The sequence below is a fragment of the Hoplias malabaricus genome, chromosome 4, assembly GCF_029633855.1.
Source record: "Hoplias malabaricus isolate fHopMal1 chromosome 4, fHopMal1.hap1, whole genome shotgun sequence".
In the NCBI taxonomy this organism is placed as follows: Eukaryota; Metazoa; Chordata; class Actinopteri; order Characiformes; family Erythrinidae; genus Hoplias; species Hoplias malabaricus.
In genome coordinates, this window is record NC_089803.1 from 18,194,225 (window position 1) to 18,258,591 (window position 64,367).

Here is a 64,367-nt window from a genome sequence, read left to right on the forward strand (position 1 = left end):
ACAAATATATACATTTTTGTTAACACAATACACATCTAATCAAATAACTCAAATTATCAAATTGCATAAATTGCACTTATTTCATGACACATGAGTACAACACCTGTTGGCTATGCATTATGCATGGATCCTCTTTTGCTAGTACAGACCACACCTGTAGACGCTGGAACAGGGAGGTGAACTCACAAGGCTTTGAGGAGGAGTTGGGGGTGGCTTTTGAATGCGTATGAAGCCGGACCCCCGTTGAATAAATGAATACGAGAAAAGGGTGGAGACGGGGTGGAGGTGGGAGCAAGTTTGTTCAACGCGGAAATTAATTTGCAGGGTATATATAGGGCTGAGGGGAGGAGTTTGGGCCATGGTCTTAATCCCAAAATTATGATATTACATAACTCCACAAAAGGCAAGCATTTTCAGCGGGCGTGACGTCTAAACGCCCCACCGTTTTGTTTTGTTTTTTTAAAGATACGTTGGGCCAATAGCCACGTAAAGTATTCAGCGGCGCAATAATGTTTATTTTTGTGGTTAACTTTGCATCAAACAATGTCAGGGAATGCACAAACACTGTCATTACCTGTCTGTCTGATGCTGTAGGTCATAGGAGTGTGTAGCAGTTTGGCCTGGAGCTCAGCACTGCATGAGTGCTAACCTGAGGAGGAGGAGGGAGGGGCAAGTTGGGAGCTTGTGTGTGTCGTGGATCAGATCTAGGCAGAATTCTCACAAAAACTCAAATAAATGCCTGTGAGATATCAAGACATTTTTGGGAGGAGTTGATGACAGAGAGGGTAACTTTTATTTTTATTTATTGATGAATGAAGAAAAAATATTGGACTTCAGCAGAAATGGCACTCTTCTTTTCCAGGGCAAACGAGCAGGTGTTTGAGCACCACTAGGGGTCTATCTGTGCATGTGCCTGCTCTCTTCTTTAGAGCAATGGTTCTCAATCTTTTTAGACAAAGTACAAACCATTATCAAACCAGGACCTCCAAAGCCCACCTACGAGTCTTATCACGTGTGCCTTTGATTGTTCCTCCATCCCAATAAAGGTAAATCACAAAGTTGGAAACTGTCCATTTGATCAGCACCTTTCCTACAAAAATGCACTTCATATATATATATATATATATATATATATATATATATATATATATATAACACATTTTTATTGCAGAGGCATAATCTCACTCTGAAATAAATGTAGAAAAAGCAACCTTCAACTCAAGTGAAAAAAGAAGAAAGAAAAAACCCAGACCAAGAAATAATTATTTCCCATAAATTGACCTGTTCCACAATCACAGGCACCATTAACAATTTCTTTGAAATAAATGTATTTGAACAATTTATGTCATTTCTACTGTAGTGTATAAAGTGGATCAAAGTATCTAGGAATCTTAAATTAGTAATTCATCACTTCCTGTTTCCCTGGTGTATAAATATGGCGTTACACAGAGACATATTTCTCTTACTCACTCTTAAACATGGGAAAGACTAGAAAACACACTATTCAAGTAATGTGTGTCAACCTTCATAAATCAGGCAATGGCTAATAGAAAATAGCCACTCACCTGCAGATGCCCTCAATCTGGAAGAGGATGCAAGTGTGTCTTGCCACCATGCACAGTGAGAAGGATGGTAAGAGAAGTAAAAAGTTCTCCAAAGCTCACTGTAAGAGAATTGAATTAAATGGTAGCATCTTGGGGTTATGAGGTCTCCCAAACAACCATCAGGTGCTTTCTACTTTTCAGGAATCTGTTTGGGAGGCATGCACGGAGAAAGCCTTTTCTGAGTTATGCTCATAAGCTTAAAAGGGTGGAGTTTGCCAAGCGGTACTGGGATTTTAACTGGGACATTTTGCTTTGGTCAGACGAGACCAAGATAGAGCTTTTTTGGCAACAAACACTCTAAGTGGGTCTGGCGTAACACCAAGGATGAATACGCAGAAACATACCTCATGCCCATTGTTAAGTATGAGGGAGGATCGGTGATGCTGTGGGCCTGTTTCTCCTCCAAAGGACTTGTGAACCTTGTAAGGACACATGGGATCATGAACTCTTTGAAATATCAGGACATTTTGAATCAGAATCTGGTGGCCTCTGCGTGAAAGCTGAAGATGGGCCGTCACTAGGTCTTTTAGCAAGATAATGACCGTAAACATGTGGCCAAATCGATGCAATCGGTTCACAAGGCACAAAATCAAGCTCCTCTCCTCAGTCCTCAGTCCCCAGACCCCAACTCAATAGAAAACACGTGGGGTGAGATGAAGAGGAGAGTGTATAGGAGAAGATCCAGGACTCTGGAAGATTTAGAGAGGTTGTGCAAAGAGGAATGGTTGATGATGCCTCTTTCTGTATTCTCCTATCTTGTGAAGAGTTATAGGAGAAGATTAAGTGCTGTCTTGTTGGCAAAAGGAGGTTGTAAAACTACTAACACCAGGGGTGCCAATAATTGTGGCACACATGATTTCATTCAAAAGATTTATTTCTTAATGTGTGATTTTTTTTCCCCACCAAATAAAGGTGGGACAACTCTGCATCATCTCTAAAAGGTGGAGTCAGACATGAGCTTAAAGTCTCCACGCTCTAAACCAAGTGTAATCCAGAGGAGAAAAAGGAGTGTAGAGTCTATTACTGCAGAAACACACGTTGGTAGGTGGATTGGAGACATGGCATGGTGGTGCAGCAGGTAGTGTCACAGTCACACAGCTCCAGGGACCTGGAGGTTGTGGGTTCGATTCCTGCTCCAGGAGACTGTCTGTGAGGAGTTTGTGTCTGCGTGGGTTTCCTCCGGGTGCTCCGGTTTCCTCCCACTGTCCAAAAAGCACACATTGGTAGGTGGATTGGTGACTCAAAAGTGACCTTGAATTGAATAAGCGATTACGGATAATGAATGAATTTCTGAGGGATGTGTAAGAGCCAGACTGAGCAGTTTCACATCCTCAGCAGCTGCAGCAGTGCTGTCTCTTTAACTGATGGAGGTTTTTGTACGGCTCTGTTTCACTATGTGAACACACAGCTACCGGGGCAGTGAACACCCAAACAGTAATAATCTCCTGCATCTTCAGACTGGACTCCACTGATGGTCAGAGTGAAGTCAGTCCCAGATCCACTGCCACTGAAACGAGCTGGAAAACCTGACTGGAGCTGATTTGCAAATTTAATCAGGAGTTTAGGAACTTCTCCAGGTTTCTGTTGATACCAGAATAAGCGTTGGCCTTCTGAGTCTTGGTGCACTGCCTGACTGACCCTACAACTGATAATGAGTGTATCTCCTTGAAGAACAGATTTCACTGCAGGAGTCTGAGTCACAGTCACATGACCAGCAGACTCTGGAAAAAAGACATGAAGGAGAATTATTTTACACTGTTATATAAATCATATAAATAATATTTTAAAGAATCTCTTGAGGACTTTCTCCAAACTGAATCTGAAACAGAGTCTGACCTGGAGTCCAGAAGATCAGGGTCCAGATGAAGATCGGGATTAAAGTCATGGCTCATGTGGGTGAAGAAGTTTCTGGAGTAGCTCTCACTGATGAAGTGTTAAACTCAGGACTATAAACACTCCAAGAGCACTGAGGCATGGAGCACTCAGTGCAGCATGTCCTCTGTCGATGCAAAACACCTTCAGAACAGAACTTCACCAGAAATCTCTTTTTTATATTATCTTTCATTCACTATATATTACAAAATTAGAAGACAAGTTATTTTACATAGTATTTTGAACAGTACAGATCTGGAATCTGTTCTCTACTTTTTTTATCGATTTATTTTACAATTTTATCTGACATATTATGCGAACCAGTTGCAACACAAATAAGATAAACATCAAAACACTAGTATGAGGTTGTCCTTTTTGTTGTTTCCTGTTAAGCAGTTGTTTCAGTACTCAAGGGTCTTTTTAGCTCAAGGGCTACACTGGGACTTAACAGGCAGGGCAAGGTGGGGTTTATGGGGAGTGGGAACGAATATACATAAATTACAAGGGGTAATGGCAAATATCTATAGACCTAATAGACATGGCTTTAGTGTGCCATTTAGTTGAATGCAGGCTATTGCAGGAGTAGGACCAGGCCCGAACTCCTCCTCTCAGCCCTCTACATGCCCCGCAAATTCACGTCATTTCTGCGTCGGACAAACTTGCTTCATTTAGTTCACGAGACGGATCTCGACTCGACTGCTTCACTACCTCATCTCGCTCCTCCGCGCTAGGTAATTTCCACTGATCCTCATATTTGGATCCATGTTCAGCCATTATCAAGCCCACCGAGCCTCCTGTTTTTCCCTTTCTCTGGCTAAACTGCTATGGGACTGCCTGGTATTTGAAGTTATGTTTGGCCATTGTCGCACCTGCAAACCGCTTCGACTGTTCTATTTCCCGCTCCAGAACGGTGCTCTGCTCTCCGGCTTCTCCTCCCACTGCAACGAGCCTCCTGAGTGATCCCCACATCTGTCTCCAACACTGGCGCACGGCTTTGAGCCTCCCCTTACGTTTATCTCCGTCTATGCTGCTACGGGATGGCCTCTTGTTTGGGGAACGAGAATCTACCGTCGTCATGGCTGCTGCTCCACTGCTACGAGGTCTGCAGCGCCTTGAGACTCCCATTTCCTCCTCTCCAGCAGACTCAATGTTCCAGTAACATGCTCTGAAACAATGGCTTCCCTTTCGCTCACTCAGCTAAACAGAGAAACCCATCTGCCAGTGTACAGAGACCCTGCGCAGCAATGCGATGATGTCACAACCTCCTATCTCCGACTCAACGCCCCCTACTAGAGCAACTAGACCCTTCCTGGTTGTGTCTAAGCTGGAGGCATTAGCCTCAATGTCTTATAGTCTTTGCTGTCTCAGAAGTCGGTGTCATAGAGGGCTGTTTTGATAATAATATAATTACCTGAGCTGCATTACATAATGGCTTGCAATCTGCATTATTTATGCACATCACAGGGTACTAGTTCGCCTACACTGTTTGCCAAGATGGTTGTGCCGTTACTGGTGCATCTCTGATGCAAAGGCTATTTAACACCTTTATCATATCACAACTCTGAAGACCGAAGACCGTTGTCAGCAGGTTTAATGACATTCAAAAGGGTGAAACTGAAAACGAGAGATACGATACAATAAAACATGAATATGTGCAGCACATAATGCACTTTATACCGAATTGCCACTGAGTTACATCATTAGATACTTCCATATGTATATTCTAACGCTACCGACACCATCTTGGCCAACACTGCAAATCGCGGGTAATTTGCACAACAAAAATACTCATTTTACAGTCAAATAATACACAAGTAAGCTATACCTAACACAAAGAAATCATTTCTTTGGTACATACCGGCAATGCAACATTAAACAAAGATGTGTGCAGTACTTTATTCCAACCGGACTTCATGAACTGAGAGCTACGCCATTACTGTTTTGCTTGACTGCTACTGCTGTTCAATAAAGTTTGGTTCAATGAAATAAAATTGATAATTGCAATACTTGAAAACAACACCTGAGGACGGGCTTTCTGCCTTTAATCCTATATGGATAAATCAGCTTCTGACAGCATAATTTTAGAAACCTCATAACAGAACACTCCCCGTCTGGCGTGAATAAACGCCACAAATTAAGTCTTCAGGGGAAAAGACAGGAGTCTTATGAAGGAACCAAAACTACAATCTCTGAAATAGGTCTTATGAACAGTTTTGAACCATTTGATTTGGCTACCTTAATTTCTACTTTGCGTACTATGCCATCTTTACTTGGAAACACTTGAGTTATGAGTCCAAGTGGCCATTCGTTCCTTGGTACTTGACTGTCTCTGAGTACAACGACACTTCCTACACTCACATTGGGCTTGCTGGATTGCCACTTGAGACATGACTGGAGAGTAGGAAGAACTGTTTTTTCCAACTGTCCCAGAAGATGTTTGACAGGTGCTGGACCTGACGCCACTGGTATCTGTAAATATCTGACATCGTGAAGTTACCAGCTGGAGCCTGAAGAGGGATGATCTTCTGAGTTAGAAGAGCAGCTGGGGTTAAGACGGAAGGGCCACTTGGGTCTGAAGAAACTGGAACCAGAGGCCTGGCATTCATGATAGCTGTGACCTCTGCCATGAAGGTGACATGAACTTCATCAGTGAGCTTTGTGGTCTTGAGTTTAAAAAACATAGTCCAATATTCTCCGGGCCAAGCCAATCATTCTCCCCCATGACCCGCCAAAATGAGAAGCGTGTGGTGGGTTAAAAGTCCAAGTACATCCACGTTCTTTTAAGTAGGTCTGTACAGCTATATTGTCCAAGTTTGAAGGGATTTTCAGTTCCTTACATGCACCGACAAAATTGGTACCTCGATCAGAATGAATAGTTTTTACAGGTTCTCTTATTGCTAGAAACCGTCTAAGTGCATTAATAAAGCTAGACGTGTTGAGTGACTCTATCACCTCAATGTGAACTGCTCTAATACTCAGGCATGTGAATATGACAGCCCACCTTTTGTTTTGGTTCACACTTCATCTCGTACATCGGGAAGACACAAGCCATGGGCTAAACACATCTAAACATAATGCCATTGGCTTGGCTGAGAAGATTTGCGGATCCTGGTTACACGGTTACTGACATAGACATAAAATCCCCTAGTCTCATTGTGGATATAACCTAGGACTACTTTACTGTCTGTATAGAATGTAGTGCAATCTAGTTCAAGGTCAAGTTCATCTGCAATTAAGTCCGCAAGCTCCACTGCCAACACAGCAGCACTAAGCTCCAACCTGGGTATGGTCTGATCCGGGCATGGTGCAAGCTTCGCCTTGCCCATAATGAACCCTACCTGACAGTTTCCTTCTGCATCTGTCACTCTTAGATAAGCCACTGCAGCTATGGCTTTAGTAGATGCATCCGAAAACACGCACAACTCCCTTTTTGAGGCTGTTGAGGGAGAAATGTCTGTGTATGCTCTGGCAATGGTAAGGTTGGATAGTTCTTTAAGTGAGTCCCTCCAGAGAGTCCAGGGCTCTTCCATTGTTGGGGGTAATGGAGCATCCCAGTCTCCATTTTCGAATGTGAGTTCACGCAGAATACACTTTCCCTGTATAGTGACAGGTGCTACAAACCCTAATGGATCATAGAGGCTGTTAATTGTTGATAGAACACCTCTCCTTGTAAAGGGCTTTGTCTCATCTGGGATATGAAAGGTGAAGCAGTCTCTGCCTAGGTCCCAAAGGAGACCTAGGCTGCGTTGCATGAGGACTGAATCAGCTCCAAAGTCTAAGCTTTTTAAGTCTTTTGCATGATCTTGGGTAGGAAACACCTCTAATATTTCCTTTCTGTTGGCTGCTATTTTATGCAGTCTGAGATTTGATCTTGCCAGTGTGGCACGAGTTCTTTGGAGAAGGGACACAGCCATTTCAATGGTGGGAAGAGATTTAAGTCCGTCGTCCACGTAGAAGTCCCGTGTGACAAACTGTCTCACATCTGGATCGCTGTTTAGCTCGCTGCGTAGAACAGACTGCTGCAAGCCATACATGGTCACTGCTGGTGACGGACTATTCCCGAAGACATGGACTCTCATCCTGTACTCAACGATGTCTTTGGAAATGTCATTTTCACAGAACCACAAAAAGCGCAGGTAGTTCCTGTCTTGCTCTTGAACATTGAAACAATAACACATCTGTTCAATGTCTGCTGTAAAGGCAACAGCTTCCTTTCAGAAGCGCATTAAGACGCCCAGCAGTGAGTTGTTAAAATCTGGTCCTGTTAACAACTCATCGTTCAGTGATACACCCTCGTATTTAGCGCTGCCGTCAAAGACGACTCTGATCTGTTTGGGTTTATGGGGGTAGTAGACACCGAAAAGTGGCAAATACCAACATTCCTCTCCATATTTTAGTGTGGGGGCCATTTCTGCATGTTTGTTTTTTAATATTTTGTACATGAAAGCCACAAAGTGTTCCTTCATTTCCTCATTCTTTTCAAAGTTGTGAACAAGTGACATCAGGCGCCTCAGGGCTTGTGGTCTGTTGTTAGGAAGTCTTTGGCGAGGCAGCTTGAATGGCAATGGAGCTGTCCAGCTGTTATCTTTGTTCTTTGTCAGTCCTTCTTCCATTATTTTTAAGAAAGCATTGTCTTGAATGGAAGGTGAGATGTAAATGTCATGCCTGGTTTGTTTGAACACATTACATCCTAAGTGGTCTAGTTCACAAGTACTGTCTACAGGTTGGGTGCTAAAGTTGGATGGGACTTGTATTTCACAATGTCTCTCTTTTATATTGAAAACATTGGGGCATGGCTCAAACATTGTAGGACGACCTTTCTCAGTGGCATTTGTGAACAGAGTCTTTACCGCAAGGGTTTTGTGGACATCACCTACACACACGTTCCCTACTATGACCCACCCGAGGTCCAATTTTTGAGCATAGGGAGCGTTGTTAGGTCCACTTATCTGTTTATGGACTTTGTGAACTCTAACAACGTCTCGTCCAAGGAGCATTAAGAAGGGGGCATTAGGGTCTAGTTCAGGGATGAGGTGAGCTACTGACTTCAGATGGCTGTGGTGCATGGCTGCGCTGGGTGTGGGTATCTCATCTCTGTCATTTGGGATACCTTTGCATTCGATGAGGCTAGGCAGAGGAATGTGGACTGAACCATCTAAGGCTTCCACTACATAACCAGTGGCTCTTCTTCCCATTGTATCTTTAGTTGCAGAACATGTCCTAAGTGAGTAGGGAGAACTGGGTCCACAATCATTAAACAGTCCAAAGAACTCAGGACGTACTAATGATCTGTTACTTTGTTCATCATGGATAGAATAGAGCCTTGCTGCCTGTTTTGGGTTACCTACTGGGTACACATTAACGAGGCAGATTTTGGAGCATGATCTACCTGCTTGATTTATGCCACAAACCTGGTGCAGCTGGAAGTGATCTCCTCTGGTTCTGTGAAGTCAGGCTCCCCGCCATGCATTACAGCAGGTTCAGTTTCTTTTAACCAGGGTGCTGGCCCTGGGTGGAGAGCAGTACAGTGTCTCTCATTACTGCACTCAGTACACTGTACCTTAACTTTACAGTCCTTTGCAATATGAGAAGATGAGGCACAGCATTTGAAGCAAAGGTTGTTTTCCTTTAAGAACATTTTCCTATCATCGAGTGTTTTCATACAAAATGTCCTGCATTTTGAGAGAGGATGAGGTTTTTTGTGAATGGGGCAAATCTTGCCACTACCCACAGCTTTGTCTGCAGACCTATGTGTGTCTGAAATAGAATGAGAGACAACATCAGTTTTGTGCACTGAAATCTCTCTCTGTCTGTTTGTTCTCCAGGGTGGCTTGTCTGGTTTGGAAACATCAGGAAATGATGTGAAGTTAAAGCTGGGATCATTCTTAGAGTCAGCCTCTTGTGTAACGAAGTCTACAAAAACATTAAATGGTGGGAAGGACACACATTTAGCACGTTTGTAGTTAGCTCCTACGGTAATCCATTTTTCTTGCAAGTGGAAAGGGAGTTTTTGGACTATAGGATTTACTCCACTTGCTGTATCCAGGAATGCAAGGCCAGGGAGATCTTCATTTTTAGCACACTGCATTTACATGAGCAGGTCACTAAACATCCTCAATTTTATGTAGTCTTTGGGTGTGATTTTCGGAAATGCGTCAATCCTCTTGAAAAGTGCATCCTCAATCACTTCCGCTGAGCCATAGCATTGTTCAAGTCTGTCCCACATCATGTTGAGGCCATTGGCTGGGTTATTAATGTGTATGGCCCGGATTCGCTCCACATGCTCAGCGGATTCTTTGCCAAGCCACTTCAACATCAAGTCCAACTCCTCACTTGCCGTTAGATCTAAACCCCTTATTGCATTTTCAAAGGAGCGTTTCCAAGCTCTGAAATTTTGGGGCTTGTCATTAAACTGGAGCAGCCCTGTTGCTACTATTTCATGGCGAGCAAAATACCTAATGAAGTCACTTACATTAGAGTCTCTAGACTCCTGGCATGAGGGTCTGGCTTCGTAAAAGCTAGACACTGCTACTTGGTTTGACCACTTGGCTGCCAAATCTTCATTAGTATGTGGAGATGACGTAATGACTGGGGGGTCTGAGGGGTTGTTAAGATAACTGGGAGGACAGAGTGGCGTTTGCTGTGGGTCATCACCTTTTTCAGAGTGTAATGACTCATCACTGGTGGGCTCCTTTTTGTTTTGGAGTACATTTTCAACTTGCAATGGCTGAAGAGAAGCATCTTCTTCCTCTTTCACAAATTTTGTTTGGCTGTTGACATATTGTTCAGTACGCTCAGCTGTTACAGAAGGACAGTGGTTGCTGCATACTTCAATCTGTGAGGCAACAGCCGCTTCTAATGCCTCCGCTTCAGTAATGGCTGAGGCTACATTCTTTTGTTGTTGTAGAAATTCAATAGATGCCTCAATTCTGGCTTTCTCTACTTCTATTTGGGCCTTTTCTACTTTTAAGTTCATTTATTTGGCTGCAAAGCTAAAATGGGCTTTGGCTGCTTCAGCCTTTGCTCTTGCCTTGGCTGCTGCAGAACCTGTTGAGGAGACACACGAAGCCTCAGACAGGGTCTTGAAAGATGGCGCCAGGTTGGACATGGTAGAGTTGACAAGGTGACGTCTGCAGGATCACTGCTGTATGCCGTGCTGCGTTGAGGCGTAGTAGTGGTCTGCTTCACCCTAGATGCTACAACTGCGCTATCTTTTTCAGCGTGGATGCTTCCGTTTCACTGTGCCGTTACTTGTGCATGTCAGATGCAAAGGCTATTTAACACCTTTATCATATCACAACTCTGGAGACCGAAGACCGTTGTCAGCAGGTTTAATGACATTCAAAAGGGTGAAACTGAAAACGAGAGAAACGATACAATAAAACATGAATATGTGCAGCACATAATGCACTTTATACCGAATTTCCACTGAGTTACATTATTAGATACTTCCATATGTATAAACTAACGCTACCGACACCATCTTGGCCAACACCGCAAATAGCGGGTAATTTGCACAACAAAAATACTCATTTTACAGTCAAATAATACATAAGTAAGCTATACCTAACACAAAGAAATCATTTTTTTGGTACATACCGGCAATGCAACATTAAACAAAGATGTGTGCAGTACTTTATTCCAACCGGACTTCATGAACTGAGAGCCGACGCCATTACTGTTTTGCTTCACTGCTACTGCTGTTCAATAAAGTTTGATTCAATGAAATAAAATTGATAATTGCAATACTTGAAAACAACACCTGAGGGCGGGCTTTCTGCCTTTAATCCTATATGGAAAAATCAGCTTCTGACAGCATAATATTTAGAAACCTCATAAGAGAACAATGGTCCTATTTGAAATGTTGGAAACGAAAGCAGGCAGCATGTTTAAGCCTTCATTCTGAATCGGCGCCTCCTTCCCTCTGAACAGTGCCTTGATTGACAGCATTACACCCGTTTCGACACAGCCCTCCATGCTCATTTCGTTCTCTCTTATCCTCTCAACCCCTCCTTGCTCCTCCTCTCTACATCTGTCTCTACACATCATCCCCACCCCTCCCTTTCTCTTCCTCTACATCTGTGTCTACGCATCATCCCACCCCTACCCTGTTGCAGCTGCAGCTACATGCCTCACACCTTCTAGCTTGCACCCCTCCATAGGCCTGTGCTGTGGGCCTACCTCTTGTCTAGCTCTGTGGGCACTCAACGCAGTCTCCTCACTGCATGGCTTTCTTGTTGTTGATGCACTTTCATGCCACCCTTTACTCCACGGCAGCTGCAGCTCTATGAATCAAACTTTCCAGCTCGCACCCCCTCTATAGGTTGCTGTTGCGGGCCTGCCTCCTGCCCGGCCCTCTGGGCACTCAATGCAGTCTCCTTGTTGCACAGCTTCCTCATTCTAGATTTGCTCTCATTCTATTGTCTCATTCCCCCAGCCTCTACATCAGCAGCTTGTGTACTTCATGGACGCTCATCCCAACCTCTTCAATTTGCGGCCGTGCCATACCCTGCCTCTAACTTTACAATTCTTACTTTTCTATTCAGGTGCTGCTGCAGACCCTCATCCTGACTCCTCTGTGGCTGTGCTGCTCCCACCCTCCAGCTTCCAGTTTGTACTCTGTTTTCAGATGCTGCTGTGGACTATTGTACCGGACCCTCCCCTGTGCTGCCTTGCTGCTCACACTCTACAGCTTCTAGCTCCTGCTCTGTTTTCAAGTGCTTCTGTGGACCTTCATCCCCCACGTTTTTGCTGCTACACTGCTCCCAGTCTCTGACTTTCCAGCTTATCATCTTCTCAGGTGCTGTTATGGACCATGTTCTAATCCCCTTTGCGGCTGTCTCACACCCTGCCTCTTCCTTTACAGAACACCATCTCTCCTTATGTGGATCTTCATCCTAATCCTCTTCCCCACCGCCCGCCTTCAACTTCGCAGCTTGCGCTCTCTCATCAGAAGCTGATGTGGACGCTCATCCCTATGCCTTCCCCTTCACATACGGCGCCCTGCGTCCACTGTACGGCTTGCACTCTCTCCTGCTGGATCTTGCTCTCAGCTTCTAACTTTCCAGCTCATGCCACCAAGGACCTTCATCTTTCATCTCTCTGCTAGTGACTGCATCTCACGCTGCCTCTTAGGGTACTGATCACACTGATTTCTCCAGCAGCTGTGGGCCTTCAACCTGACCTCTCCTCTTCGCAATCACACTTCTCTGAGCCCCTAAATTCCAGTGCATGCTCTTTTCACAGGCGTTGCCTTGGACCAGCCCCCTACCCAGCACTCAGGCAGTTCATACCACCTCAAATTCAATTCGCCTTCTTACATGCTGCCTCTTCTCTGGCACCTGTTTTTCTTCACCATCTAAGCAAATTCACTATCTTTGAGGCATCTTTCTACCTTGCCCCCTTGCTTGAGCTCCTCAGCACCTTTGGATTTGGTCTCTTTCAGTGTTTTCTCCCGTGTGACAAACTGCCTTATCGCTATTCCTGCAGTTCTGACCCTTTTTCGGCTTCTTATTTGGCCTCATCTGTCATCCCTCTAGATCACACTTCCATTTTCAATTCCCTCTATGCCATTGGAAAAGCACCACCATGGCACACCTGCCAATGAAGGACATCTTGCTTTATTAATGCTGCCCCTTTGTAGTATTTGACTGCTACTAATCCACTTTCCACCTATTGTTGCCAGCCTCAGACCCCTCACCATTACACATCAACCACCAATTACGCTGAAGTAGAAATTGGCAACAATCTGTCCAATGCACCCAGTCTGATGCACTATCATGGTGGCCTCAGATTAACGTCACTATTATTGTTACACTGTAGCTTAATGACATTTAGCTGGTGATATTTTAAAATTCAAGTAGTTGATCAATTTGAGTTTCGGTGACGCGATGTATTCAAAATTAAAATAAGTGTAGGATGATTTTTTTTTTCAGTTTAAATAGAACTTTGAATTGAATTATTACATTTCTTTGAATAAAGAAATTCAGTGTTGTATTTTTCAAATTTCAATCTCAAGATTTGAACTTTCATTTTCAGAATTCTTTTTTTTTTTCAAATTAACAAAACTTTTGACCCTAATATAGCTCCATATAGTTCTCAATGTTTCAGCTCTGACCTGCTGCTCTCGGCGCAGCTGCAAAACAACCCACTGTAGGAGAGACTAACTCCATTGGCTGCTGATCTAATTGATGGATAATCCTGGCTGCTGATTAGATAAATAAAGGTCACCATGGAGAATCTGCCCCTTGCTCTGGCTGAGAGATAGCTGTGTGTTTCTGTCTATTGCCATAACAGTGTGACCTCAAATATATGGAACAAATCATGTCCCGTATTGGTTCAAATCGGAACGCACCTGTTAGTGTCCGAATATGGGATGATTCCTTTTTTTAAGGAACGGTGTGCATATTCTGCCAAGGCAGCAATACAGACCAAAAGCCAATGGTTGTCTGGAGACAGAAAAACATTTTTGACATAACTGGGGGTGCTAAAGGACATTTAGTGGAGCTATAACCCCCTAAAACAGGTCTAATGACGTCCACGTGTAATGGAAAAGCAAATAGCTGAGTCTAGCAGGGTAAGTACCATTCATTCATTATCTGTAACCACTTATCCAATTCAGGGTCGCCGTGGGTCCAGAGCCTACCTGGAATCATTGGGCGCAAGGCGGGAATACACTCTGGAGAGGGCGCCAGTCCTTCACAGGGTAGGGTAAGTACCATGTAGTGGAAAATTACTATTGGTTGCACTTAGTTGTGGTCATTTACATAAGTGACTAAAAAATTAAAATATAAAATCGGATGCAATTCACATACCAGCTACCCTCACCTGGGCCGTCCACCAATGGGGTGACCATTTGAGTGTGACCATGCTCTCCCATTCATTTTGGGGTGTCTTTGAACCAATAGTAAAGGTATCTCCTAGCCACTTTCAATTCCACAACAACCAAGGTTCACTTCTAAAGAGAACAGTCAATTGATCCACCAGCTTAACAATCTCTTCATAGCTTGAACATTTTTTTTTTTTTTTTACAACAATGCTGAAGATGACGTGATAAAGCTGTGACACAAAACACTACTGAATTGTTTGAAGTAGAATCTCAGTATAATCCAGAGCTATTTTGAAGCTCAGCTAGTAATGGTCTGACAGGCTTGTGGCAATATAAAGTAGCCTCATTTTATACATCTGTAAAACAGCTGTTCATGAAGCAAAAAATGAATAAAAGTGATTGCGTGGTAGACATCTGCTGCTCTTCTTTTTACAAATACTTTTCATTCATCCTGTTGTCGTCTTTCCCAAAATCTCTGAATTACTTTTAATCATGCCTTCATGTGTGACATTCAAACATCCTTCTGGTTTTTCACTGAACACCAAGTTTTCAAGTTTTATGTAGTATGCAATCCCTAAATGTAACTGGCATCCCCTCTCAAATCAAACCCAGAATACAGTTCTAGCTTTCTAAATGTGACTAAAGACTATTTAGCCCACCTTTTATGTTTTGCTGTCCCCGTCACAGCGGTCTAGAATCGGGCCTGGCTCTAAGGTGGGGTTCTGGTAAACCTATTCCAGGCTATTGACGGAGATAGAAATGAATATTCAAATTACACTGCATTTTAACATTCAATTATGAGTAGATTTTAATGTTATGTCTGACTAAAACAGCAAATTTATTTCAGTCATTTTTGTCATGAAATATTGTCACTGTCTAAAAAATAAATAAATAAATAAAACCATACATGTCTAGGTTCCAGAAAAATACATTTGGAGTGTGTTATCTGTCCATCTTTTGTGACATTTTCATACAGTGTAAAGTGCAGCTGATGTGTTGAAACAATGGAAATGAAATACAAGGAAAATGGAGATACATGTTTTTCTTTGGACAGCAGCAATGTTATCTTCCCCTAGAACCTGTACCATCTACAACATGACACAGTAGAAAGTATCAAAGCGGCTTCTTTAGTCCAGATGAATGTGGTCACTGATTTTAAGGGAGACTGAACAGTTTTGCAGGGCCCTGCAGCTGTGTAAACTGCCAGCAGGGGGCAGGATCAGGAGGTTCAGCTGAAACTGAAGCTGTGGTTGTTTTTTGATGGTACTTTGTGGATCTTGCATGTGTTAATGTTCCTAGTATTTTTGAAGTGGAAATGTGAGGCTGTTGGCAGCAATAAAATGGGCTGAAATTTTGAATGGAATTTTGTTTAGACCCCCATGAAAAGGCATAAGTTACAGATTATTTTCAGTTTTCATCTTTTTTGTAGTATCTTTAGTTTTCTCTGTCATTACTTTATACTGTTAATTTCCTAATACGGACCACGCCAGCAGAGGCTGAAATGGGGAGGCAAACTCAGAAGTCTTTTGGGGAAGAGTTTAGGGCGGCTTATGAATGCGTATGAAGCCGGACCCCCCCCATTGGATAAAGTAATATGAGAAAAGGGTGGAGATGGGGTGGAGGTGGGAGCCAGAGTTGGTCTTAAGATGGACAAGATCATCGCATTGGCAGAAATCAAATTGATCAACTAATAATAGAATTTTAACCTATCACCAGCTAAATGTCATTTTGCTACGGTGTAACAATAATAGTGACATTTATCTAGGCCACCATGCACTGGACAGAGTGTTGCTAAGTCCAATTTCTACTTCAGTGTAATTGATGGTGATAGTGAGGGGTCTGAGGCTGGCAATAATGGGTGGAAAGTGGATTAGTAGCAGCCTTGAAGTCAAGTACTACAGAGGGGCAGTGTTAATAAAGCGAGATATTCTTCGTTGGCAGGTGTGCCCTGGTGGTGCCTTTCCAATGGCATAAAGAGAATCGAGAACGGAATGGTGTTCTAGAGGGATGACAGATGAGGCCAGTTAAGAAGCCCAAAAAGGTCAGCACCACAGGAAAGCGAGATAGAAAGAAGGCATTTTGTCACACGGGAGAAAACTCTGGAAGAGGAAAATCCAAAAAGTGCCGAGGTGCTCAAGCAAGGCGGCAATGTAGAAAGTTGACTACAAGATAACGAAGATGCCTAGAGGGTGTTGAAATAACAGGTGCCCTAGGTGGCATCAAGTGTCGGTCCAAGGTAACCTAGGGAGAGAGCATAGGCTGGAACGGTGCGGTCGCAAAGCAATGGGGTTGGGACAAAGGTCTGTGGCATGAGAGAGGAGGGCTGTAAAGGAAGAGGCAGGATGCAGCGAAACCACGAGGGGAAGGGGATTAGGATGAAGGTCCACATCAGGAGAGAGGGTGTGCTGTAAAGGAAGAGGTGGGGTGCGGGACAGATGCAAAGCAGAGGATTAGGACATGGCCTGTAATGGCACCCGGGAAGACGATGAGCTGGAAAGTCAGGGACTAGTGGGGCAGTAAGGGAGTAGTGCAGCAGTACGAAGTGGGGGATGAAGGTCCACCGAAGCACCTGAAAACAGAGCAGGAGTTAGAAGCTGTAGAGTGTGAGCAGCAAGGCAGCACAGAGGAGGGTCTGGTACGATAGTCCACAGCAGCATCTGAAAAGAGAGTATAAACTGGAAGCTGGAGGTTGGGAGAAGTACATCAGCAGAGGAGTCAGGATGAGGGTCTGCAGCAGCACCTAAATAGAAAAATGAGGATTGTAATGTTAGAGGTGTGGTATGGCGTGGCCGCAAATTAAAGAGGTTGGGATGAGCGTCCATGAAGTATGCAAGCTGCTGATGTAGAGGCTGGGAGAATGAGACGATCGGATAGGAGCGAATCTAGGGTGAGGAAGCTGTGCAACAAAGAAACTGCATAGAATGCCCAGAATGCCAGGCAGGAGGCAGGCCCGCAACAGCAACCTATAGAGGGGGTGTGAGCTGGAAAGTATGAGGCATAGAGCAGCAGCAGGGGAAGAGGGTGGAAAGAAAATGAATCAGCAATGAGGAAGCCATGCAGTGAGAAGAACGCATGCCCAGAGCGCTGGACAGGAGACAGGCCCGCCGCAGCACCTATAGAGGGGTGTGGGCTAGAAGGTCTGTGGCTTACAGCTGCGGCTGCAATGGGGAAAAAGTGGGAAGATGAAGGGAGGGGTGGGATGATGCGTAGAGTAGACCTACGAAGAGTAGACCGCGTCGAGTGGTCAGAGCGCTGGACAGGAGACAGGCCCACTGCAGCACCTATAGAGGGGTGTGGGCTAGAAGGTCTGAGGCATACAGCTGCGGCTGCAATGGGGAAAAAGTGGGATGATGAAGGGAGGGGAGGGATGATGCGTAGAGACAGATGTAGAGAAAGAAAAAGGGGAGGGGTGGGATGATAAAGGGAGGGGTGGGATGATGCATATAGACAGAGGTAGAGAAAGAAAAAGGGGAGGGGTGGGATGATAAAGGGAGGGGTGGGATGATGCGTAGAGACAGATGTAGAGAAAGAAAAAGGGGGAGGGGTGGAATGATAAAGGGAGGGGTGGGATGATGCGTAGAGACAGATGTAGAGAAAGAAAAAGGGGGGAGGAGTGGGATGATAAAGGGAGGGGTGGGATGATGCGTAGAGACAGATGTAGAGGAAGAAAAAGGGGGAGGGGTGGGATGATAAATGGAGGGGTGGGATGATGGGTAGAGACAGATGTAGAGAAAGAAAAAGGGGAGGGGTGGGATGATAAAGGGAGGGGTGGGATGATGCGTAGAGACAGATGTAGAGAAAGAAAAAGGGGGAGGGGTGGGATGATAAAGGGAGGGGTGGGAAGATGCGTAGAGACAGATGTAGAGGAAGAAAAAGGGGGAGGGGTGGGATGATAAAGGGAGGGGTGGGATGATGCGTAGAGAGGATAAGAGAGAACGAAATGAACTCGGAGGGCTGTCTAAATGGGTGCGATGCTGTCACTCAAGGTAGTGTTCAGATGGAAAGAGGAGCCGGTTTGGAATGGAGGCTTAAACATGCTGCCTGCTTTGATCTTTTTTTTTTTTTTTCCAACATTTCAGATAGGACCAGTTTGGCAAGCAGTGTAGGTAAACTACTGCATGGGAGATGTGCATATCAAAACAGCCCTCTAAGGCACCAACCTGTTAGACAGCAAAGACTATAAGACATTGAGGCTAATGTCTCCAGCTTAGACACGACCAGAAAGGGTAATGGGAAGACGAAAGATACTCCAGCAGGGGGCGTCGGAGATAGACGGTTGTGATGTCATCGCATTGCTGCGCAGGGGATCCTTACACCGGCAGACGGGTTTCTCTCTCTTTAGCTGAGTGAGCGACGCCATTGTTTCGGAGCACGTTGCTGGAACTCCAAGGCTGTTCTGCCGGAGAGGAGGAAATGGGAGTCTCAAGGCGCTGGAGAGCTCGTAGATGTGGAGCCGCAGCCGTGACGATGGCAGATTCGCGTTCCCCAAAACACGAGGCAGTCCCGTAGCAGCGTAGCCGAAGATGAAGATAAGGGGAGGCTCGAAGCCTTTCGCCAGCGTCAGAGGGATATGCGGGGGGTCACTCGGGAGGCCGAATGCAACGGGAGGAGAAGCAGGAGAACAGAGCACCGATCCGGAGCGGGTAAGACAGCAGAGCATAGAACAGTTGAAGCGGTTGCAGGCATGACAACGGCCGTACGTTACTTCAGATACCGGGCAGTCCCGTAGCTGTTTAGCAGGAGCGAGTTTAAAACAGGAGGCTCAGTGGGCTTGATAAAGGCCAAATACGGCTCCGAATATGGGGATCAGCAGGAATGACTCAGCGCTGAGGAGCAAGCTGACGTCGTGAAGCAGTCGAGTCAAGATCCGTCTCCTGAACTAAATGAGGCGAGTTTGTCTGTCGCAGAAATGACGTGAATTTGCAGGGTATATATAGGGTTGAGAGGAGGAGTTCGGGCGTGGTCCTACTCCCAAAATTATGTTATTAGCATAACTTCACTATCTACTTAAATAGCTATCATTTGCAAAATCTGAGGAACTTTGTCAACTTTCAAGTGACATTCAGGTGATAATGTTGGGCATAGTTTTTATGTATATGATACATTTGATATGTTTCACACCTGACAGAAATGTTATTGTTAAGTTATTTGTTTCTTCAATGGGGTGTGAAGACAGCAGTGTTTTTGAGCAGGAGGGTTTTGTACAGCCTGTGAATGACTTTATATCACTGTGGTACACTTTTGGTGGAGGAACCAAACTCTCTGTAATTTCATTAAATTACAACAAAATGCATATGTGTTTATTTAACATGTATGTAGTAATTAATTGGTTACCAGTTGGGCTTAAATGAAAGCGTGATAAATTAATAGAACACTGCATAGGCTTCTTTCAGTAAGTGACTGTGAGTTTAGGGGGGATACTGAACATCTACACAAAGATCTGATCTATTCTATGTTGGTAGGTGGATCGTGACTCCAACACAACAAGTTTCCTTAGATGTGAATGTGTGTGTATTGCCCTTTGAATTACAGGCACCCCCTCCAGGTTGTGTTCCTGCTCAAATCTATTGTATTCCACCGTGTGGCGCTTCAGAACACAACAGAAATTACAGCAGATAGTTCACTTCTGTAAATAACCTATCCTTATCCTTATTCTTTTTTACTTTATTCACCGATCAGCCGGATTAAATTTGATGAAGAAGCGGTTAACAGCTTATAGGTGCTCTTCCTAGTAAGCATTATTATTATAAATTTATTTCTCATGCCTACAATCTCTGACCAGCAGCACTGCTGTGTCTGATCCACTCATACCAGCACTGTACACATTACATGACCACGACCATGTCAGTGTCACTGCAGCTTTGAGAATGATACACTACCCAAATCATATCTGCAATTATTTGCTCCTGACCATTGCAGAAAAAGGTGAAAGTTGGCACAAAATGTGTGCAGAGCAACATATGGACTACAGGCATTATTGTAGAAATAACATATGCACATATGTGGCCCATGCAGCTGATATGTTGGACAGAGAATGTAGCTGGCTTTAATATTATGCTAATGTGTGTAACATTAGTTGTCATTGATTCAGTGTCATTAACTCAGTAGTCACTCCTCAAACTCTTAAGATTTTTCTCTCTTTCTTCACATGATGGAAGAGTCAACTACTAAGTTCTGTTATAATTCAGACAGTGTTATGTTTGTTAGAGATTGTGCTACTGTGTCATTACAGGAGATTGAGCTACTAGGATATCATAAAATTTGACTTGGCAAATGTGATGTCATAATGGAATACTTAGCTACTGCAATGTCATAATGGGAGATTTAGATACTGTGATGTCATAATTAGAGATTAAACTCATGTCATAATAAGATATTCAACTACTGTGTTGTCATACTGCAGACTCTGATAAGTCATATTGGGTGAGCAAGCTAGCATGTCATACTTTGAAATTCAGCCACTGTGATGTCTTAAAATTGTGCTAATGTGATGGCATGATTGAATTCTTAGTAACTGTGATGTGTAAACAATCCTCCCTCTCTCAGATGAAGGACAGCCTTTAGTCGAACTCCAAACAAACCTGCAGTGAGAACATTGCTGGCAGTAAATACCTCTGAATGATTAAACTGAGAACTGAATGAACGTTGTCTCTGAATGAATGTGTTTCTATCCTAAAAGTTCAGTTTGTCATCACAAATGCAGCGCCCTGGACTCAGAGGAGCTCTGAAACTCAGAAGGACTCCTCTGGCGAAGGCAAATTCAACATGGAGGAACAGTGTGGCCTTGATCTTAAGTAAGGGAGCTTCTCACAACCTGCAGAACCTGATCACACAATCTCTGAAGACAAGCATCAGCTTTAAAGAAGTTCTGTGTGAACTGGGCATGTTCAGGTGGTAGAGCATTAGTCTATGATTCAGTCCAGAACAGTTCATATACAGGGGGGAATGGTGCTCCTGTTTCTCGTGGTTGGAGTGAAAGCACAAACAGACCCGTGGCTACACTGTGACACTGATTTTACTGAATCACCAGGTAATAACCTTGTTCAAAGACCTTTATCTCACCAAGAAACTTCCTTATCTCATATAATTGCCCTTGAGAGTCTTAGTTCACTGGAGCCCAGTCCTGGCCCTGGAGCCTCTATGTGCTGCATCATGTTTTCCCAGCTCTACACAGCTGACCCAGCCCACGAGGAGCTTATTCATTTGTTACTAAGTTGTGCTCAATGAGACAATGCAGGAAGAATGTGCACAGTGTGGGATCTCCAGGACTGGGATTGGGAACGTCTGCATTAATCCATCACTAATGAAGCTAAAGCAGTGACTAGATTATTTCACTGAAAACACATTGTAGATCTTTGTAATAGGTAACTACCCAGTAATTCATTCATGCGTTTATTGTCTGTAAACGGTTATCCAATTCAGGGTGACATGGGTCCAGAACCTACCCAGAATCACTGGACGCAAGGCAGGAACACACCCTGGATGGAGTGCCAGTCCTTTGCAGGGTGACACACTCACAGATTCATTTACATTTACATTTATGCATTTGGCAGATGCTTTTATCCAAAGTGACTTACAAAAGGGGATCTAACATTTGAACTACAGCACAAATTATACAAAATACCTTACATTAAGTGCAATATGCCAGGAAGTAAATAAGTGCATTAAAGAAAGACATTCAGTGCAAAAGATACTCTCGGAAGAGCTGGGTTTTCAATGATTTCTTGAATGCAGAGAGGGTTTCTGTTGCTCTGATAGTGCTTGGAAGCTCGTTCCACCAGCGTGGTACCAGAGATGAGAATAGCCTCAACTGACCTGTACGGGGGGTTGGTCGTGTTAGTTGGCACTCCTTTGAGGAACGGAGAGGGCGGGCGCTAACGTATGGTTTTAAGTGTCTATTGAGGTAGATGGGAGCAGAACCAGTGAATACTCTGAAGGCCATCATTATTGATTTAAATTTGATGCGAGCAGCTAAGGCTAGCCAATGCAGCTCAACTAATAGGGATGTGACATGTGCTCTTTTTGGTTGGTTGAAGACCAGGTGTGCTGCAGCATTCTGGATCATCTGTAGCGGTCTCACAGCACAGGCCGAAAGACCTGTCAGGAGGGCGTTGCAATAGTCTAGACGGGAGATTACTAACGACTGGACAAGGAGCTGTGTTGTATGTTGAGTTAGATATGGCCTAATCTTCCTTATGTTGAATAGGGAGAAGCGGCACGATCGAGCTACAGCGGTAACGTGATCTGCGAAGGTCAGCTGGTCATCAACCATGACACCTAGGTTTCTTACAACCTTGGTGGGAGCCACCGATAGGGACTCTAGCTTTAGCTCTAGATTCACACACACATTAACATCTATGGACACTTTTTCATAGCCAATCCACCTACAAATATGTGTTTTTGGACTGTGGGAGGAAACCGGAGAATGCCACGAAACCCACATGGACACGGGGAGAACACACCAAACTCCTCACAGTTACCTGGATCAGGGATCTAACCCATAACCCCAGGACCCTGGAGCTGTGTGACTGTGACACTATCTGCTGCACCACTGTGCCACCCTATTATCCTATAATAACTTTCCTAATTTCATCTGTTAGTGTGTGACTGTGCAGTTTCATATCCTCAACTCAGCAGCTGCAGTATGTTTCACTGCAGCAGTGTAGTCTCTGAGTGAAGAGGGTTTTTGTACGGCTCTGTTTCACTGTGTGAACACATTACCACTACTGTGGTAACTCTTACAGTAATAATCTCCAGCATCTTCAGACTGGACTCCACTGATGGTCAGAGTGAAGTCAGTTCCAGATCCACTGCCACTGAAACGAGCTGGAAAACCAGACTGGAGCTGATTTGCATATTTAATCAGGAGTTTAGGAGCTTCTCCAGGTTTCTGCTGATACCACTGTAAGTAGTGACCATATGAGCTGTGATAGTACACTCCCTGACTGACCCTACAGCTGATAGTGACTGTGTCTCCTGGAACAACAGATTTTACTGCTGGAGTCTGAGTCACAGTCACCTGACCAGCAGACTCTGAAAAAGAATAAGACCATATAAGTTTGAACATAAAAACAATAAAATAACAATATATTAGTGATATTACTCTTTAAAAAAAATCTGAAACAGAGTCTGACCTGGAGTCCAGAAGATCAGTGTCCAGATGAAGATGGGGATTAAAGTCATGGCTGCTGTGGGTGAAGAAGTTTCTGGATAAGCTCTCAGTGATGAAGTGTTAAACTCAGGACTATAAACACTCCCAGAGCACTGAAGCATGGAGCACTCAGTGCAGCGTGTCCTCTGTTGATGCAAAACACCTTCAGAACAGAACTACACCAGAAATCTCACTTCTCTTAATCATCCTTCATTTATTATAAACACTAATCAGACAAAATATTAAAAGGATATCCTTGTTTCTACACTCTTTTACATGCAGAACTGCTGTGTCTGATCCACTCATACCAGCATTTCAGCCACTGTGATGTCATAAAATTAGACTTAGCTAATGTGAAGTCATAATAGAATGCTGAGATGCTGTGATGTCATAATGAGGTGATTATCCTACTGTGTTATCTTAATGGGAAATGTAATTATCGTGATGTCATACTGAGTGATGACTAAGAGCATTCTTACCGCCCTTCGCTTCATATGAGTAAATGTTAAATCATGATTGACACTTGTCTCAGCCAATGAGGAGCTTCTTCATTGAAAATAATGTATTAATACTTGAATGTTATTTGTTGTTTTACTGTGCATCAAATGAAAAATGGGCAAAATAAGGTTTGAATTACAATTATACCTTACATGACAATACTTGGTGGTGCAGCAGGTAGTGTCGCTGTTACACAGCTCCAGGGTGCTTAAGCTGGGGTTGTGGGTTCAAGCCCTGCTCCAGGTGACAGTCTGTAAGCAGTTCTGTGTGTTTTCCCCATGTCTGCATGAGTTTCCTCTGGGTGCTCTGGTTTCCTCCCACGGTTCAAAAACACATGGTGATAGGTGGATTGGTGACTCAAAAGTGTCCCCAGGTGAGAATGTGTGAATGTGTCACCCTGCAAAGCACTGACTACCCCACCAGGATGTGTTACTGCCTTGAGGGCAGATATTCTAGTTATGCACCGGACCCACCCCCACCCTGAACAGGATCAGTGCTTACAGAAAATGAATGACTGAATGAAAATGCTTTAAACTTATTTAAATGTAACAGGTAAGACCTGTCGACCGGTGTTTGGTTTCCTGATGACACCTGATGATATGGTGACACCAGTGAGGCATATAGTGAAGTGCTCAACGCTAAAGTGACATATTTGATTTGGTCTTGTGTAGTATAGTGGTGGTGGTGTAACGCACTGATTGGCTGGGTAAATATATTTAACTGGTCTTGTACACTGGCGTTTGTTTGGTATGGTGGACACCAGTTGCATAAGTTGGGCAGCATGCTGGGATTTTCGCGGTGTAAGTATACACTTAGTGATTTGGTAGCATTAATGAAGTTATGTACAGGTATCTGACCCACTGGTTTAACACCTTAGAGACTCAAGGCAATGTCGGAGGGCTCCTGAAATATGATGTGTGTTTGGTGTGGTGTGGCAGCAAGAGATATTGTGTGCTGAGGAGCCAAAATAGTGATGTTGGACCTTCAAGACTGGGTCAGTATTATAGTAATTGTTTCACTTTATGCCATTACATGAATATTGTGCCAGTTATATAGGAGGGAAAATGGTGTCAGATGTATTATGTACATTTGTATTCAGTCATGTTTTAAAGGATGTTTAGCTTTATTATTATTATAAAATAAAGTATTAGGTGGGAGTTATTTTAATTAGTAAGCTGGGAATTTTAGGGGCATAACTGTAGTAAAGTGTAGGGTTATTTAGGCCAGTATGATTTGTGTTTTTATTAGATTCAGGGATTTTGTGGAGGGAGCCATAACATGTGTGGAAGCAGACCAGCCCCAGTGGAAACTTTGCAGGTTCACCTTTGAGTGGTGGAAGGTAATGGAGGGGTGTGTGAGCATGTGTGAGAGCCTAACTCTGCAAGGGAGAAGCAATGGAATTGATGTAGGCTAACTTTGTGTTTTTCATTCCATTGGTGTAAGTTACCTTGTCTGCTCCTCTATGCTTCCTGGTGGGGACAGGTAAATAGGAGAAGTTTTTTTTTCCATGTATTATTGAAAGAGGGTAGAGTAGGGTTTTAAACAGAATAAATAATTTCAAGTTTTATCCTTTGTGCTTGTTTATACTAATGTTGTGCTTTTCTGTCCAGGGTGCCATTGGTGGGACACTATGCAGTGGAGACGCTGATTGACTTTTGTAGTGTTTGCAGAGTATTTGATTTCACTGTAGTGCTGTGGGTCTAGTGAGCTGAAGGTAGTGTGGTGTGAGTGATTTTTTATATCTAAGTTTAGTTGAGGCCCCTGTGAGTGTGGGTAGGTACCCAATAAATAATTGTGTACAGGTGGGGTGGGAGGTGGTTTCTTATTACTTAGTGTTTGGTGTAATACTTTCAGGACAAATTGACCCACTCTTACCCGTCATATATACACCTAATAGTTATATTTACAGAACATTAAAATAGACAATCAGTGTACACAGTAAAACGGAGACAAGTCCTTTTTTTCCTTTTTTAAAATTACCCTTGAAAATCTTTACTTTCTGAAGCTGAATATACATGAAGCCTTAGGTTGTTACCCCTAAATTCTGGTGTTCCTGGGGAATAATGTGAGGTACTACAAAGGACACATTCTGTTTCTGTTTGTCATCCACAAGAGAAATGTTTGAGAATATACACATTAAATGAGAAAACAGTTCTCAGTTCATAGATATTGGTTACATTTCGAGGGCAAGCCTGGTTTTATAGGAAGGGATTGTATCCACCCTATGCGGGAGGGTGCTGCCTTACTTTCTTGCAGCATAGCACATAGTATTTTAGTTAGTCAGCAGAGTAGTGTAAACAGCTGCTGACAATCCAGAGTCAAGACCAGGCCGCAGACATACAGTCTAAACCAACCATCTGCGAACTGCCTTGAGGCATCACCTAGATTCTACTGTATTGAGACAGTATCTTTCCCCTGAATTAAATATAGAAGTAGAAAAACAAAATCAGCCTGTTTCAACAAAATTATCATAATTAAATCATACACATATGATAGCAGCAACACCTCAGAACTAAAATTTGGGTTACTCAAATGATATAAGTGATCATAAATTTGACATTTTCTGTCTCATGGAAATGTGGGTTAAACCAAATTAATTTTCAGCACTAAATGAAGCCACCCAAGGCAAAGGCAAAGGAGGTGGAGTATGTGTAACTTACCAAAATACTTTAGACATCAGTCTTAAACAGTGTGACACCTTCGCTTTTTTTCGAGGTTCTCTCCACCATTATTACAAATCCGGTCACAAAAAAGGACGCATTTTTATTATGTAACATTTACAGACCACCAGGGCCTTACTCAGAATTGCTTAAATAATTCAGTGATGTCGCTGCAAACCTAGCTGTGTGCAATCATAAAGTTATAATTGTAGGAGATTTCAATATCCACTTTGAGAAGGCAGATAACCCACTAATAATAATAATAATAATAATAATAATATAATAATAAATGGAATTTTTATAGCGCTTTTCAGTAACCCAAAGACGCCGTTACAATCAGATGAACACATAAAGACAATCACATCCATAACACTACATAACATAGAATGATACAAAACAGGAACAAGGGTAAAAACAAACAAGGGCTAATCAGAAACAGAGGGATTAAATGCAGCCGCAAACAGGTGTGTTTTAAGTTTGGATTTAAATAGCGATAGAGATGTTGACTGTTGAATTTCTGGAGGAAGGGAGTTCCAGAGGCGGGGGGCATGTCTGGAGAAGACTACGCAGCTTAGAAGGGGGAATTGTGAGTAAACCAGCTGAGGAAGATCTGAGAATGTGATTAGGTGTGTATGGTTGAAGAAGGTCCGATAAGTAAGAGGGAGCTTGGTTATTGAGATCTTTGTAGATGAGAAGGATGATTTTGAACTGAATACGATATTTAACAGGAAGCCAGTGGAGGTTGTGGAGAACTGGGGTGATGTGGTGGTGGGACCGGGTGTGGCTGAGGAGACGGGCAGCAGAGTTCTGGACCATTTGGAGTTTATGTAGTAGTGAGGAGCTAATGCCAGAAAGAAGAGAGTTACAATAGTCAAGACAGCTGGAGATGAATGCATGGATGAGGTGTTCAGAGGCAGACTGGGAAAGAGAAGGACGGATTTTAGCAATGTTGCGAAGGTGGAAAAATGAGGTTTTCATGATGGAACTAACATGAAACGTGAGTGAAGAGTCAAGGGTGACACCACGATTTCGGACCACAGTGGAGGGGGACAGGGTGACATCATCAATTGAGAGCGTGAGGGAGCCAGTTTTATTGAGGGTAGATTTGGAACCAATGAGGATTAGGTCAGTTGTATTACTAGAGTGGTGGGTTGTTGAAAGAATTGGTCCGGAGGTAAAAATCAAGATTAAAATGATGGATAATATGGCCGAGGGGAAGTACATAGACAATAAACAGTAATGGGCCAAAGACAGAGCCTTGTGGGACCCATTGTGAGATGGATGAAATGGTTGAACTATGTCCAGAAAGTGTGACAAATTGTTTTCGATCTGTTAGGTAAGATATAAACCAGTCAAGGGCAGAACCAGTGACACCCAGCTCACGCAGTCTTGAAAGGAGGATGGCATGATTTACTGTGTCAAAGGCAGAACTTAAGTCAAGGAGGACCAAAATACTTAGAGCTCCCGTATCTGCAGCCACCAGCAGATCATTGATAACTTTGACCAAGGCAGTTTCAGTACTATGGTGAGGGCGAAAACCAGACTGAAATGAGTCAAGGAGGTTATTGGATTCTAGATATGTTGTCAGCTGGGTGGCTACGACACGCTCAGGGATTTTAGAAAAAAATTGAAGATTTGAAATCGGATTGAAATTATTTAGATTTGCTGGGTCAAGACCAGGTTTTTTAAGGATAGGTGTAACTGCAGCTAATTTGTAAACTGAGGGGACATAGCCAGAAAACAGTGAATGATTAATAATAGAGGTTAGATGAGGGACCAAAGCAGTCATGCAGGCTTTCGTTAGTGAGGTAGGGAGGGGATCAAGAGAGCAGGTGGTACTTTTAGAATGGGTAATGATATCACTGATAAGAGAAGGAGTAACCGGGCTGAAATCAGAAAAACAGGGCGTGGATATAGAACAGACTGAGGGCTGTGGAGACAGTGAGGAAGGAAAGGTGGATTTAGATGAGATAATCGTAAGAGAGTTATTAATATTGGAAATTGTATCTTCAAAGAAGTCTAAGAAGGAGTTACAGAGTTCAGAGGAGGGTGTCATGTTGCTGCCAGGGGCTTTGAAAAGTTTAGAGATTGTTGTAAATAGATTACGGGGGTTAGCATTAGGCCTATTAATAAGACCTGAGAGATACCTAGACTTGGTGGTGTGTAAGGAATCTCTGTATTTGTGCATGTGTTGCAGATAACCATCAGCATGCACCGTTAATTTGTTTTTTTTTTTGTACAGCCTTTCAAGCTGACGTCCAGCTTGCTTCATAGCGCGCAGCTCAGTGGTGAACCAGGGATCAGAAGTGGTGAAAGAGACCAATTTGGTTTTCGCAGGAGCAGATGCATTGAGGGACGCGGAAAGAGCAGGGTTAAGCATTGTGGCATGTACCTCAGGAGAGGATGGAGCAGTGAGAACAGGAAAGCTCATATTGATGGACTGAGTGAAGGAACAGGGATCAACAGATTTAATATTACAGAAAGAGATAAGTCTTTTAACAGATTGGTGAGCTACATTCATAGGGACAGAGAATAGAAGGAGCTTATGGTCAGAGAGTGGAAACAGGAGAGGATGAAGGTTGTGAACCAGGACAGAAGAAGAACAGACTAGGTCAAGTGTGTGACCTTTGTCATGAGTAGGAAAATCTACATGTTGAGTGAAGGAAAAGCAGTCAAGGAGAGCTAAAAAATCAGTCACAAACTTGTTGTCAGGAGTGTTAACATGTATATTGAAGTCACTAAGTAGCAACAGTCGAGAAGAAGAAGAGTTAGTGAGAGTGAGTAGCTCAGATAATTCAGAGAAAAAGGATGAATTAGATTTGGGGGGGGGGGGGGGGCGATAGATAAGGAGTGCAGTAATAGAGCCAGGTGTTTTGACTGCAAGATACTCAAAAGATGATGGTGATGAGAAAACAAGTTCAGTAATTCTGAGATTGTTTTTAAAGATCACTGCCAGACCGCCCCCACGGCCTGAGGAATGTGGTTTTTGCACATAATTAAAGTTGAGTGGGGTTTCTTGGTTGAGAGAATAGTAATCACCTGGTTGTTGCCATGTTTCTGTTAGGAAAAGGAGATCAAGTGAATTGTCCAATACTAATTCTTGCAACAGATAAGATTTGTTAGTGAGTGAGCGGACATTAAGGAGGGCAAACGAGGAACTAGGGGGAACAGGGGTAAGAGGGCGTAAATTAGACAGATTAGAAAAACGTTTTGTAGAATGAGAAGGTGAGCGAGACAGTGTCCAGAAAGAGCAAATGTTACAACCATCGGAATACTGTACAGATTTATTGCGATTTAGCCTTGAGCCACCGTGAAGATAGCGTCGCTGGTTGAGTATACCAGCTCTGCAGGCAGCAACAGCAGAATGTTTGGAAATACAGTGAGAATACCTATATTTACGTAGTTCATCAGCCGTATAACTAACAAACAGTGAGTTGAACAGGGGGTCTGGGTTCCTGTGGGGGCAATCAAGGACGGGAAAAAGTGGAATAGCCAGCAATAGAGTCATAGCAGATAGCAGGTGCATTGTCAGTGGGTTGGAGCAAAGTAATTGCATAGCCGCAGTGCTAGCAGACACAGTAGCCGGGATCCGAAAAGTTGGAGCAGGACAACAGCGAAGCCAGCCGGAACAGTAGCCGGGATCCGCAATGTTGGAGCAGGACAGTGGCGAGGCCAGCTGGAACAGAAGCCGAGATCCGCGAGGTTGGAGCAGGACAGCGGCGAGGCCAGCTGGAACAGAAGCCGAGATCCGCAAAGTTGGAGCAGGACAGCGGCGAAGCTAACTGGAACAGCAGCCGAAAACCGCAGATTTGGGCAGGACAGCAGCAAAGCTAACCGGCGGGGAATCCACAGAGCTAGGGCAGGACAGCCTCGGTGCAAGCCGGCCTGAATCCGCAGGTGTCACGCCCTCGTCTTGTCATGTCTGTTTTCCCCGGTCATGTGCTCTTTCTCAGCACATGGCTATGTTTGTTTACGTTCCTGTCTCCGCCTTTGTTCCGCCTCCTCGTCTGTCATGTGTTAACCCGTCCTCCTCGTTATCTGTCCAGGTGCGTCTCATCTGTCATCTGTTACCCTGCCCCCTTGTTATCTGTCTCAGGTGCGTCTCGTCAGTGTCTTGTATTTAAGTCCCCTTCCTGCACTTCCTGTTTGTTGGTCACTCAAGTCTGTCTGTCTCTGTAAGTTTCTCCGTTATTAGTTTCCACGTTTTCGTTGTATTTCCTCTGTCGTTTAGTTCTTTAGTTTGTCTGTCCCGTTTGCCCTGCTTGGATCCCCGTTTCTTGTCTTTTTGTTAAAAGTCTCTTTGTTTTGTTATTATTTGTTATTAAAAGTTTATCTGTGCTTTAGCGTGTGCGTCCGCTCCGTCAGTCCGCCCCGCGTTCCTGACAGCAGGGTTGGGGAAGATAGTCGAATAACCGCGAAGATTACAACTGGGAATCCACAAAGTCAGCACGAACGGGGATCAAACAAAACAAAACATACAGGGAGAAGCGGCAGTCAACAGAGCGACGCCAGCGTACTCTAACCCGAGAAGCAGACAGGAGACACACTAAAAAGGCTTTTACTTCAATCCTAGATTTCATTGGTATTACTTAAAATATAACAGGGCCTACACACTACTGTAGTCACACTTTAGACTTAGTATTGATGCTAGGTCTTAACATAGACAAAATTAATATCTTACCGCAAACCTCAACAATCTCCGACCATTACTTAATTTCATATGAATCACATCTTAGCCGTAATATATGTACGTCCCCTTGCTATTCTACAAAGCGTATAATAAAACCATCTACCACCCTACAATTTATACAAAACCTCCCAGAAATATCAATCCCAGTTTCCACTCCATCAGACCCAATGGAGCTAGATGTACTAACCGACTACTTAGAAAATAAATGTTGATCTACTTTAGAAAATGTGGCACCACTTAAAAGAAAAAGTATGAGACAGAAAAAGCTCGCCCCACGGACCAATAATAAAACCCGTACCTTAAAAAAAAACATCACGGAAACTAGAGCGAAAATGGTGATCAACCAAGCTGGAAGTGTTCCACTCTGCCTGGAAGGGCAGCCTTATAGAGTATAGAAATGCCCTCACTAAAACTCGCTCAGCATATCTGGCCTCTCTGATCTCCAATAATAAAAATAATCCTACTGTTTAGTGTGTTTTTCAGAACTACAAAAATTCAGGCAGGTTCTGAACAACAAAATCCAGCAGCTCTCATCAATAAAGTCTTTATGGACATTTTAATAATAAAATTGAGAATATTACACAACAAACTCAACACACAGTATTAAATCCGATCTGGCTTCCACCCGATGTGGCTGATATAAAACGTGACGTAATCGTAAAAGAAAGACTTGTTGTAAAGACGTAATCGTAAAAGAAAGACTTACCCACTCCTGCAGTTAGAACTAGAGAAGATCACCTCCGCAAACTGTACAACTTGCACACTTGATGCAAAATTACTTAAAGGCGTACTACCAGATATTATCAATCCTTTTTTAACTATAGTAAACTCATCCCTTATCCTGGGCCATGTACCCAAAGCTTTTAAAATAGCAGTTTTTAAACTCCTGATCAAAAAACCAAATCTTGATGCTAGCACATTGTCTAATTACAGGCCTATATCTAATCTGCCATTTCTATTGAAGATCTTAGAAAAATCTGTGGCCCAACAACTTAGTTCATATCTACATAAGAATCATATATTAAAAAAAATCCAATCTGGATTCAGGCCACATCATAGTACAGAGACAGCTCTAGTCAAGATAACAAATTATCTTCTTCTTGCCTCTTATCAAGGCCACATATACCTGTGCTTCTTGACCTCAGCGCAGCTTTCAGTGCTGCCTGTTAAATTCCGCATCGATTACAAAATTCTCTTATTAACATATAAAGGCCTACATGGGCTCGCTCCTGAATACCTTCAAGATACTATTTCCTATTATGAGCCTCCACAATTTACAGAGTACTGGATTTTTAGTAGTTCCCAGAATTTAGAAGGCCTCAGTTGGGGAAGAGCTTTTTCTTATAAAGCCCCCAACTCTGGAATGATCTTCTAGAAAATGTTCGGGACTCAGACAGAGTCGCAATCTCAGGTTCAGCTTATATAGGTTAGTCAGTGTCAACATAAGGCGAATACTATGGCTTTTGTTTACTTCATTTCCTGTCCTGGTAAAAAGAGATAACTTGTAAGGATATCCTGTCTTGCTACCTCCAGGAAATCTTACCCAACATCCCATTCACACAAAGACAAAACCCCTATATAGGCAAAAATTAAAGAACAATGGGTCATTCCATGTACTGCACCCGCTTAATATTATATGCCTATGTGGACATTAAATGACTACTTCATTTGATGAATATATATATATACTTCAGTAGTTAATTCTCCCCCATAGATAAAGGCGGCAGATCCAGGGGTCCATGGATACAGGGGATTATAGTACACTGAGACGCTGGTGCTGTCGTCCTTCCACTTCATGAGATTACTCAGGTTTGCTGATGGTGGAGCAGAGGGATGCCAGGGTTTAGGATGCTCCCATGTCTGTGTGTCCTTCTGGTTCTCTCCTTTTAGTTAAAGCTGTCATAGTCAGATCTGCCAGAGTCATTAGCCACACTCTGGAATGTTCACATTTTCTGCTTTACAAACACCAAACAGTTTAAACCTAATTTCATCCCTTTCATTTTTCTGAGTAAACGACTGCCCACCTGTCCAGCTGGACACTGATGGATGAGTGTTGAGCTCCTGCTCCATGCTTCAGACCAGCTGCCCATGCTCCAGTCACCACAAAGAGCCTCGGACCTGTCCCTACACTGAAGTTTTCACAGACTCCTAACTATTCTTACCAGTAGATTGACCAGAGGAAGATGGGTCACCCCTTGTGAGCCTTCCTCCCAAGGTTTATCCTCAGCTGAGGGAGTTTCTCCTTGCCACTGTCACCCTTGGCTTGCTCACCTGGGGATTTTTACATCATTACATTTTTACATTTGATGTTAAAACTGTGTCTTACCGGAATTCTGTGAAGCTGCTTTGTGAAAACATCAGTTGTAAAAAGCACTATACAAATAAATTTGATTTGATTCGATTTGATAGATCAAACAGTGGCTGTAAAAATACTTAGAAGACACAGGGAGAACATGGAAACTCCACCCAGATGGGACGTGAAACCAAGATCCCAGCACTAAGAGGCAAACGTGTTCACCACCACGCCACCATGCTGCTCTTATGACCATGCTTTAGCCAGCAGTCATAGGACCTGACCATCACAGATGTCAAGATGTCAGCATGAGGGGGGAAAGCTGGATAAGGACAGCAAGGCACAAAGGACAGGAACAGGGTAACAGCACTGATCAGCTCAGGACATGGGAGAGAGGGAAGGAGGAGAAATAGAAGAGAGACAAAAAGTGTATTGCTAATGAGAGTCTGGTGGATGGTTACAGAGAAGTAGTAAAATAAGACAACAATGAAATGAAAACAGGGTTAATACAGATAATGGCACTGTGTGCACCAGCTACAACACCAGTCAATAACAGCAGAGTGTAAAGATGGTTAATCATCAGCTTGGGAAAGAGGTAGGATTTTGATCTAAGTAAGAAACTGCGGAGGAGTGGGCAGTGTGTGACATTTTTCTGGAGGACACTGGATATGGACATTAATGTAAATCAACAGTGCATTAGGAAGGTGGTCTTAATGTTGTGCTTCATTAGTGTAACAAATAAAGCCCAGTGCTGAAAACCTAAACACCTAAATCTGCTTAAAATGGAAACCTCTGGGTTCGGGTCTGAGAACTGATCAAACAGTGCAGCTGTGTGTGACCTAAAAGCTTTAAACAGATGCAGTCTGTGAAAGTGAATTGGAACTCTGAGAGGAAGGACACATTAAAAATTTAAATAACACTGTGCTTTATCTTACATTTTATAACCTGACTTCTTTAAGCAGGTCTGGACTACTCTTCTCATCTGTGGTCATCTCTACACTGTCCAGCACTTCATGGACAACAGGAGTTACAAGAAGTATCAGTTTCGACTGAACGACCAGCAGGGGGCGACGTCACTGAACTGATGATGTTTGAGTTGTGCAGCTGGAGTGAAGGAGGTTTTTGTACGGCTCTGTTTCACTGTGTGAACACAGACTTGCTGTTGATTACATTGTCACTCTGACAGTAATAATCTCCTGCATCTTCAGACTGGACTCCACTGATGGTCAGAGTGAAGTCAGTTCCAGATCCACTGCCACTGAAACGAGCTGGAAAACCAGACTGGAGCTGATTCGCAAATTTAATCAGGAGTTTAGGAGCTTCTCCAGGTTTCTGCTGATACCAGTGTAAGTAGTGGCCATATGAACTGTGATAGTACACTGCCTGACTGACCCTACAGCTGATAGGGACTGTGTCTCCTGGAAGATTTCACTGCCGGAGTCTGAGTCACAGTCACCTGACCAGCAGACTCTGGAAAAGAATAAGACCATATAAGTTTGAACATAAAAACAATAAAATAACAATATATTAGTTATATTACTCTTTAAAAACAAATCTGAAACAGAGTCTGACCTGGAATCCAGAAGATCAGGGTCCAGATGAAGATGGGGATTAAAGTCATGGCTCCTGTGGGTGAAGAAGTTTCTGGATCAGCTCTCAGTGATGAAGTGTTAAACTCAGGACTATAAACACTCCCAGAGCACTGAAGCATGGAGCACTCAGTGCAGGGTGTCCTCTGTCGATGCAAAACACCTTCAGAACAGAACTTCACCAGAAATCTCACTTCTCTTAAACATCCTTCATTTATTATAAACACTGATCAGCCAAAACATTAACAACGACCTGCAGCACTGCTCTCTGATCCACTCATACTAGCCCAACACACACTAACACATCATCACCACATCAGTGTCACTGCAGCTTTGAGAATGATCCACCACCCAAAATCAAATCAGTAATTATTTGCTTTTGAACACTGAAGAACAGGGTGAAAGTTGACAAACAATGTGTGCAGAGCAAGAGATCAACTACAGTCTCTAACTGTAGAAATACCACATGTGCACATATGTGGCCGTGCTGCTGATAAAATGGACAGTGAATGTTAGTGGCTTTAAAATTATTGCTGGTTTAGTCAGAAAATCTCTAAACTTACTTAATAAATGACCTTTAGAACCCTTCAGAACAGAGAACTGCAACTCATGTTGGTCCCAAAGGAACAGTAATTACTGTCCTGTTCATGAAGGTTAGAGTTTTCAGTATTTCAATATTGTTTCATTTTAAAGATCTAAGAAGACTAATCATTATTCATTCACTGATTCATTCATTGTCTGTAAGCACGTATCCAGTTCTGGGTCGTGGTGGGTCTGGAGCCTACCTGGAATTACTGGGCGCAAGGAAGGAACACACCCTGGAGGGGCATCAGTCCTTCACAGGACGACACACACTCACACATTCACTCCCACACTCACACCTTTGCATGCTTTTGAGTCGCCAATCCATCTACCAACGTGTGTTTTTTGGATAGTGGGAGGAAACCGGAGCCCCCAGAGGAAACCCTTGCCGACAAGGGTGTGTGTGTGTGTGGGGGGTGGCACACCCGGAGTTGGACTTGAACCCACAACCTTCAGGTCTTTGGAGCTGTGTGACTGCGACACTACCTGCTGTGGAGGTGATGGGTTTCAGTGAGAGTAGGATTTATGGGGACTGAAATGTGTAGGAGGAGTAGTTTTGGGTGTGGTCTGTCACAGAAACAACTCTATAATGTAAAAAACACGGATGAGTATCAGTCAGTGAAATTAGATGTACTAAGTATAGTTAGATCCTGGTGTTGATGGTTGGTTTTGGATCACAAATTCCACTCAAATTCATGGAGTTCCATAACACCAGAGAACACAGTTCCACTTCATTGAAGCTCCATGCTAGTGGGCTTTATTCACCCCTAGGTTACACCTGACATTGGGTATGGTGACTCAATAATCTTATTTGGCTTTATATATACATTTTTGGACATTATAAAAGCTGTAGGTTCATGTATAAAAATGTTAATGCATTGAATTGACTGAATTCACAAATAACAAAGGGTCTACAGCAGTGGTTTTCAAACTGTGATACGTGTAACACTGGTGGTATGTGAAGCAGCACGAGGTGGTGTCCCAAATGACCTTGAAAAATGTACTTCTTATTAAATAATACATTAATTGTTTAATAACTGAACATCTTGTGTTTTCATGTGTACATTACATATTTCATAATGCTTTAATAGAATTTGTTTGTGTTTTATACACACACACACACACATGCACAATGAATGGCTTTAATAAATTGACGCTTATTTTATGACTGAAAGTAACATATGTAAAGAGCAATGAGCCCAACCCTGGTAAATTAATCACAACACACTGTGAGACAGTACAGCGCCACTTATGTAAGTTTGGGACATAGGAATAACCAAGGGCACATGTTTGTGTAACTACAATCATATACAGGAGAAAATGTAAAATATCCTATGCCAGTCCATTAGAGCTTCACATAGGGCCTACCTCTTCCTACATGCAACCACAAAATTTATGTTGTTGGAATCCTGCACCTCAACACTAAGGTTGCTGTGGCTGTTTATGATCTGATCAGCAACCAGCTGTTCTTAACAACTATTGAGCACAGCCCTTGAGTACCAACCAGTCACTGTGTCACTAGCTCTTCACAGGAGCCATCAGGCAGGCACCTCCCATCATCTGTGTTTCACTGAATTAAGCCCACAACACCTCCAAAAGGCTCAGCAGTGAAGTCTATCATCCCAGACCCACACCCCTCCAATCCAGCTTTACATTCCTACCTTACACATTATCATAAGAGGTGGTACTTATAGGTATTGTTTTGATAATGGGTGGTACTTGATCTAACAAGTTTGTGAACCAATGCTCTACATTGTTCTCCAGGAGAAACTAAAAGAGGCATTAAGAACAACTTGGCTTTTTTCATTTCTGAGGGACGTGTAAGTGCCAGACTGTGCAGTTTCACATCCTCAGCTCAACAGTCAGTGCAGTCTCTTTAACTGAAGGAGATTTTTGTACGACTCTGTTTCACTGTGTGAACATGCAGCTACTAGGGCAGTGAACACCCACACAGTAATAATCTCCTGCATCTTCAGACTGTACTCCACTGATGGTCAGAGTGAAGTCAGTTCCAGATCCACAGCCACTGAAACGAGCTGGAAAACCAGACTGGAGCTGATTTGCAAATTTAATCAGGAGTTTAGGAGTTTCTCCAGGTTTCTGCTGATACCAGTGTAAGCGTTGGCCTGATGAGTCTTGGTACACTGCCTGACTGACCCTACAGCTGATAGGGACTGTGTCTCCTGGAAGAACAGATTTCACTGCAGGAGTCTGAGTCACAGTCACCTGACCAGCAGACTCTGGAAAAGAATAAGACCATATAAGTTTGAACATAAAAACAATAAAATGACAATATATTAGTGATATTACTCTTTTAAAACAAATCTGAAACAGAGTCTGACCTGGAGTCCAGAAGATCAGGGTCCAGATGAAGATGGGGATTAAAGTCATGGCTGCTGTGGGTGAAGAGGTTTCTGGAGCAGCTCTCAGTGATGAAGTATTAAACTCAGGACTATAAACACTCCCAGAGCACTGAAGCATGGAGCACTCAGTGCAGCGTGTCCTCTGTCAATGCAAAACACCTTCAGAACAGACCTTCACCAGGAATCTCACTTTTTTATATTATCTTTCTTTCACTATATATTACAAAAATAGATGACCAATTATTTTAGGTAGTATTTCGAACAATACAGATATCTATTTTTTTACAATTTTATTTGGTACATTATTTGAACCAGATGCAACACAAATAAGATAGACATCAAAAGACTAGTACGAGTTTGTCTTTTTTTTTTTTGTTTCTGTTAATCAGTTGCTTCAGTAGAGGATCTGTGTTTCAGACTCTAGAGCAGGGATGGAAACATTTCAGCCCAAGAGCCTGTGTGACGTCTTAAACCAGACGAGTGGTTTGATCACACTGCCGTGATCAGTGAATCCAGAGGGGTAATAGCAAATATCTGTAGACCTAATAGACACGGCTTTACTGCGCCATCTAGTTGAATGCAGGGTATTGCAGGAAAAAGGTGAAATTAATGCAGTTTTAGGACAATTGTGTAAATACTCAGAGGGGGTGATAAAACAGCCTAAAGGGTTGTAGTTTGCCCACCACTGCTCTAGAGTTTTTGGCATTATGGCAAAAACTAGATCCAACCTTTTTTAACTATTTACTGTAAAATGTCAATGTGTTTGTGTTGGTGTCCAAAAATGAGTTTTATAGTCATCACAGGTTAATATGACATTACACACCTTAATATAACGCTAATCAATCTATATTTATCATTTAATGATACAGAAATCTCTTGGGCTTCCCTACGGTACAGTTCACAGTCAGTGTGTGTGTGTGTGAAATTTGAGCAGGAGGTTTTTGTACAGCCTCTGAATGAGTTTGTATCACTGTGGTGGACTTTCGGTGGAGGAACCAGACTCTCTATAGGACGTGAGTAAATATAAATATTTATTAAAACTAATTTCTTAAATCTGCTGTGAGAATGAGTTATAAAAATAAAAATTTAGGTTTTTTTACCTGTTGTTTTTTTATTTTATTTAAATGAAATATGACCTGGTTTTGAAGAACTATTAAGTTGTTTTATTGAATAAAGAAGGAAATGTGCAGAAAAGGTCTTCATACAGATGTAGTACAGATAAACAAGACAGATATGCTGCCAACCCTTAATAAAAAAAAATAATATGCTTTACATATATATATACACACACACAAACCAGCGTTCAAAATCAAGTGACAGTGTTTCCAAAATTCTAGTCTGTTTTCAGAAAAGTCTTTTCTGAACCAGTTGTGTCTCTAACATTCATTATATGTTGCATGTGGATGTTTACGTGAAAGGAAATGTTTCACAACTCATTTAAAATGTAATAATATTATTAGTATTAATGATTATTATTATTATTATTATTATTATTATTATTATTATTATTATTATTTAAGGCTGGGCAATATGACAATATTATCATAGTTATGTTAAATTATGATCACAATTAAATTTTCTCAACATATGGTGGATATCAGAAGAGTTAAAGAGCAGAGGTGTTACTCTAACTGTATTTAATCCACTGCTGAGTGTAAAATGCTGAAAAAAAATTAATCACCTTCTTATTTATAAATATTTTTAAATGTGATTCATTTTTATCATAAAAATATACACTGTGAGGTAGTGGTGACTTCTGGAATTCATAAAAAGATGAAAGAAAGAATGAATAAATATAATAATTGTGATTTATTTGATGACAGTTTGTCACACAGCCTATGTATAAAGAAAAATGTTTGAAAAATGTATTTGTTAATGTTGTAACAAGAGAAATAACGGAGGATAAATACCTCACTTCTCTGAGATATTCTTCGCTAATTATGTTTTTTATGTTTAAAGTCGAAACCTAACAACTACACCACAGTAAAAAAGACAAAGGGAATTTACTAAAGATCATCCCTGTCTGTTTTTGTAGTTAATTTGCGAGTGCGAATGTTGTGTGAGTGACAAGTCACAGCTGTGTGACTCTGCATGAAAATCCTATGAACCATCTGTCAAATCATGAAGTTTCATTAGATCAGACAGTTCTTATCCGATCCTCTTTCAGATGCTTTTTTTCTAGAAAGTAATGAGAAATTTCATTAGCGTTTGAGTCAAAGTTGTTTGTCATTAATTATTTATTGAGTTACTACACCAGTTGTGTATGAATTTGAAAGTGACGTTCATGCTCCACTGAACTCTGTTCTGCTCTGTCGAGAATTAGAGAAACGAAACACAGGCAGTTAACATCTTGTGGCTGATAAACTCATGCCCGAAAGAGGTTTTTGATTCTTAATAAAAGTGGAAAATTTTAGATACCATATATCTAAATGTTTTTAGATGAACTTTCCAATTACTGAACTCATCTATATAGACCTTTAATTGTGCATGAAATCAAATGGGATGTTTGAGAACAGCTGGGCATAGGCCTAAGTTTAAAATCTTCCATGGCACATGTCAGCTAGAGGTCTTTGCTAATAAACCCCCTTTTGGACATACACCCACCAGCATCACAGTTCTGATGACTGATAACTACCCCCTTCTATCAGACTCTTACGGTGTGTGTGTGTGTGTGTCCTCTAGGTGACAAAGCACCTACCCTCACAGTGCTGCCCCCCTCCAGTGCAGCTGTGGATGAGAAGGTGACTCTGCTTTGTGTGGGCTCCGAGGGCTTCCCCTCAGACTGGACGCTGAGCTGGAAGGTGGGCGGTGCCGTTCAGAGCTCAGGGGTCAGTAACAGTCCTGCGCTTCTGCAGAAGGATGGGGGTTCTTACAGCTGGAGCAGCACACTGACCCTCACCCAGCAGCAGTGGCTCCAGAGCACAGTCATCTGTGAGGCCAGCAAGGACTCACACGCAACGGTCAGCAAAACACTGACCAAGTGTTAGAGCACATACGTTCCTGTCTGCTTTATGGAATCTGTTTATGAATTGTTGAACCAATCAATAAATAAAATATCTTCCTCACATTCACTGTCCGTTGTTGTTTATGGAGGGCTTCAGTGATTTGATTTATGATCATACATTCTTCTGGATTACTGATCTCATGATCTTAATCTACAAACATGAGGCACCTGCTCCTCCAGATCACACGGAGGAGCTGTGAAAAGGGTGTTTCTTTTATGATTATGAAATCATGTTATATGGTACTTTTAAAGGGGTATAAAATATATTTTGAAAAGCCTGAGAGTGGTAATGTAAAGTTGTAATGAGGGTCAGTGGTTTATGAACTCAAACTGAAGTGGAGGAAACACTGAGTAGTTCCTGTAAAGTGACCGTGAGATGAGGGGGGATACTGAACATCTGCAGAAAGATCTGATCTATTCTAGGAGTGTGAAACCACACATGCAAATCCAGGTTTCTCTCTCTCTCTCTCTCTCTCTCTCTCTCTCTCTCTCTATCTCACACACACAAACACACACAGTGTGAAGTAAATAACAACTGGCACACCTCTGAGCCTCTTAGGCTAAGTGTCAGTTTACACTGGGTCTCATATGAATATTTCAATTTAAAATCATATTCAGTTTAGAGAATGGACACATGCGTATCAGTGAGTCTGAATCTGACTCCATTTGTTAATCAGAGCCTGCAAAATGTTATCGGTTTGACTGATGTGCTAACTGACCCTAAAGAATACTATTACCTTTAATGCAAAAAGTAAAAAGTGTTCTGCTAGAAGAACTTCATGGCAGAGCACAAGGGAAAAGGACAAACTCTAAAAAAATTCTTGCGGAATTGCCTCAGCTCTTCTACAATGTTCTGTAAGTTGCTGGAGTGGTTTTAGGAATTGAGTCTTTTAGTTGCAGGGCTTTAAGAAAATTCTGAATTTACAATCACTCTTACTCAAGGAATCCATTTCTTCTTCCGTCTTTCATGTTCTAACATTTTTATTTTAGATTAAACTGTGACAAAATGTGCCAGTGTCAAACGAATTAAGCTCCAGGGTCCTGGAGGACGTGGGTTTAAGTCCCACTCCAGGTGACTGTCTGTGAGGAGTTTAGTGTGTTCCCCCACTGTCTGCGTGGGTGCTCCGGTTGGTAGGTGGATCGTGACTCCAAAATAACAAGTATTCTTAGGTGTGAGTGTGTGAGTGAATGTGTGTGTTGCCCTGTGAATTACTGGCGCCCCCTCCAGGGTGTGTTCCTGCTCAACTGTATTGTATTCCACCGTGTGGCACTTCTGAACACAACAGAAAATTCAGATATTTCACTTATATAAATAATCTTACCTCATTTTTTCCTTTCTCTATATTCACTTATCAGCTGGATTAAATTTGATAAAGAGGTGGTTAACATCTTATAGGTGCTCTTCCTAATAATCATTATTATTATTATAAATTTATTTCTCATATCTACTATCTCTGACCAGCAGCAATGCTGTGTCTGATCCACTCATAACCAGCACTGCACACATTACATTACCGTGACCATGTCAGTGTCACTGCAGCTTTGAGAATGATACACTACCCAAATCATATCTGCACTTATTTGCTCCTGACCATTGCAGAACAAGGTGAAAGTTGGCACTAAATGTGTGCAGAGCAATTCATGGACAACAGGAGTTACAACAAGAATCAGTTTCTACTGAACGACCAGCAGGGGGCGACTTCACTGAATTGATTATGTTTGAGTTGTGCAGCTGGAGTGAAGGAGGATTTTGTACGGCTCTGTTTCACTGTGGGGACACAGATAGGCTGTTGATCACATGGGCACTCTTACAGTAATAATCACCTGCATCTTCAGACTGGACTCCACTGATGGTCAGAGTGAAGTCAGTTCCAGATCCACTGCCTCTGAAAACCAGACTGGAGCTGATTTGCAAATTTAATCAGGAGTTTAGGAGCTACTCCAGGTTTCTGCTGATACCAGTGTAAGCGTTGGCCTGCTGAGTCTTGGTACACTGCCTGACTGACCCTACAGCTGATAGTGAGTGTGTCTCCTGGAAGAACAGATTTCACTGCAGGAGTCTGAGTCACAGTCACCTGACCAGCAGACTCTGGAAAACAGACATGAAGGAGAACCATTTTACACAGTTATATAAATCATATGAATAATATTTAAAGGAACCTTTTGAGGACATTCTCCAAACTGAATCTGAAACAGAGTCTGACCTGGAGTCCAGAAGATCAGGGTCCAGATGAAGATGGGGATTAAAGTCATGGCTGCTGTGGGTGAAGATGTTTCTGTATCAGCTCTCAGTGATGAAGTGTTAAACTCAGGACTATAAACACTCCCAGAGCACTGAAGCATGGAGCACTCAGTGCAGCGTGTCCTCTGTCGATGCAAAACACCTTCAGAACAGAACTACACCAGAAATCTCATTTCTCTTAGTCGTCCTTCATTTATTATAAACACTAATCAGCCAAAACATTAAAAGGACTTCCTTGTTTCTACACTCTTTTACCTGCAGAACTCCTGTGTCTGATCAACTCATACCAGCACAACACACACTAACACATTATCACCACATCAGTGTCCCTGCAGCTTTGAGAACGATCAACCACCAAAATCACATCTGCAATTATTTACTTCTGACCATCGGAAAACAGGGTGAAATTTGGCAAACAATATGTACAAAGCAACAGATGGACTACAGAATGTAAATATAGAAATACCATGTGCACATACGTGGGCGTGCAGCTAATAAAATGGACAGTGAATGTAGGTGGTTTTAATATTATGGCTAATTTGTGTATAATTCACTATGTAATTTGTTAACTTCTCATTAATTCAGTTTCTTTACTGATATTCTTATTATTTTATGTTATTATTTAGTAAAATTAGCTACGTTTATTATAATAGAGAATTGTAAACGTAGTACATGTAATGTTAGCTACAGAATTACAAACTCCATTACAGTTTATGCATATTTGAATACATATTTGGAGTGTCAGGTGTGAGTGAAGGGGAAGAAGGCAGGAAAAAGTGGGAAGAGGTTTTGCTCTGGGTCCGATTTTTATTTTACTTTGTGCAGTATTGAGAATTATAGGCTATTGTATTTTTCTGAAGAATTATGAGCTCCCATTCCAAGTCAGATTTGAGACTCCCATATTTATAATTTAGTTTATAGACAGATTTTGAAGAGAAAAATTTGCTAGCCAGGTATGAATAAATTAGCTTGGCTAAATGTTTGTGTGTACATGTACATGTACATTTATCTGTGTTTAGTGAGAGTATTGCTTTCAAAGTGTCTAAATACAAAATGTTGAGCTACCGGTTCTGTGATCACAAATGTAGTGTGTTGGTTTATCTAATGCATGTACTATATGTTTTAAATGTGGAGAGGCTTGACGCGCCATGACTTCCAGGAAGGTTGCTGCATTTAAGGCTCACATTTACAGGTATCATTAAAAACAGCAAAACTGAAAGTAGACCTAGACTATATCATGTAGATTTTAATTTGACATGTCATTGAACACTTCAATCGTAAATGTGAAGACTTAAAAGAATTTATATTCTCATCATTTAGGCAAGTGCCACAGCTGCTGATTTTAAAGCCCTTAACCTGCCTGTGAGTCCTCAGATGATTATTCTGGGTATTCTGGGTCAAAATATTCCAGAATGACAAAAGTTTAAGACACATTTGAATTATAATTACAGTGGAATTTTTGACCAATTCACGATAGTTGCTGACAGTGGAAGGAAAAGTAACCTGTGTTTGCTCAAGCCTCCATTAATCTCTGGAAAGGCAGCACTATTCTCCTTGTACTACAATTTCAATCTCCAATATCAACAGGAAACTTCATGTATAATTGAGTTAATCCAGAGGTAAAAAATTTCATTCTTTGTATTTTTCTTTCTTTCTCCTATGTGTACTTCCTTCTCTGCATTAAACTAGTTTCGATTTCATGTTACTTTACCTGTAGTTAAAAGTATAAATAAATATAAAAACCTTGAAGTATAATCATTTTACAGACTTAGAAACCCCATGTATGAAAATGGATAAAACATTCTAAAATTACCTGAAGGTAACTGCTCTTCATAAAAATGTCATAAAGAATTATTCAACAGAAATGGGTCAAAACGTTATTACTGTTCATTCATTCATTCATCTGCTGCAACCATTTAATTCTAATCAGGGTCATTATGGGAATCATTTGATGCAGTTGAAAATTGTGCTTTTGATATGTGAAATTAAAGGTCAAATACAGGATTTCCTGATTACTATGATATATTGACAGAAGTGCATAGCATATCAATCTACCTGGATATTAGATCAGGTATCAAATTGAAATTGTAGTTCTTCTGGAAGAAATGTATTTGTAGAGTTTATATTAATATTTTTCCTCTTCACTGCAAAATGTGTGAGCAAGCAACAACTAGGGCTAGGCAATATGACCAAAAACTCATATCTCAATATGCCTAAAAGAAATGGAGATATACGATACGATATGACATTATGAAAGCCATAACAATATACAGTGTCAAAGTATTGGTGTTTACTTTTAACACCAAATAGGACATGCTGCGTTATCTAACTGTAATTAATATAATTCACCCTATATGTCACTCATTTCCTTGCAGGCAAATAAACATCCTCCAAAATGACAACGTTTGCCCCCACAGAGCAGTGTGTATCAGAGACTACCTCCAGAATTTGGGAGTGGAGAGGATGGAATGGCCAGCCAGTGTCCTGACCTCAACCCCACTGAACACTTGTGTGATCAGCTTGGGCATGCTGTTCGTGAAATTAAAATAACACTGTGCTTTATCTTACATTTTATAACCTGACTTCTTTAAGCAGGTCTGGACTACTCTTCTCATCTGTGGTCATCTCTACACTGTCCAGCACTTCATGGACAACAGGAACTACAACAAACATCAGTTTCTACTGAACGACCAGCAGGGAGCGACTTCACTGAACTGATGATGTTTGAGTTGTGCAGCTGGACTGAATGAGGTTTTTGTACGGCTCTGTTTCACTGTGTGAAGATATACTTGCTGTTGATATAATGGAAACTCTGACAGTAATAATGTCCTGCATCTTCAGACTGGACTCCACTGATGGTCAGAGTGAAGTCAGTTCCAGATCCACTGCCACTGAAACGAGCTGAAAAACCAGACTGGAGCTGATTCACAAGTTTAATCAGGAGTTTAGGAGCTTCTCCAGGTTTCTGCTGATACCAGTGTAAGTAGTGGCCATATGAGCTGTGATAGTACACTGCCTGACTGACCCTACAGCTGATAGTGACTGTGTCTCCTGGAAGAACAGATTTCACTGCAGTAGTTTGAGTCACAGTCACCTGACCAGCAGACTCTGAAAAACGGACATGAAGGAGATCTATTTTACTTAGTAAATAAAATCATATATATGATTATAATATTTAAAAGAACCTCTTGAGGACTTTCTCCAAACTGAATCTGAAACAGAGTCTGACCTGGAGTCCAGAAGATCAGGGTCCAGATGAAGATGGGGATTAAAGTCATGGCTGCTTTGGGTGAAGAAATTTCTGAATCAGCTCTCAGTGATGAAGTGTTAAACTCAGGACTATAAACAATCCCAGAGCACTGAAGCATGGAGCACTCAGTGCAGCGTGTCCTCTGTCGATGCAAAACACCTTCAGAACAGAACTTCACCAGAAATCTCACTTTTTTATATTATCTTTCATTCACTATATATTGCAAAAATAGATGAACATTTATGTTACGTAGTATTTTGAACAGTACAGATATCTGGAACCTGTTCTCTACTTTTTTATCAAATTTTCTTTACAATTGTATTTGGTACATTATGTGAACCAGATGCCACACAAATAAGATAAACATCAAAAGTCTAATACGAGCTTGTCCTTTTTGTTGTGTTCTGTTAATCAGTTGTTTCAGTAGAGGATTTGTTTTAGACTCTAGAGCAGGGATGGGCAAACTTTCCAGTTCAAGGCCTACACTGTGATTTAAAAGGCAGGCCGAGGTGGAGGTTATGGGGAGTGGGAACTAATATACATAAATTACATGTATATTTAAATTTTATATCTACTTCAATATATATTTTATATTTTTCTAATATTTTAATATAAATTAAATGTCAGACATTTATGTGAATGTTTATGGGAGAATTTGATTTTGTAATGTATGTGTTTTATATTTATCTTATATTTATTTCTGCTTGGTGTATCACAGTCTAAACAAAACAAATACCATGCTCAAAGCAGCACATTCAACAAAAGTTAACTGTTCATGTGTGATGTCTTAAACCAGTGGGTTAGATCACACTGCTGTGATCGGTGAATCCAGAGGGGTAATGGCAAATATGGGTAGACCTAATAGACATGGCTTTAGTGCACCATCTAGTTGAATGCCGGGTATTGCAAGAAAAAGGTGAAATTAATGCAGTTTTGGGACAATGTTTTACAATTCGGATTCCAAAAAAGTTGGGACACTAAACAAAATTGTGAATAAAAACTGAATGCAATGATGTGGAGGTGCCAACATCTGATATTTTATTCAGAATAGAACACAAATCACAGATCAAAAAACTGAGAGAAGGTATCATTTTAAGGGAAAAATATGTGGTTTCAAAATTTCATGGCGTCAACAAATCCCAAAAAAGTTGGGACAAGGCCATTTTTTCCACTGTGTGGCATCCCCCCTTCTTCTTACAACACTCAACAGATGTCTGGGGACAGAGGAGACCAGTTTCTCAAGTTTAGAAATAGGAACGCTCTCCCATCCATGTCTAATACAGTTAGACAATACTGTTCAATCGTCTTGGGCCTTCTTTGTCGCACCTTCCTCTTTATGATGCACCAAATGTTCTCTATAGGTGAAAGATCTGGACTGCAGGCTGGCCATTTCAGTACCCGGATCCTTCTCCTACGTAGCCATGATGTTGTGATTGCTGCAGAATGTGGTCTGGCATTATCTTGTTGAGAAATGCAGGGTCTTCCCTGAAAGAAATGACATCTAGATGGGAGCATATGTTGTTCTAGAACCTGAACATAGTTCTCTGCATTAAGGGTCCTTTCCAGACATGCAAGCTGCCCATGCCACAAGCACTCATGCAACCCCATACCATCAGTGATGCAGGCTTCTGAACAGAGCGTTGATAACAACTTGGGTTATCCTTGTCCTCTCTGGTCCGGATGACATGGCGTCCCAGTGTTCCATAAAGAACTTCAAATCGTGACTCATCTGACCACAGAACAGTCTTCCATTTTGCCACGCTCCATTTTAAAAGACCCCTGGCCCAGTGCAAACGTCTGAGCTTGTGGAGCTTGCTTAGAAATGGCTTCCTCTTTGCACTGTAGAGTTTCAGCTGGCAATAGCGGATGGCACGGTGGATTGTGTTCACTGACAATGCTTTCTGGAAGTATTCCTGAGCCCATTCTGTTATTTCCTTGTCAGTGGCATTCCTGTTTGAAGTGCAGTGACGTTTAAGGTCCCGGAGATCACGAGCATCCAGTAGAGTTTTACGGCCTTGACCCTCACACACAGCAATTGTTCCAGATTCTCTGAATCTTTTGATGATGTTATGCATGGTTGATGATGATAACTTAAAAGTCTTTGCTATTTTACATTGGGTAACACCATTCTGGTATTGCTGCACTATCTTTCTGCTCAACAATGGTGGAATTGGTGATCCTCTTACCATCTTGGCTTCAGAGAGACACTGACACTCTGAGAAGCTCTTTTTATACCCAATCATGTTGTCAATTGACCTAATAAGTGTTAATTGGTCTTCCAGCTGTTCGTTATATGCTCAATTTCCTTTTCCAGCCACTTATTGCTACTTGTCCCAACGTTTTTGAGATTTGTTGACACTGTGAAATTTTGAATCAACATATTTTTCCTTTAAAATGTTACAGTTACTCAGATTAAACTTTTGCTCTGTCATCTAGCTGAGACACTTGGTTTTCCTGAATGCCAATCTGCCTTCCAAAAAATAGTTGAAGAAAATGTTAAATCAGTTAAATGTTTGTTGACAGTTGTGGTTGTTTTAATCACTACCTTTGAATGCTGCTGTTTTGCACTTTGTATTTGTTTATTTTATTACCCAGAAATGGATGATTATTTAATTTAATAAGCTAGTTTGTAATACCCACCTTTTGTGTTCCATTGGCTATACTTCAGAGTTTAAAAATGATTTTTTATTAAGGTGTTTAAATAAAAATCCAGTTATTTATACAATTGAATGTGTGAGAACAATCAGTGAGTTATTACAAGACAGCCATTAAAACAGTTGGCCATTGCAACACTATTTATTATTTTTAATATTGAACAATAATATTTTGTACATATAGTTTTGTAAAATGTAGGTAATATTGTTCTGTACCAGTGGAAATAAGTGGTAAAACAAAGAGCCATTTAGGAGCCGAAAGAGCCGGTTCTTTATGAAGAGCCGAGCCAAAAGAGCCGAAATTCCCATCACTGCTCTCATCTATGTTCTATTACGAATAAAATATTGACATTTGCCATCTCCACAGCATTGCATTCAGTTTTTATTCACAATTTGTTTAGTGTTCCAACTTTTTTGGAAACCGGTTTGTACTCAGAGGGTAGGATAAAATAGCCTAACGGCCCAGAGTTTGCCCACCCCTGCTCTAGAGTTTTTGGCATTTTGGCAAAAACTAGATCCTACCTTTTTCAACTATTGAAGTTCTGTAATAACATAATTTTGGGAGTAGGACCATGCCCGAACTCCTTCTCTCAACCCTCTATTGTAGTGTGATATGATGAATGTGTATTAATTTCTAATAAGAAATTTTGACTGATGTGATTTTAAATACCCAAGCTTTCACTATTTTTCAGAGACATCTCCAAACCTAGATTGGAATTTGAGATAAGCTTTTCAGAAAGAACTGGCCCCAAATTGGTGCCTGGCTGTTTGTGTCAGAGAGTCATAAAACTGACACTATAGGTTCTTTCAAGGAAATTTTATGACAGGGTCTTGGGGGATCATGGAACTCTTCTCAAATGCAGAATGCAGAGAGACACTCCTGAGGATCAGTTTAACCTTAATTAAACCTTAATTCCCATTTGTTTAAAACAATTTGAAGTTACATATGTGCACAACTGTTTGAATTTAATTCCATTTGGACAATCAAAATGGGTGGGATTAATTTACATGTGTTTAAAGTCATTTTTGTTTTATATGAATTTATGTAGAACCAAGGTAGCCACGTACTATGTGTGTTATGTGTTTAAGAATTATGTATTTGTGTTAACATATAATCTTTAATATTGCAAAGTTTGATTCAGAAGTCTTAGATTCATTCAAAGCAGATGGTCTTCAAGCCTTTGTCTTATCAAGGGTCATAAATTGTATGTGATATCACTACCAAGGTACAGTAAGCCGCCAATCAGGAGCAAGAGAGGCTCCAATCTTATCCAATTGGTATTAAAGGCAGGTCTTCTAAACTCTGGTTAATGAATGTTCTTTGAATGTTCTATGCTCTGCTGTCTTTCCCGTTCTGGATAAGTGCTCTGCTTTCCTGCTTCTCCCACTGCAACCAGCCTCATGAGTGACCCCCTGCATCTGCCTCTGACGCTGGCGCACGGCTTTGAACCTCCTCTCACCTTCATCTCTGGCTACGCTGCTACAGGACAGACAGAGAAACCCGTCTGCCAGTGCACAGAGCCACTGCGCAGCAATGTGATGACGTCACAACCTACTATCTGAGCTGCATTAGATAATGGCTTGAAATCTGCATTACGTATGCACATCACCAGGGCATTAGTTCGCCTACACTGCTTGCCAAGATGGTTCTATTTGAAATGTTGGAAAAGGAAGCAGGCTCCTCCTTCCCTCTAAACACTGCATTGATTGACAGCATTACACACATTTAGACACAGCCCTCCATGCTTTTTTCATTCTCTCTTATCCTCTCTACACATCATCCCAACCCCTCTTTTATCATCCCACCCCTCCCTTTATCATCCCAACCCCTCCCTTTCTCTTCCTCTACATCTGTCTCTACGATTCAACCCCCACCCCCCACTCCCTTTATCATCCCACCCGTACCCCTGTTGCAGCTGCAGCTACATGCCTCACACCTTCTAGCCCACACCCCTCCATTGGTGCTGCTGCAGGCCTACCTCCTGTCCAGCACTCTGGGCACTCTATGCAGTCTCCTCACTGCATGGCTTCCTTGTTGTTGATTCACATTCATCTCACCCCCCTCTCCCTTTCTTCATCCCACCCTCCCCCCCACCCTTTCTTCATCCCACCTTCTACCCCACAGCAGCTGGTACTCTATGCATTAAACTTTCCAGCTCACACCCCCTCTACAGGTTGCTGTTGCGGGCCTGCCCCTGCTCGGCCCTCTGTGTGCTCAATGCACACAGCTTCCTCATCCTAGATTTACTCTCATCCTATCATCTCATTCTCCCAGCCTCTACATCAGCAGTTTTGCACTTCATGGACGCTCATCCCAACCTCTTCAATTTGTGGCCGTGCCATACCCTGCCTCTAACTTTACAATTCTCACTTTTCTATTCAGGTGCTGCTGCAGACACTCATCCTGACAGAGTCCAGGGTCCAGAGCCTACCTGGAATCATTGGGCGCAAGGCAAGAATACACCCTGGAGGGGGTGCAAGTCCATCACAGGGCAACACAGACACACACACACATTCACTCACACCTACGGACACTTTTGAGTCGCCAATCCACCTACCAATGTGTGTTTTTGGACTGTGGGAGGAAACCGGAGCACCCGGAGGAAACCCACGCAGACACAGGGAGAACACACCAACTACTCACAGACAGTCACCCAGGGCGGGAATCGAACCCACAACTCTACCTGCTGCGCCACCGTGCCGCCCCTAACTTTAATTTAATTATTAATTTTTTTTTTAATAGAGAAATCCATAGTTTTATTTTTCAAAGTTCAAGCTCAAGATTTGAACTGTCATTTTCAGATATTTTTTTCAAATTAACAAAACTTTTGACCCTAATATAGCTCCATATAGTATTCAGTGTTTCAGCACTGACCTGCTGCTCTCAGTGCAGCTACAAAGCAATCCCCTGTAGGAGGAACTGTGACTCCATTGGCTACTGATCTGAATGATGGACAGATAACTCTGGCTGCTGATTAAATAATTAATGTCACCGTGGAGAATCTGCCCCTTGCTCTGGCTGAGAGAGAGCTGCGTGTTTCTGTCTATTGCCATAACAGTGTGACCTCAAAAATATGGAACAAATCACGCCCCGCATCGGTTCAAAATGGAACGCACCTGTTATTGTCTGATTAAGGAACAATTCCGTATATTAAGGGACAGGTGGCAACACTACATGTGCATATTCTGCCAAGAAAGCAATACAGACCAAAAGCCAACGGTTGTCTGGATACAGAAAAACATTTTTGACATAACTTAGGGAGCTAAAGAACATTTAGGGGGGCTATAGCCCCCTAAAACAGGTCTAATGATGTCCACATGTAATGGAAAAGCGAATAGCTGAGTAGGGTAATACTATGTAGTGGAAAATTAGTTGTGGTCATTTACATAAGTGACCAAAAAATTTAAAATATAAAATCCAATGTTTCCAGTGAACAACTTGATTCTAATTTGCAAATATGAATAGGTTTTTAATTTAATGCCTTCAACACAATCCAGAAACATTTGGAACAATTGCAATAATAACAGCGAAAAGTTAATATAATTTTCATCCATGTTGGACATGCCCAGAACACCTTGTTAGGATCCAGACCTGATGCCTGAACCAACTAGCTCCTATTGATTTAGAGGAGCAGCGGCTCCACTGCAAGTCTCTCCCAGAGACTCTGACAGAGTTTCTTACTTTACCTCCAAAGGAGACTCCAGACACCCTGGGGAGGAAACACATTTCAGCCAATTGTACCGACAAACTAATTCTTTCAGTCACTACCCAAAGCTCATGAACATGTGAGAGAATCTTCTTGAACTGACTGAAAGTTATTTTCCATGTCCTCGATGAACTCTCTCACATCTGAATTTTTGCTTGGAGACAGCCAAAGCTGCAATCTACTTGCCAGCCACCCTCACCTGTGCCGTCAACCAACGGGGTGACCATTTGAGTGTGGCTCCTAATGCTCTCCCATTAATGCTTTGGTAATAATTATATTTTAGTTTATCTGCAGAAAAAGTTATGGAAATGTAATTGTGGCAGATTGTTGAAAAACTGAAAAAAAATCAGGATGTTTATAAGTTCAATGTCAAATTTCTTTTTTATTTATCTGCAGAAAAAGTTATGGAAATGTAATTGTGGCAGATTGTTGAAAAACGGAAAAACCTTTCAGGGTGTTTATAACAGGAAAAGTTCAATGTCAAACCGTGTTATATTGTCACTCTCATAACAAAACCTTGTATCTCCTTTTTAAATCCTTTTAATTTTTGTAATTAATTTGAAAACACTGGCTACTCTTTACAGTGTTTGAATTTTTGTGATGAAAAAACGCAAAGTGCAATAGAAATGGCCAAAAGTCACTTGAAATATGTATATTTTCATATTTCTACACATTGAAAATTAACATTGTTTCTTCTGCTGCAGTAAAGTTACATTTTTGGAGAGTTTTTATTCAGAATATGAATTTACATTTTTATCACATACATTTTTATTATTCTAAAGTGCAATACCAGTATTTATTTAATATGTACAATGATTCATGTGTTTGCAGTTGGGCTTAAATGAACACTCTAGATATTAAATAACTGCTCTGTAATGTGTAATTTAATAGACTATGGCCAAAAGAATGTGTATTTTATTTTAACGCATATTAAAGTATATTACAATTCTGTAGTGCCCCTAAACTTCCACTGTATGACATAATGACTGTTGGATCACTGTGAAGACACTCTCTCTCCCACTGTGTATATGTGTGTGTGTGTGTGTGTGTGTGTGTGTCCTCTAGGTGACAAAGCACCAACCCTCACAGTGCTGCCCCCCTCCAGTGCAGCTGTGGATGAGAAGGTGACTCTGCTGTGTGTGGGCTCCGAGGGCTTCCCCTCAGACTGGAAGCTGAGCTGGAAGGTGGGCGGTGCCGTTCAGAGCTCAGGGGTCAGTAACTGTCCTGCACTTCTGCAGAAGGATGGGGGTTCTTACAGCTGGAGCAGCACACTGACCCTCACCCAGCAGCAGTGGCTCCAGAGCACAGTCATCTGTGAGGCCAGCAAGGACTCACACGCAACGGTCAGCGAAACACTGACCAAGTGTTAGAGCACATACGTCCCAGTCTGCTTTATGGAATCTGTTTATGAATTGTTGAACCAATCAATAAATAAAATATCTTCCTCATTTTCACTGTCCGTTGTTGTTTATGGAGGGCTTCAGTGATTTGATTTTTGATCATACATTCTTCTGGATTACTGATCTCATGATCTTAATCTACAAACATGAGGCACCTGCACCTCCAGATCACACGGAGGAGCTGTGAAGAGGGTGTTTCTTTTATGATTATGAAATCATGTTATATGGTACTTTTTAAGAGGTATAAAATATATTTTGAAAAGCCTGAGAGTGGTAATGTAAAGTTGTAATGAGGGTCAGTGGTTTATGAACTCAAACTGAAGTGGAGGAAACACTGAGTAGTTTCTGTAAAGTGACTGTGAGTTTAGGGGGGATACTGAACATCTGCAGAAAGATCTGATCTATTCTAGGAGTGTGAAACCACACATGCAAATCCAAGTTTTTCTCTCTCTCTCTCTTTCTCTCTCTCTCTCTCTCTCTCTCTCTCACACACACACACACAAACACACACAGTGTGAAGTAAATAACAACTGCCACACCTCTCAGCCTCTTAGGCTAAGTGTCAGTTTACACTGGGTCTCGTGAATATTTAAATTTAAAATGCATATTGAGTTTAGAGAATGGACACGTGTGTATCAGTGAGTCTGAATCTGACTCCATTTTTTTAATCAGAGCCTGCTAAATGTTATCGGTTTGACTTATGTGCTAGCTCACCATAAATAGTAATAAATACTATTACATTAAATGCAAAAAGTAAAATGTATTCTGCTAGAAGAACTTCATGGCAGAGCATGAAGGGAAAAGGACAAACTCTAAAAAACTTCTTGCGGAAATGCCTCAGCTCTTCTACAAGGTTCTGTAAGTTGCTGGAGTGGTTTTAGGAATTGAGCCTTTTAGTTGCAGGGCTTTAAGAAAATTCTGAATTTACAATCACTCTTACTCAAGGAATCCATTTCTTCTTCCGTCTTTCATGTTCTAACACTCATCTCACAGGATTTGAAAGTCCCACATTTGTTTTATTCTTCTGAAAAAAGTCCTACCTGAGGTGAATAGGCCTCAAGAGATTTTGAAAAATGATGTGGAATGATGTGCAATTTAGGATTTTTATTTTAGATTAAACTGTGACAAAATGTGCCAGTGTCAAACGAATTAAGCTCCAGGGACCTGGAGGATGTGGGTTTAAGTCCCACTCCAGGTGACTGTCTGTAAGGAGTTTAGTGTGTTCCCCCACTGTCTGTGTGGGTTCCTCTGGGTGCTCCGGTTGGTAGGTGGATCGTGACTCCAAAAATACAAGTATCCTTAGGTGTGAGTGTGTGAGTGAATGTGTGTGTTGCCCTGTGAATTACTGGCGCCACCTCCAGGGTGTGTTCCTGCTCAACTGTATTGTATTCCACTGTGTGGCGCTTCAGAACACAACAGAAATTTCAGCAGATACTTCCATTCTGTAAATAATCTTTCTTGTTTCTTTTCTTTCTTTATTCTTTCCTTTCTCTATATTCACTGATCAGCCGAATTAAATTTGATTAAGAAGCAGTTAACAGCTTATAGGTGCTTTTCTTAATCATCATTATTATTATTAAAAATTTACTTCTCATGTCTACAATCTCTGACCAGCAGCACTGCTGTGTCTGATCCACTCATACCAGCACTGGACACATTACATGACGGCGACCATATACTTAGACAAAAAGACCTAGACAGAGAGACTTAGCGTGACCTAGACTGGGAGACGGATATATAACAGACCGAGACTGAGGGACAGATACACAAGGTACCTAGACTGAGAGACAGACTGAGAGAGCTAAACAGACTAAAACTGGACAGAGAGCTAAACAGAGACCTAAACAGAGAGAGCTAACGAGAGACCTAGACATGGAGAGCCAGGTACAGAGAAACCTAAACTGAGTAAAGACACAGACATGAGAAAAGAGAGATACAAAGGGAATAAGTAAAGATGAGACAGACTTGAGAGAGCTAAAACAAAGGTACAATATCCAACATACAGGAAGTGACACAAAGGAGCTTAAATATACAACACAGACAAGGGACACCTGGAACAAATAACAAGGAGGCATATTACAAACGAGACACTGATGAGGAGGTGGAACTAAGGCAGGAATAGGGCGGAGACAGGTACAATAACAAGCAGAACCATGCGCAAGAGCACATGGCCAGGAAAACAGACATGATAGGACCAGGGCGTGACAGATGCCCCCTCCTAAATGTGCAACTCCTGGGGCGCATACTTCATTTGCAGATTCCTTCTTTTGCAGTGTCAGAGACATTGGTTAAAAAATGAATGGCTTTAATAAATTGATGACTGAAAGTCACATATGTAAGGAGCAATGAGCCTAACCCTGGTAAATCAATAACACCACACTATGAGACAGTACAGCGCCACTTATGTAAGTTTGGGGCAGAGGAATACATGTTGTGTGATAACACTCATAGGTGGTACTTAGAGGTATTGTTTTAATATAGGGGATCTAAAACATTTGAGAACCAATGCTCTACAGTGTTCTGCAGGAGAAACTACACAGACATTAAGGATACTTTGCTATTTTTCATTTCTGAGGGATGTGTAAGAGCCAGACTGTGCAGTTTCACATCCTCAGCTCAGCAGCTGCAGCAGTGTAGTCTCTTTAACTGAAGGAGGTTTTTGTACGACTCTCTTTCACTGTGTGAACACACAGCTACTGGGGCAGTTTAAACTCTGACAGTAATAATCTCCGGCATCTTCAGACTGGACTCCACTGATGGTCAGAGTGAAGTCAGTCCCAGATCCACTGCCACTGAAACGAGCTGGAAAACCAGACTGGAGCTGATTCGCGAGTTTAATCAGGAGCTTAGGAGCTTCTCCAGGTTTCTGCTGATACCAGTGTAAGTAGTGACCATATGAGCTGGAATAGTACACTGCCTGACTGACCCTACAGCTGACAGTGACTGTGTCTCCTGGAAGAACAGATTTCACTGCAGGATTCTGAGTCACAGTCACCTGACCAGCAGACTCTGGAAAAGAATAAACCAATATAAGTTTGAATATAAAAAGCAATAAAATAACAATATTTTAGGGATAGGGAAATTTTCTCTCATGTGTTATTAAAACTGATTACTCTTTAAAAATCTGAAACAGAGTCTGACCTGGAGTCCAGAAGATCAGAGTCCAGATGAAGATGGGGATTATAGTCATGGCTGCTGTGGGTGAAGAAGTTTCTGGAGCAGCTCTCAGTGATGAAGTGTTAAACTCAGGACTATAAACACTCCCAGAGCACTGAAGCATGGAGCACACAGTGCAGCGTGTCCTCTGTCGATGCAAAAAACCTTCAGAACAGACCTTCACCAGAAACTTCACTTGTCTGCATCATCTTTCTTTTAATTTATTCACTGATCAGACAAACATTAAAATCCATTAAGAATTGGTTAACGGCTTCAAGGTGCTCTTCTTTACTTGGGGTGCAGGGAGACTCAAGACTTGAGTATAATACTTCTCCTAATCTTTTAATATATTTTTTAATTGTTTATTTGTTTTGCTCTATGATAATTTCAAATCATTATGGTACAATTCAAATAAATGAAAAACAATTTACAACACATTGAGGTTTAAATCTGCCACTGTGGTCACTTCTGTTCTCTTAATCATCCCCTTCTGAGAAACCTGGCTCAGTCCCTGTCTCTCTTAACTCTCTACCTAATAGAGATGTGTGGTGAATGCACTGGTGCAGAAAGTGTGCTGTCATAAACTCCAGGTGTATTCTGCACATTGGAGGTGACCTCAGACTGAATGTATTGTGAGAAGAAGCCACAGAAGGGAGTGTGTTCTGGGAGATATTCTGCTGGAGGACACTGGATGTGGACATTGATCTAAATGTCAGTTTGACTCATGACCCCCTTCCTCAACAGCACATTAATGTTGTGCTTCATTAGTGTAACACTGTTGTAAGAAATAAAGCCCAGTGCTGAAAACCTAAACACCTAAATCTGTTTAAAATGGAAACCTCTGGGTTCAGGTCTGAGAACTGATCAAAAAGAGCAGCTGTGTGTGACCTAAAGGCTTTAAACACTGAGCTGGAGTCAGAGGAAGAGGCGATCACTCTGACGTTTAAACAGATGCAGTCTGTGATTGTGAACTGGACTCTGAGGGGAAGGAGACGATAGAAATTAAAATAACACTGTCCTTTATCTTACATTTTATAACCTGACTTCTTTACGCAGGTCTAGACTACTCTTCTCATCTGTGGTAATCTCTACACTGTCCAGCACTTCATGGACAACAGGAGCTACAACAAGAATCAGTTTCTACTGAACGACCAGCAGGGGGCGACTTCACTGAACTGATGATGTTTGAGTTAAAAATGACCTGCTTATTTCTACACTCTTTCACCTGCAGCACTGCTGTGTCTGATCCACTCATACCAGCACAACACACACTAACACATCATCACCACATCAGTGTCACTGCAGCTGAGAATGATCCACCACCCAAATCATATCTGACATTTTGGGTCCTGACCATTGAAGAACAGGGTGAAATGGGGCAAACAGCACATAGAGAGCAACAGATGGACTACAGTCTGTAACTGTGGATCTACCAAGTGCATGTGTGCAGTCAGTGGAGCTGTTAGAATTGACAATGAAGGCAGGAACATGGAGGTGGCTTTAATGTTATGGCTGATTGATGTATTATTAACAAGATCATAAATCAGTGATTCCTGACTTTACTCAGTAATCACTCCTCAAACTCCTCACATTTCTCTATCCTCCTGGCACGTGCAAATATTTTTTTGGGGGCAGCCAATAAGACGGCATCCATCACCAAAATTATCCATAAAAGTAAAAAAAAGTAGTATATATATGTTAACACAATACACATCTAATCAAATAACTCAAATTGTCAAATTGCATAAATTGCACTTATTTCATGACACATGAGTACAACACCTGTAGGCTATGCATGATGCATGGATCGTCTTTTGCTACTACAGACCACACCTGTAGAGGCTGGAACAGGGAGGTGAACTCACAAGGCTTTGAGGAGGAGTTGAGGGTGCCTTATGAATGCGTATGAAGCCAGACCTCCTTTGAATAAATGAATACGAGAAAAGGGTGGAGACGGGGTGGAGGTGGGATTAAGTTTGTTCAATGCGAAAATTAGTTTGCAGGGTATATATAGGGCTGAGGGGAGGAGTCTGGGGCGTGGTCTTAATCCCAAAATTATGACATTACATAACTCCACAAAAGGCAAGCATTTTCAGCGGGTGTGACGTCTAAACGCCCCACCGTTTTGTTTTGTTTTGTTTTTTTAAAGATACGTTGGGCCAATAGCCACGTAAAGTATTCAGCGGTGCTATAATGTTTAGTTTTGTGGTTAATTTTGCATCAAACAATGTCAGGGAATGCACAAACACTGTCATTACCTGTCTGTCTGATGCTGTAGGTGATAGGAGTGTGTAGCAGTTTGGCCTGGAGCTCAGCACTGCATGAGTGCTAACCTGAGGAGGAGGAGGGAGGGGCAAGGTGGGAGCTTGTGTGTGTCATGGATCAGATCTGAGCAGAATTCTCACAAGAACTCAAATAAATGCCCGTCAGATATCAAAACATTTTTGGGGGGAGTTGATGACAGAGAGGGTAACTTTTATTTTTATTTATTGATGAATGAAGAAAAAAATTGGGCTTCAGCAGAAATGGCACTCTTCTTTTCCAGGGCAAACGAGCAGGTGTTTGAGCACCACTAGGGGTCTATCTGTGCACGTGCCTGCTCTCTTCCTTTAGAGCAATGGTTCTCAATTTTTTTAGACAAAGTAGAAACCATTATCAAACCAGGACCTCCAAAGCCCACCTACGAGTCTTATCACAGAGACACGTGTGCCTTTGATTGTTCCTCATTCCCAATAAAGGTGAATCACAAAGATGGAAACTGTCCATTTGATTAGCACCTTTCCTACAAAAATGCACTTCAAATATATATATTATATAGCAGAGGCATAATCTCACTCTGAAATAAATGTAGAAAAAGCAACCTTCAACTCAAGTGAAAAAAGAAGAAAGAAAAAATCCAGATGAAGAAATAATTATTTCCCATAAAACGACCTGTTCCACAATTACGGGCACCATTAACAATTTCTTTGAAATAAATGTATTTGAACAATTTATGTCATTTCTACTGTAGTGTATAAAGTGGATCAAAGTATCTAGGAACCTTAAATTAGTAATTCATCACTTCCTGTTTCCCTGGGGTATAAATATGGCGTTACACAGAGGCATATTTCTCTTACTCACTCTTAAACATGGAAAGACTAGAGAACACACTATTCAAGTAATGTGTGTCAACCTTCATAAATCAGGCAATGGCTAAAATAAAATAGCCACTCACCTGCAGATGCCCTCAATCTGGGAGAGGACTGGAGCTGATTCGCGAGTTTAATCAGGAGCTTAGGAGCTTCTCCAGGTTTCTGCTGATACCAGTGTAAGTAGTGACCATATGAGCTGGAATAGTACACTGCCTGACTGACCCTACAGCTGACAGTGACTGTGTCTCCTGGAAGAACAGATTTCACTGCAGGATTCTGAGTCACAGTCACCTGACCAGCAGACTCTGGAAAAGAATAAACCAATATAAGTTTGAATATAAAAAGCAATAAAATAACAATATTTTAGGGATAGGGAAATTTTCTCTCATGTGTTATTAAAACTGATTACTCTTTAAAAATCTGAAACAGAGTCTGACCTGGAGTCCAGAAGATCAGAGTCCAGATGAAGATGGGGATTATAGTCATGGCTGCTGTGGGTGAAGAAGTTTCTGGATCAGCTCTCAGTGATGAAGTGTTAAACTCAGGACTATAAACACTCCCAGAGCACTGAAGCATGGAGCACACAGTGCAGCGTGTCCTCTGTCGATGCAAAAAACCTTCAGAACAGACCTTCACCAGAAACTTCACTTGTCTGCATCATCTTTCTTTTAATTTATTCACTGATCAGACAAACATTAAAATCCATTAAGAATTGGTTAACGGCTTCAAGGTGCTCTTCTTTACTTGGGGTGCAGGGAGACTCAAGACTTGAGTATAATACTTCTCCTAATCTTTTAATATATTTTTTAATTGTTTATTTGTTTTGCTCTATGATAATTTCAAATCATTATGGTACAATTCAAATAAATGAAAAACAATTTACAACACATTGAGGTTTAAATCTGCCACTGTGGTCACTTCTGTTCTCTTAATCATCCCCTTCTGAGAAACCTGGCTCAGTCCCTGTCTCTCTTAACTCTCTACCTAATAGAGATGTGTGGTGAATGCACTGGTGCAGAAAGTGTGCTGTCATAAACTCCAGGTGTATTCTGCACATTGGAGGTGACCTCAGACTGAATGTATTGTGAGAAGAAGCCACAGAAGGGAGTGTGTTCTGGGAGATATTCTGCTGGAGGACACTGGATGTGGACATTGATCTAAATGTCAGTTTGACTCATGACCCCCTTCCTCAACAGCACATTAATGTTGTGCTTCATTAGTGTAACACTGTTGTAAGAAATAAAGCCCAGTGCTGAAAACCTAAACACCTAAATCTGTTTAAAATGGAAACCTCTGGGTTCAGGTCTGAGAACTGATCAAAAAGAGCAGCTGTGTGTGACCTAAAGGCTTTAAACACTGAGCTGGAGTCAGAGGAAGAGGCGATCACTCTGACGTTTAAACAGATGCAGTCTGTGATTGTGAACTGGACTCTGAGGGGAAGGAGACGATAGAAATTAAAATAACACTGTCCTTTATCTTACATTTTATAACCTGACTTCTTTACGCAGGTCTAGACTACTCTTCTCATCTGTGGTAATCTCTACACTGTCCAGCACTTCATGAACAACAGGAGCTACAACAAGAATCAGTTTCTACTGAACGACCAGCAGGGGGCGACTTCACTGAACTGATGATGTTTGAGTTGTGCAGCTGGAGTGAAGGAGGTTTTTGTATGGCTCTGTTTCACTGTGTGAACACATGCTTGCTGTTGATATAATGGTAACTCTTACAGTAATAATCTCCATCATCTTCAGACTGGACTCCACTGATGGTCAGAGTGAAGTCAGTTCCAGATCCACTGCCACTGAAACGAGCTGGAAAACCTGAAAGGAGCTGATTCGCAAATTTAATCAGGAGTTTAGGAGCATCTCCAGGTTTCTGCTGATACCAGTGAAAGTAGTGACCCAATGAGCTGGAATAATACACTGCCTGACTGACCCTACAGCTGACAGTGACTATGTCTCCTGGAAGAACAGATTTCACTGCCGGAGTCTGAGTCACAGTCACCTGACCAGCAGACTCTGGAAAATAGACATGAAGAAGAACTCTTTTACACAGTTATATAAATCATATAAATAATATTTAAAAGAACCTCTTGAGGGCTTTCTCCAACATGAATCTGAGTCTGACCTGGAGTCCAGAAGATCAGGGTCCAGATGAAGATGGGGATTAAAGTCATGGCTGCTGTGGGTGAAGAACTTTCTGAATCAGCTCTCAGTGATGAAGTGTTAAACTCAGGACTATAAACACTCCCAGAGCACTGAAGCATGGATCACTCAGTGCAGCGTGTCCTCTGTCGATGCAAAACACCTTCAGAACAGACCTTCACCAGAAATCTCACATCTCTTAATCATCCTTCATTTATTATAAACACTAATCAGCCAAACATTAAAAGGCCGTCCTTGTTTCTGCACTCTTTTACATCTGCTGTGTCTGATCCAGCACTTTAGCCACTGTGATGTCATAAAATTAGACTTAGCTAATGTGAAGTCATGATAGAATACTGAGATGCTGTGATGTCATAATGAGGTGATTATCCTACTGTTTTATCTTAATGGGAGATGCAATTATTGTGATGTTGTACTGAGTGATGCCTAAGAGCATTCTTCATTGAAAGTAATGTATTAATACTTGAATGTTATTTGTTGTTTTACTATGCATCAAATGAAAAATGGGCAAAATAATGTTTGAATTGCAATTATACCTTACATGAAAATACTCGGTGGCGCAGCAGGTAGTGTCGCTTTCACACAGCTCCAGGGTGCTTAGACTGGGGTTGTGGGTTAAAGCCCTGCTCTTGTAAGCAGTTTGGTGTATTTTCCGCATGTCTGCATGAGTTTCCTCTGGGTGCTCCGGTTTCCTCCCATGGTCCAAAAACATATGTTGGTAGGTTTATTGGTGACTCAAAAATTGTTCATTGGTGTGAGTGAATTTGCGAGTGTGTGTGTTACCCTGTGAAGGACTGGCGCCGCCTCCAGGGTGTATTCCCGCCTTGCGCCCAATGATTCTAGGTAGGCTCTGGACCCACCATGACCCTGAACTGGATAAGCGGTTACAGATAATGAATGAATGAATGAAGCTTAATATATGTGAAGCCTTAGGTTGTCAAACCTGAATTCTGATGTCCCTGGGGAATAATATGAGGTGCTACAAAGGACAAATTCTGTTTCTCTTTGTCATCCACAAGAGGAAAGTTTGAGAATATACATATTAAATGAGAAAATAGTTCTCAGTTCGTAGATCAGAAAGTGGCTGTAAAAATACCTAGTAGACACAGGGAGAACAAGGACACTCCACCTAGATGGGACTTGAACTCAAGATGCCAGCACTTTGAAGCAAACATGCTCACCACCAAGCCACCATGCTGCTCTTATGACCATGCTTTAGCCTGCAGCCATAGCACCTGAGCATCAGAACATGCTAATCCACTGAAGCTAGCAGGTGTGGGCCTGGCCAGTGCTTGGGTGGGAGACCTTCTACAAAAGGTGTTTTAGCTGGGGATAACAGTGGATGTTGTCCCTGTGTTCTGTATGGATCCCAGTGCCTGAGTGCAGTGACATGAACACTGTACTGAGTAAATAGTGTCATCTCCAAATCAGACATAACTTAGAGATGCTGAGTCTCTGAGGTCCTGAAAGATCCCAGGGCATTGAAATGATAAAAATAGGAGTGTTACACTGAGGTTTATTCTGC

At 41.9% G+C, this 64,367-nt stretch overlaps 3 gene segments (V, D, J or C); 1 reads left to right on the forward strand and 2 right to left on the reverse strand.

The window, feature by feature from the left end:
• Positions 1-1,510: 1,510 nt before the first annotated feature.
• On the forward strand, positions 1,511-54,407 carry LOC136695736 (Ig lambda-2 chain C region-like). The segment is given in 2 exon segments: positions 1,511-1,632; positions 54,053-54,407. Coding segments are annotated over 2 exon segments (366 nt in total).
• A 2,654-nt stretch (positions 54,408-57,061) lies between these two features.
• LOC136695490 (probable non-functional immunoglobulin kappa variable 6D-41) lies at positions 57,062-57,577 on the reverse strand. The segment is given in 2 exon segments: positions 57,062-57,396; positions 57,529-57,577. Coding segments are annotated over 2 exon segments (384 nt in total).
• Positions 57,578-62,357: 4,780 nt separating this feature from the next.
• LOC136694942 (Ig kappa chain V-V region L7-like) lies at positions 62,358-62,853 on the reverse strand. The segment is given in 2 exon segments: positions 62,358-62,695; positions 62,805-62,853. Coding segments are annotated over 2 exon segments (387 nt in total).
• Positions 62,854-64,367: the final 1,514 nt, after the last annotated feature.